The 54360-nt window shown below is 43.7% G+C and overlaps 5 protein-coding genes across 8 annotated transcripts in view; 4 read left to right on the top strand and 1 right to left on the bottom strand.

The window, feature by feature from the left end:
- The first annotated feature begins 3262 nt into the window (after positions 1 to 3262).
- Positions 3263 to 4916, top strand: mad2l2 (mitotic arrest deficient 2 like 2). Its single transcript, XM_037241284.1, has 8 exons — positions 3263 to 3457; positions 3695 to 3813; positions 3886 to 3957; positions 4020 to 4120; positions 4197 to 4291; positions 4380 to 4453; positions 4561 to 4653; positions 4775 to 4916. The coding sequence occupies exons 1-8, from the start codon at positions 3418 to 3420 to the stop codon at positions 4811 to 4813; spliced, it is 633 nt and encodes a 210-aa protein (XP_037097179.1). The 5' UTR covers positions 3263 to 3417; the 3' UTR covers positions 4814 to 4916.
- On the bottom strand, positions 4843 to 6192 carry smim1 (small integral membrane protein 1). Its single transcript, XM_037241297.1, has 3 exons — positions 5815 to 6192; positions 5605 to 5738; positions 4843 to 5491 (listed from the first exon to the last, which is right to left on the bottom strand). The coding sequence occupies exons 2-3, from the start codon at positions 5697 to 5699 to the stop codon at positions 5359 to 5361; spliced, it is 228 nt and encodes a 75-aa protein (XP_037097192.1). The 5' UTR covers positions 5700 to 5738; positions 5815 to 6192; the 3' UTR covers positions 4843 to 5358.
- A 199-nt stretch (positions 6193 to 6391) lies between these two features.
- On the top strand, positions 6392 to 8504 carry tmem82 (transmembrane protein 82). Of its 2 annotated transcripts, none has more exons than XM_037241262.1 (6): positions 6392 to 6596; positions 6658 to 6730; positions 6786 to 6957; positions 7055 to 7475; positions 7728 to 7915; positions 7992 to 8504. In XM_037241262.1, the coding sequence occupies exons 1-6, from the start codon at positions 6506 to 6508 to the stop codon at positions 7995 to 7997; spliced, it is 951 nt and encodes a 316-aa protein (XP_037097157.1). In that variant the 5' UTR covers positions 6392 to 6505; the 3' UTR covers positions 7998 to 8504. The 2 variants fall into 2 exon arrangements, with proteins under 2 accessions (XP_037097157.1, XP_037097166.1); XM_037241271.1 differs by having other exon boundaries at positions 6792 to 6957.
- A 2120-nt stretch (positions 8505 to 10624) lies between these two features.
- spen (spen family transcriptional repressor) lies at positions 10625 to 32329 on the top strand. 3 transcript variants are annotated; one of them, XM_037277512.1, is made up of 15 exons: positions 10625 to 11075; positions 12727 to 13047; positions 17294 to 17899; positions 20183 to 20340; positions 20436 to 20636; positions 20714 to 20865; positions 20964 to 21089; positions 21154 to 21267; positions 21333 to 21446; positions 21520 to 21620; positions 21712 to 29200; positions 29312 to 29617; positions 30378 to 30572; positions 30639 to 30797; positions 30928 to 32329. In XM_037277512.1, the coding sequence occupies exons 1-15, from the start codon at positions 10993 to 10995 to the stop codon at positions 31057 to 31059; spliced, it is 10257 nt and encodes a 3418-aa protein (XP_037133407.1). In that variant the 5' UTR covers positions 10625 to 10992; the 3' UTR covers positions 31060 to 32329. The 3 variants fall into 3 exon arrangements, with proteins under 3 accessions (XP_037133407.1, XP_037133408.1, XP_037133415.1); XM_037277513.1 differs by lacking the exon at positions 10625 to 11075 and having other exon boundaries at positions 12959 to 13047; positions 20549 to 20636; XM_037277520.1 differs by lacking the exons at positions 10625 to 11075; positions 12727 to 13047 and adding an exon at positions 14187 to 15024 and having other exon boundaries at positions 20549 to 20636.
- A 12144-nt stretch (positions 32330 to 44473) lies between these two features.
- Positions 44474 to 54360, top strand: part of epha2b (eph receptor A2 b) — a 22566-nt gene continuing 12679 nt past the window's right edge. The window contains exons 1-3 of the mRNA XM_037275253.1: positions 44474 to 44650; positions 45190 to 45269; positions 46661 to 47309. Of these exons, the coding sequence (XP_037131148.1) occupies positions 44563 to 44650; positions 45190 to 45269; positions 46661 to 47309 (817 nt within the window). The 5' untranslated portion in view covers positions 44474 to 44562. The remainder of the gene's footprint in view (positions 44651 to 45189; positions 45270 to 46660; positions 47310 to 54360) is intronic.

A 54360-nucleotide genomic window follows, 5' to 3' on the forward strand; every position in this document is an offset into this window, starting at 1 on the left:
TCAGTGGTGTCATCTGCAAATGACCAATGTGTGTCATTTAATACAGAAACTATATTCGATCCAGCAACAAATACAGAGAACACATTATTGCATACACGCAACCAATCTGGAGTTACGTCACAACCACATGAAGACATCCTTGCCTCTGATGCGGAGAGTTTATCGGATGCACAAGATATATCAAGTTCTGTGCCAAATACTCACGTCGAGTCTGACATCAGTATAAAGGTGAATAAAACACAAGAAACAGCAAGAGATGAATCTCCGGTCACAAGGTCATCCACCTTATCACTTGTTGTGAGCAAGACAGAAGAATTATCCGGATCATTGCAGCAATTGCAAGAAATCCACATATCCAATACAGAGGAAATATCCGGACCGTTACATGGAGACATACAAATATCCTATACGGATGCTCCATCGGAACAAACAAATACAGAGGACAGGTATGAACCACAAAGAGAGATGACTGACCCAATGCTATCTGAACCAACATCAAGTACCTCGGTAGAGTATGACCTTTCAATCAAGATGAACAAAATGCAAGACATCCAAGAAATGGTAACAGTGGTAGAGTCTCCATCGTATACAATGTCAAGTTCATTCACTTTATCAGTCACTAGGGATGATACGGAGGAAATGTCAACACAGTTTGTAGAATACGACCTAATGATCAAAATTGACAATTCAGAAACCACACAAGATAATGCCATGTCGACCGTGTCAAGTTCATCCACTGTATCAGTCAGTGTGACCAATACAGGGGATATATCAGGATCAATGTCCCATCGAGAGATTCAGGTACCTAAAGTACCCATGGAGGTCATACCTGAAGAGGTGCCATCACCACCCAAAGAAAGGACTGTGCCTATTATAGAGGAGTTGCCAGAATCTCCTGAAGTTCAAGAGGAGCCAGAGGAGCCAGTAAGCCCACAAATCAGCGAGCCCACTTCTGAACATGATGATACAGAAAACCTGTCTGATGCATTACTTGATGATGAGTATGAGCCAGTACCTTCTCCACCTGAAGAATTTGTGATTGTTCCTGAACCAGAGCCTGAACCAGAGCCTGAACCAGAGCCTGAGCCAGAGCCTGAGCCTGAGCCAGAGCCTGAGCCAGAACCTGAACCAGTGATTGTACCAGAGCCAGAGCCTGAACCAGAGCCTGAGCCCTCACCAGAGCCCTCACCCGAGCCTGAGCCCGAGCCTGAGCCCTCACCCGAGCCTGAGCCCTCACCAGAGCCTGAACCAGAGGTAGAGGTACTACCACCATCACCACCGTTCAAAGATGTTGCTACATCAACTTCAATGCCAGATATAGATGACATATGTGCAGCATTTCCATTGACACCACCAGATGAAGACAATGGACAGAAAGCCAAGGAGGAAATGAAAACTAAAAGCAAACTTTCACCTATCCAACAAAAAAACAAGGGTGGCAAAAAATCACTACTGTCAAAGTCAAAGCCGGTGCTTGGACCTATAAAGGGTACGTGTGGTGAGTCAGTAAAAGTCAAATCAAAAGCAGTACAGACCAATTTAAATGACATCAAAAAACCCAAGCTCTCACCGATTGCTGAGAAACCACCAAAAACAAAGCAAGGTGATTTGTTAAAAGAGGAAAAAAAAGGCCTCCAGAACCATAAACAACGAATGCTTCCACCTATTGTGTCTCTAAGACCAAAGGGAAAAACAAAAAAAGAGAAACCACCAGAAAAGAAAGTGGAGGTCAAAATCAGCACAATCCCTCCAGCCAGTCGGACACCCTACAGACCAAAGGGAGGGATGATTGTGGACCGAGAACTCATGCCACTCAGATGTAAAGCAGAGGCTGAGATTAACAGAATACGAGACTTTACCCTCAGTAGGAATAAGGACTTACAAGAAATAACAAAAACCATTAAATTTGCACATGATTCTCTTGAGGCCTCTACGGTTTTATGTCCAAATTGTGGGCATAATGCTTCTCTAATTAGATGCAGACATAAGGCATTAGAATGTGACTCTTGGAATCCATACTTAGGGACCTAGTGTTAATACTCCTGCATGCTCTCTGAGACCAAAAACTGTCAAGGGTCACAAGGATTACCTGCTGGCAGACTTCAGTTTGCCAGGCTGAACAACTTTGTCATTGATTCTGTCTGGATCACAAAAGTGATATTGGTTTACATTTTGAGTCAACCCAAGAAATGTTGTGATGGCACTGATGTTGCTGCGTGTGTCGAGGGAAAGTGAACAATGGTGCGCTCTAGTGCACTGCATTGCTATGGAAATCCGCTAATGCTAAAAATGCTGGAGATTGTGATAGTCGCCCAAATTAGCATGCCACCATTTTCTTCAGGCCACATCAATAAGAGTGATGTTTTCAATTCTTTTAGCTTGGTCTATGCCTGGATAAGAAATGGGGGTGTGACATTGTCAATCAACATGGGAGTTGTCCATAAGGGATGATTATTCAGTTCCTTCAGTTGTGTGTAATGAATTGAGCCAAACTGATGATTGAAATTGTTGAAAGTCACCATCTTTGATGGTTCAGTAGGAGGGAGTACAGCCACACAGCTAGCTATAAATGCTAACAGACTGAAACCGATCAGAAGGGTCGGTCGGGTATGTGTTTGGGTTCAAACCCAGCCGCAAATTTATTTAACCTCACTGTGTCAGTGAGTCAGAGGCAGTCATTTTTGCCAAATGCTTTTTTTCCCACATATCTACCTCAACTAGGACTGTCACCGTCGTGTAAATTTTATGCTACATAATTAACAGCACTATTATGGTGCTTTAGTATTTTAATTTGTCGTCATCTATTTTTGCATTACTGTTTCTTAAATCTATGATAATGTATATATATACCGGGACCTGAGGGATCCACTTTCAGAGAAAAAATGAATAAATAAATGAAATTTAAAAAATGTGGTGGTTTGGAAGTGTCTCATGTAAAAACTTCATATGGTCGTCTTGTAGGTTATTTCTTTTTAATGTATTTTACTACTTAAGGATGTACATTTCTGTTTGCTTGTTGTATTTACCAATCAAAGACAGACAAACATTATGAAAAGTGTATACAAGGATCATCCTAATGAAAATAATATAATAAAAAATAAAATATTCCGTCGATGGATGGTTCGCGTCAGTCTACGTCATCACTCGTGGACAGGCTTGTAATAGCTCCTTGCTGCGTCATTGGTATGCGCCGCAACTAGCGGGCAAAACATTTCTGAGCCGTATATTTTTTAACCTTTTTTTTTTTTTCGTGCACAGCACAGTCATTTAGTTGTATCCAAAAATCGTCTTAAAGTTGAGATTTGGTTTACCCAGCATTCGGCATTTGGGATGTAGTTGTGGCTGACGGTGACAACAAATAGAAGCAAGCTCCAAAGTGGAAGCGAGCAGTTTCTTCATCATTCACTTGTTGGAATTATGACAACTCTAACACGGCAAGATCTCAATTTCGGACAAGGTATGGAGCACTTACTTTTTTTTTTTAAATCAAATCCCCACGCATTTAAGTTAAAAGGAATTGGTAAAGAGATAAGCCAGACATTTCTTTCTCATCTCGGATATTCAGTCATCAATCCATCATTGATTTTTCAAAATTTCCGTTTGACACAATTGTTAAGATATCAGGGTGTTTGTTGTGGGGAGGATCTGGATCTTTCCACACGATTAGAACAATAAACTCGGGTGTTTCCTCCAGTGGTTGCTGACGTTTTGTGTGAGTTCTTGGAAGTTGCCATTCACCTCATCCTGTACGTCCGTGAAGTTTACCCATCAGGAATATTTCAGAAGCGAAAGAAATACAATGTCCCTGTGCAGGTATGAGACAAATTCACACATCTGAAATGTTAATATTTATACCCCCCTCATCTTTAAATGTTCTTTTTGCAGATGTCATGTCATCCTGAGCTGAACCAGTACATCCAAGATACACTTCACTGTATAAAACCGCTTATTGAGAAGGTCAGATTGGAAACTGGAACTATACAATGCAGATCTTCCACTCACCTCCATTTTCCTGGCAGAATGATGCTGAGAAGGTGGTTGTCGTCATTATGGACAAGGAGCATCATCCAGTTGAGAGATTTGTCTTTGAGATATCCCAACCACCGCTTCTCTCTATCAGGTTTGCAAACCCTCCTTTTTTGAAACAATGATCATAAATTAATCCGATGATTAACTCTTGATGTGATTATATTTAGCTCAGATACATTACTGTCTCATGTGGAGCAGCTGCTGAGGGCGTTCATTCTTAAGATCAGTGTGTGTGATGCTGTTTTAAATAATAATCCACCAGGTGAGAGCTGATTAAGAACATATCGGTCAGATAAATTTGAATGTCCTTTCAGAATGTGTATAATGTCGTTTGTTTTTCCTTGTCTCAGATTGTTCATTTACAGTATTAGTTCATACAAGAAATTCTGCCACACGCAACATGGAGAAGGTTCAAGTCATCAAGGTGAGAACAAATGATGTACATCACTTGCAGGATGAGGAAGCTAAGATTAAGACCTTGCAGATATGTATGTACGTTTTATCAATTTTGCCCCTTGGTTGTTGTTTTAGGATTTCCCATGGATAGTTGCTGATGAGCAGGAGGTCCACATGCAGGAGCCCAGACTCATCCCACTGAAGACCTTGACGTCTGATATAGTGAAGGTGAAGCACCGTACAATATTTTTAATAGATGGCTATTTCTATTTTTTTTCCATGTAGGTTTTGAGAGCAGTTTTCTACCACGTGTACTTGACCACGTTGCATTTTTGTCTGTTTGGAACAGATGCAGCTGTATGTGGAGGAGCGAGCCCAGAAGATGTAGCAGAAATGAAGGACACGTGCAAAAAAAAATCATTTAACGGTAAACTTTATTCAGCCGAGGCTTTCATTTGACATAGAATGAAAATCTCACAGCACACTACCAAACATAAATGTCATAAAGTATAAAATGTTGTATGAATGGCAACAAGTTTACAATTTGTGATCCATGATTTATGATTTTAAACAGATTAAATGAAAGTAGATCATATCCCATTGGTGTAATATCATGAAGTCAGTCGTGAGTTTGGAAATTGAGCATGTTACATTTGCAGTGCCATTGTTTTTATTATTGTTGTCACATGCTTGTTTTTTTATCTTGCAAACTTTAGATTCTTCTATGTGATTGGCACAGTTGTACAGATGAACCTCTAGACAGTTGGAATACCAAGAGCTTTCCTTATTCATGTCAGATTTATTGTGCTTTGCGATTGTCATTGTTTTGTGGAAAATACAGATATACAGCTCTCCAACTCTTTCGTATTATTGGGCTCCATCAGCATTTATCAAGTCAATTTTATTTATATAGCCCTAAATCACAGACGAGTCTCAAAGGACTTCACATTTATGGACGTAGTATCCTGTCAAGTATCCCATGATGAAGACAAACATAAATGCGACCAGTGCTCCGGCTGCCTTCACCACGATGCCAGTCTTGCCAGTGCATGTTCTGTTGTAGAGCCTGATGGAATCGAATTCAAACTTCTTGTAGCGTTTCCTTTCTTATAATAGAAAAAGCTCAACTACACACAGACTTAATCATTTGAGGTTAGTACAGGGTTGAAACGTACTCACCTGGTCATGGGAGGCAGTGACGCCGCCACGTTCATGTTGATGTTGTCCTCATTCCACCGATTGTATTGCACACTGCCGGGATCGTTGGCCTCCATGTGGGAAGTCCGCACGCACTCTCAGATAGTCTTTTATGCCTGTGTGCAAGAAGTCAGTGATAGAAAATATCCACATTCAAGAACATCATCGCCATCTTGCACGTGTGAAACCTGCCTCGGGGATTTTGAAAGTCTCTCTTAACAGGACCCTGTTTGTGTCACTGCTCTCAGCTGGTCATCAATGAATTTGTTCCCATCTATGTTTATACAACTTGCTATGGCAAAGTCCAAGTTGTAGGTGGTAAACCCTTTCTTCAATGGTGTGCAATAAATGGACTTTGACTCAATGTGGACTTTGAAGGTGAGCAGCTGGATTCACATGAAGACACTCCTGTGCTGCTCCTTTTTTTTTTAAAGTCTGTAAAATGAGTAGGTAGCGTGATGCAGAAAATGGCAAACGTAAACAGCGCCACCTATATGGGTGGCAGATTTCCAGAATCTTTGCATGGGAACTTTAGCCAAGGTGTTTTGGATACTTTCCATTGGAAGTACTGAGAAAAGTTGAGTCGAGTTATTATAGTAGATTAAATACATATTTTGACACAAACATTTTAGCAACAAACATGACATATCAATAAATTCCCCATTCATTCCCGCAGAAACTTTGTGACATCACTGTCCATGATTTGAAATATTTCCGTATGCGCTGGCGTTATCTGCGATGAGTCAGGTGGCCGACCTTTGGAACAAGCTTCAGGATGGGCAACCCTGAACTACCTCCAATAACATTTCAGCTTTTTTGTAAAACCATGCGACATAACCACAAAGTATGACGATTGAAATGAGATGAGTTTTCTTGAAGTGCTATGATTCGGTTCATCACGTCGCTGCTGCCGACGTCCTACTTGACAGGCTGGTGGACGCTGAACGTGAATCTGCTGTGTCATTTGCTGCAAGGTGAGACTCAAATCACATTTTGATGTGTTTGTGAAACTATGATTTGACGTGTAACCTACAGGACTTGTTGGCGCGTGTGGGATCTCTGTGCTCGGCTCCCTTCTCAGAGTGCGTTTATATGTTGAGGAGGAAAGGTACGGACATTTCATTTTGCAATTTGGACTCCTGGTTCATTTTGTCCTTCCGCAGTTGCAGTAACAAAGATGCATCTAGTCAGAGGAGGGTTAAACGCGGAGCGGCGGGGAGGCTTCATTTTGTCTTTGTGGCCGGGATATTGGCTGCTGTTGGTTCTCGTGTGGCCTCCTTGGTGGTGCTGGAATTTTGCCTTCGAGCTGGCTCTGGATGGCTGACAAGAGGACCCGTAAGAAACCGATGACATCAAGTTGTTGTTGCCTCGGGATGTTGCTATGCACAAGAGGGAATGTACTTTATGATTTGTGTCCAATTGTGTGATTCAGGACTCTCTGAAAACGCTCCACCACCTCATGGTTCAAAGCCAATTCTCCCTGGGATGTGCCCTCAGCTGCACGCTACAATTCCTCCACGAAGGGGCTCTGCATCGCTGGCTGTGCTTGCTCCTGGCAGCGGCACTCAGCTGTTGGCTAGCCCGGAAGGCCGCGGCGTTACAGCGGCATGTGGCGACTCTGTACAAACTGCACAGTTCGCAGCACTACTGCGGCGTTTGCATCAGCCTGCTGACATACGGCCGCGGCCCTGTGCTGCTCCCGGCGCTATGCGGGACGCTCATGGTTGCCTTTGTCATGGCTGTGGTGGCAGCATTGGTGATCATCAACCAACACTTCTTGTCCGCAACAGAAGCACTTAAGTTTTGGACACCGCTGACCCTCTGTTACGCTCTGCTGGTGGTTTACATGCAGGGTGAGATATTAGCTGAAGCAGCAATCGTGGACGAATTGACATCTTGCTTCAATTTGTTTTAGATCCGTCTACATTAGTCGTTTTGGAAAATGTTTCCGTGAATTTAAACTGTAATTTTGGATACTGTATATCTCAATTTGAAACATTCCATGGCGCTTATCATACTCACACTGTTTTGTCACAAACCACAAAAAAGAACTTTTCCACATGCAAGGTCACGTGTAGTCATTACTTTGCCTGTTTCTTAAGCAGACGAGCAGCGTAATTTGCCGGCTAGCCAGGCGCTCCTGATCTCGGTGGTGGTGCGCCTCGGTGCGTTGATGGTCCTGATGCTGATTGTTGGACGCTGGGCCGATGTACTCCACATTTTCCTGTGTTTCCTGGGTGAGGCCGCCTGTCTGATCCCCACAACAGATCTGCTGGATGCAACCTCTTCGCAGGTCGGTGATCTCAGCTCAAAATGGTCCAAAGGATATGAACAGGTTGGGAAACACTGTGTAAATCATGTTTTTCCAGGAATGAACATCGTAAATGAATGGATTTTTTAAAAGTATCCCCCTGGGATGCACTACTCGGATGCAACAGAGGTACTGTTGGGTCTATCTCAAATGGAGTCAGTTCAAGAGAGTCACAGAACCGTGGTGATTTATGATGGGTATTTCACTCATTTTTTGTAACTAACTGCAAGGACGGCTGGTGATTCCATTTGAGGAGACAGACAGGCTTGTTAGGCCGTTTCATCCGCCCGTCAGACCTAAGGCAAAGCTGTTCTCTTTCAACTTCAACCAGATTGCATGACAGGACCATTTACCCTCAGAGGGCCTCATCTTAGTTTACAACACACTAAAATGGCTAAAATGAGAAGAGACTGTGTAAAGACACTCATTTCTTAAATAAAGTAGAAACAACTACATTTTTGAGTGGTAGCTGTAATAATGTGTTTGTAATACTGCATGTAAAATTGTCTTTTTTAACCAAGAACTATGACGATGTAAATTGTACCTAAATACAACATCATGTTTAAATAGTTTTGTGTGTGTGAATTTCTCATCCTGTTGAAAATATTTTGTCGAGACAATTTATTACCCATTCTTCCGTATAGCTAATCAAGGTGTGACAATTAATCAATAACTAATCAATTAGCAAATTACTCTACTGGTTTGATGGGATACTCAAAATTTAAAAGGCTCTCAACAGTAAACCTCACAATTTGTAGTCCTCCATGAAACCAGACTGTTTAACCAAATTAATACATGTTTAATCAAAATAAGACATTTTGTACTGTCCCACTTTTGTCAATATGTCTTGTCTCAACGTGTAGCATTGTAAACTGCTTCATCAGACAGATTGAAACTTGACAAAAGATTTAAACCTGGATTGTTTAATAACACAAAGCTCAACGTTGAAATATTTTCATGACAGCCATTTTGGAAACACCTGCACTAATGACGCAGAATGGCCGTTAAAGCTTCTGGTACCTCGGAACAACATACAACATCCTTGGGAGGAGAGGAGGGGGGAAAAAAGAAGCCTTGCTCGCACCTGCCACTTGGTAAAAACAGTTTTATGTCACCACTTACTACAGCAAGGGAGAAAGGGGGGCAAAATGGCTGACGACGCCCTTATTATTAATTCACACAAAATGGCGTTTGATAAAGGGCACACTGCGAGTTTTAATGACACTGAGCATTGAAAACAATACAGACATTATTCCCTCTTTTAGGTCGAAATAAAACACACAGGTTAGCGCTTCGTGTAGAAGTGATCATTTATATTCACGGTCCATTGTCCTGACGCCTCGCAAACCTTATATCCATCCACATTACATTAAAATCCACGTTAGGCGACCGTACTGTGTCTTAACATTAGCCCTTCATAGAACGTTATTCCACGAGGGAGACTTTTTTTCCTATGAGCCCCGATCGACAGTGTGACACGCCTGTCGTTCCCATTTCCGTGATAATCCAAGTCAGAGAATCACTTAAATGATTGAAATTGTACTCCCACAGGTTTATTGGCTTTTAATTGGATACGATTCCACCACTGGAGAGATTCGGCAGAGCCACGGAGGACAGTCCATACGCCGCCGAGCTTCGTCAGTGCGGTAAGTAGTAAAAATGCCTGACGACTGCTGCGTTTGTGGGTCGTCTTCGTTGAGGCAAAGTGGACTTCTCTGATTGGTTGAGTGTGCGCACGCGCAGCTCGAGTTTACTCGTCTCATACATTGTGCTGTCCTGCCTTGATACTGAATCTTAAAATAGCAGCACAGCACTTGGACGAAACGCAGGCGTTTACATTTTCCCCCCTCCCACAAGTCATATTCTTTCATTATTACATAACTTTTCAATTTCAATCTACATTGTGCTGCGCGAATACTAACGTTTGCAATGTTGATACAAAAGCGTCATCGAAATACTGTGAAGTACATGTAACGAAGATGCAATCACAAGTCCTGCATTAAATCACACATATTGAGCGCAAACGAAAATACATTTATGTATTTTCCTTCCATATAGCGCTTATCGGTACAGATCTTGCTACCTTTGACCTATGCACGCGGGCTTTGATGACTTGTTACTTATTAGCTACAAACGAAGCTCAGCTAGGGTTAAAGTGAAAACTAGAGTTAATGCAGAGCAGCAAAATGCTGACAAAAGACAGACACGGATACAATCCCCAAAAATGCTGATGACGACATCACCACTGGCCTATTTCTTGAACGTGAAGGAAAAGAATATCTCTGGGCGACCAGAAGTGAGCGACAGAATCGTTTTCTTTTTCTTTTATTAATATTTCGCCTAAAAAATGACCATTCGTGGTGTATTGGTCCAATATTGGTGATCTCTTCATGATTATTTAGATTGGCATATTTATACATGCATTCAACCAGAGGAGAATCCTAAATTATCGTGCAAGATTCTGGTTGTATCAAATCGCTGTAATAATGAGATCCTCCTGGAAGTAAAATTTATTCTAGCAGCAGCATCAGGAGTGGCGGCTATTCTTACGCATGCGCACTCGCGTGAGATCGCGACGGGAGAAAGGAGGGAGGGGGGGGGGGGGGGATAGTTCACACACGCACACACAAAGCCACGCCTGCGCGGTGCGCGTCTCATTACAAACCCAAATTTGCGCTGTTTCTTTTTAGGAAACCCCACGCTCATTTCTCTCGCCAGTCGCGTGTTGCCACAGACGCCCCCACCCCCTTCGCCTCCCCCCCTCGTTACGGAAACGACCGCAGCGCGTTTGCAAGGTGCAAGGTCGCGGTTTATAACTGTGCAGTGTCAAAAGCGAGCATTAAAGGCAGGGGACAGCAACGCAAATGGTTTACATCAGGGCTCAACGAGCAGTCAGAGGCATTGACATTGCACCCCTCTTCTCCTGTTTACTGACATAGCAAGAGAGATCTGTATGGTCGCGCAGCAGCAGCAGCAGTCGCAGCAGCAGCAACATCAGCAGCAGCAGCAGCAACAGCAGCAGCGGCAGCAGCAACAGCAGCAGCGGCAGCAGCAGCAGCATGGTTCGAGAAACCAGACATTTATGGGTGGGAAATTTACCCGAAAATGTGCGAGAGGAGAAAATCATCGAGCACTTTAAGCGGTGAGTAGAAAAAAAACTGTTTTCCTTTTTTTCTCGCATCGGCACTGTCAGGTCCCCATTGAATCATCATCACCATCATCATCATGATGTTCGACACATTTGCTTGCATGTCGACAGTCTCACAATTTTCCTCGTCCACCTGTCACAAAAGCGGGAAAACAACTTCTTTGTATGAACGCTGCACTACATTGAAACGTCGCTGAAAATGCTCATTCAATGACTCATTTGTGCACATTTTTAAACACAAGCAACACGGGTTAGTCATATGTAGTAGAAGTCGCACATCTGAAATGACATTTTGTATGTTTTTTTTCTTCTTGCACGCTGGATTTGATTGCACTGCCGCAAGGAGAAGCAGACACGCACACACCCACGATGGTTATCATCGTGGCTTTTGTTGCTGGTGTCAAATTTGATGTATTTCTTCCGAATGCATCTCCAGGAAATCTGAATTGTCGTGCGCTCGTTCGCAAGCTGTCAATGAAATCACAGCCCGCCTCGCAGCTGCGTCCATATGAGCCCCCCACCCCCTCACACCCCCACCCCCAAACGCCAGACTGCTCAAACCATCGCATATTTGGCTACGTTTCTCAGTCCGTCGTTCGCGTCGCCATATAAGTCCAAATTACACACACCTCATAATTGCCAAAGGCGCCCAAATGCTCAGTTAATGCAAGCAAAAAAAAAAAATCCAAGCCTTTAAGAGCGTGCGTGTGATTTGACGTGCGTCGTGCTCGTTGTGACAATGGCGCAGGAGGAAGCTGCCTCCCTCCGCGGCTGCAGAGGTTCAACTGTAAGCGAGCCGAGGAAGGCAGCGTGCGTGCGTGCAGGTGAGTGTGTGAGCGCGCGCGCGCGCGCGCGCGCGCGTGAGAGAGATGTGATGTGATGGGGGAAGGCAGAATGAGTGAGCAAGTGGATAAAATGGCGTCGGAAGCTGTGCGTTGTTTAGGAATCTGCACATCCCCAATTTTTGAGGCGCTACCGATGCTAGTGTAACTTGAAGTCATGTAGCCTTGATTAAAAAAAAAAAAAGTCTTTTCATGCACACACACAAAAAAATATTTTCATGCACGTTGGATTTATGTAGTCATTCTCCACAACGCTGTGTACTCGTAAATTTTTGGTGGTCCTAATTTGAATGTGCAAATGCAGCAACCGTATATTTGGTGCCCTACACCCCCATCCATCTCACCTTCACCTCCATTATCGCTTCTTCAGAGTTGAATCCCGAAAGGAAATTTCCTGAACAAACTCCTGTTATTTTCATACCATGAAGTCAACACAAAATCTTTCCACACAGCATTTCTTTTTAGCATTTAGCACCCCCCAGAATTGGGCTTCTCATGCTTAAAATTCTAAAAAAACAAAAATCGACCAGCACCCTGACAAAGGGATGACTGAAAAATGATGCAGTTCAGGTTAGAAAATCAAAAATGGAAATGCTCCAAAAAAGCATCACATAAAAAACTGAACCTCTTCGTGGGAAAATTGCGCACGTCAATCAATGCTGACTGTGGCTTTTCCATTCAATTCCATTTATAAATTCTGACAATGCTTGAGCTAAATTTTCAATGTGCGTAATCGGTTTTAGATAGCCTTGTTCGATATTCTTTGCACTTGGCTCATCCGTTTGTTTTTTTCCCCCCTACAGATATGGACGTGTGGAGAGTGTCAAAGTCCTACCTAAACGGGGTTCAGAGGGTGGAGTTGCGGCATTTGTGGATTTTGTGGACATCAAAAGTGCTCAGAAGGCTCACAATGCGCTCAACAAGATGGGCGACAGAGACCTGCGCACCGATTACAATGAACCGGGCACCATTCCCAGTGCCGCGCGGGGACTGGACGATAGTCTATCCTTGGGCTCTCGTGGCCGGGATGTATCAGGGTTCACGCGGGCGGCAGGGAGTGGTGTGTATGGCGCCCCCACATCGCTCCACAGCAGAGATGGACGCTATGAACGGAGACTAGACGGGTAAGTGGACACAGTTTCTATGACGACAGGGCGAAGCGCGCTCTTTTAGTCAACAGCTCACCTCCAAGCGTCTTTCGAGCATATTCGGGATCTAATCGTGCAGGGATTCCCACTAAAGTCATCTGGCCCGCATGGATTCGCGACGAAAGGCGTACTCGCACGAGGCAATGACATGACACCTCAAATGTAGTGTGTTTGGCAAATGTCGACTTCCCCTCCTCCCCTCATTTGCATACACATGGCGTGTTAGGGGACCAAGCTCTGCTGCACATACAGAAAGAAAGTGAGTCATTTATGCGCTCCGAGAAATTAAGAATTGTTTCAAGTAATTATACCACAAACTGTGATCGCAAAACATTACAAAAAAAGTCATCATACATTGGTGATTTTATTTTGAAAATCAGCTTCTTAGTTCCAGTTACAACACAGGCTAAGCTTCTCCCCCACATACAAAAAGTGAGTCATTGATGCGCTCCAAAAAATGAAGAATTGCCATCGAATTGTTTCAAGTAATTATACCACAAACTGTGATCCCACAACATAAAAAAAAGTCATCATACATTGCTTTTATAGATGATTTTATTTTGAAAATCAGCTTCTTAGTTCCAGTAGGCTAAGCTTCTCCCCGACATACAAATCTTTTTTTAAGAAAATACAGAAACATGAATGCGCAGGGGGAATTACTGCACTGTAATTTAATCGATCTATTTGTTACTTATCCTTTTCACCCTATTGGGTGATTGGAAATTAACCGGTTGAGTAGAAAAAGGGGCAATTACGGTTGTCTATCGCCTAATGTGAGTGCGCTCGGTCTGCGGTATCAGGTCGTCAAGAAATAAATAGCTCCATTCTTTTTAGAAATCAAAGCAACTTTGTCGGGTGGATATATCGTTTGTGGAGGGTAAAGATTGGACATGGTCCATTTTCCCAGGAATGTTGAAGAGCTAAAGAGCGACTGGGATTCCTCTCCTAATCTGGAGTTACATGGCTGGCCTGGTGGATTATATCACCGTTTGTCACCCCGTATAGTCAAACAATCAAGCACACCATGTAGAATACGAGACCGCTTTGTTTGGATGAGTCTCATTTTCCATTTATTCACACTGGAGTCATGCGGATAAACTACACAGGAACTATATACCCCCCCACCCCCCCACCCCGGTTCTGGATTAACACCTGAAGGAAATTCTATCCTGACAAAGGTTGCTTTCTTGGCACCTTTTCAATTTTTTATTTGGGATTATGTCTGAGATCAGGGGGTTTTACCATTTGAGACCTCTTGGAGAGAAAAAAAAAAAAATCACAGGAGCCCACAAGTCACCTGAACTGCCTGGGACCTTTTTTTGGGGCTGATGATGGACAATTTTTTGCTGTCTGTTGGAGATAATGTGCCTGTGGAATATCCACCTTCTGGAACTATCAGACTTGGATGACATCACAAAGACGGTCAAATGTGCGTGGACTGCGTGCAGACAAGCATGGACAGACAGCTCAAGCAAATTTATGACGATCCATTTTCTCCTCACCGCAAGTTTATGACTGCAAGAAGACGGATTACCATCAATCAGCATTTTTTAAGTAAGACCGGAATGGACTAATGTCTCTCCTTTTTGGAATTTGCAAAGTGACAATTCTAGAATGGGAAGTCTGTCGCAATATAGTTAAAAATGGACTCTTGGATATTTTTTTTAGTAAAGAAAGAAAATCACACATTGCCTGGATGGATTTACGGACTGGAAGACTCATTCAAGCATTTGGCATTCCTGATCTTGGATCCCATTTTTCACTCCAGCTCCTCTAAGGTCTCCCACCCTGAAGACGAGGATTACGTTTTTTCATATTAATGGTGTTGCTTCATTTTTTTTTTTTTTGCCCCCACCCCCCACAACCACCCTCCACTCATCATTTTTGACCAAACAGTATTATCTCCCTGTATTGTATTTGGAAATATAGGTCAAGTTACCACTTTCTCAAAAGGTTGGTATGTCCTGCCCTGCCCTGCCTGTGTATTTGAGCTGTCCTCGCTAACCCTCCCTCCGTAGTTTGCACCGCTGACTCTTCGATCTATGCACTAACGGCACTCGCTGCTGTTCTGTATACTTTAACTTCCCTTCTATTATCCCCCCTTCTTTTCAACTTTCCCTTACCTGACCACTGGTTCTCGGGACATAACGGGCAATGTATTGAATAATGATTTTAAAGTGATTACCTGTGTAGAGCAGCCTCAGCATTGGATTGGTTTTGAGTCTTTTCAACAATTATCTTCGAAAATCAAAAGTCGGAATCGCAAGGAAAGCCAAATTCAGTCGTGTAATTAAAATACAGTGAGCCATCGTTTATTGTTGCCGGTGTCCGCAGTAGATGGAAATCCAGGTTGTAGCGAGACCATCATATAGGAACTATTTTTTTTTTCCCTCTGAACTTTTTAGACACATAATTGAACACAATAGTAGATGCAAAAAAATATATTATCGTTAGCATAAAACATATCGAAAATAGCCTAGCAAATTTAAAGTCTGTGCCTTTAAGAAGTGGGCTTCCATTTGACCTTTTCAGTGTGTGTGTGTGTGGGGGGGTCAAATTTAGATTTACTGACACAAAACAAAAGATATTTTATTTAAACATCAAAACGTTCAAACAAACCAAATGCTAACCAGTGTGTTTGCCTAATGCCAACATAATGTCCAACTAGCTAGTACAAATTAGCATTGATGCGTCCGTAGTAAGGGAAATCGGTACAAATAATCAGTTAGGGTAATAATAAAGTTTCAAATAACAAAGACACGCATAGATCAGGGAATGCGACATTACCCACAGGCATGACTCATGCTGTATTGGCGTTGAGTTTGAGTCCACAATTTGGTGAGAACATCAAATTAGTGTATTTTCAATGTAGGATCATTTTCACAAACTTGATTTTTTCATTTCATTCAAATGAGTATATTTTCAATGTGGATTGTTTTCACATACTTGATTTTTAAATTCATAATTTGAATTTGATAACCTAAATAGGTTCTTTGTCAAATCTGTTTTAGGGTGATTCTGCTCACGCATTCAAAAAACAGACAATGATGTCACCAACTGTGACGGAAGTAACAATGTTTTTTGTATTTTGGCATGACTCCAAGTCATAATTCAAAAGCTTCCAAATGACATTGCTGGACAGTCAATACGATGTGATTATTTCTGTTTCGGGCATTTTGAAAATGTCTCCAAGAGCAGAAGAGTCATTTTGCCTTTGTCTCCTCGCCCTGGTTACTCAGAGCGGCGCGGCTTTTCAGACGCATAGTTTCAAGATGCAAAAGCAGCTGTCACAGTTAGTCTCAATTCACATTACACAATCCACTTTTGTGGATGACCTCAGAACCCACAAATAAATTGCGCCGCAACTTTGCACATTTGCCAGATGCAAGCTTGGCTGCGCCTGCTTAGTAGCTCAGCTTCCGCATCGTTTGGACGTCCAAGTGCTTTGACAGACAGAAAACCATATATTGATGAGAATAAGATCAATGTCATGCTTGAAAAAAAAAAAAAGATTGGATCCAACAGAGCAAGGAGGAATGATGTCGGATGATAGCCCGTAGGGTAGAGGTTCAATCAATGATTAATTGAGAGCCAATCCATGATCAAATTAATCAAATGACTTGTTTGGAGATCTTGTTGAATTTAAAATTGTTCAAATTCTTGTCATTTAAAATATTCTCACATTTCTGTAGTCCTCAGACTGATTTTATTTGTGTTGAATCCAAATAAAACATTTGCAGCAAACATTGACTTTAAAAACAACCATCAACATTTTTGCCTATTTTCTGTCATTTTACAGACTGAACCAATAACAACTCAATCATTTGTTTTGTGCAGTAGCTAGCTGCACTTTCATTTTGAAATAGTGTCCAGTTTCCCAAAAATTTGATTCCGCAATTAATCGACAAAATAATCCAATTTTAAAATAGTCATGAGTTGCAGCCCTTCTGTAGATGTACATTGTGAAATGCAAATTAACGTATAATATAAATATTTCGGAAAATTCTAGTATTACTCGTTATCCCTTTTGCTTCTGTCTGTTTACCAATTTTCGTGACCTGACCTCAAATTGTTCCGCACAACAAACAAAAAAGGTGATCCCAGAAAGCCTTGAGAGAGGTTTCCAAGACAAAATGATTCAAAAACAAGATTGGCTTCGTCTGAAGGCATTACATTTGGTTGATTTTTTTTTTTCTCCCCTTCTTGTTTTTGTTTTTCTCAGGACCGCTGAGAGTCGTGAGCGTCCGTACGACCACGGCGCTTATGGTCACCACGAACGGCAAGGAAGCAGCTTTGAACGCCAACGGCACTATGACACGGACTATTATTCGAGAGAAAGAACTCTTAGCTCATCTGGGAACGCTTCCGGCACGTCCATGGGAAGCGGTACCGCTTTGCCCGCCGGAGTCGGCGGCATCGTTAACGCTGTCGCCGGCAACCCCGGAACAAGCGGGGCGGCAGGGGCCGCCGCAGGGGGGAGTGCAGGCTCCACATCCAGCGGGGTTAGCTTCTACCGCTCCCACAGCAGGAGTCCGTGTCGCTTTGAGACGCCGGAGCCTCGTTACGAATCTCGGACCAGGGAGGCCTTTACGTTGGCCAGCGTGGTTCACAGGGACCTTTACAGAGAGGAGCGGGCCCGGCACAGCGAGCGGTCCTTTCAACGCAGTCGCAGCCGCTCTCCGCATTCGGCGCATTCGCCAAATCCTTCTCCTCAGAGGCTGGCAAGCCAGGCCGCTCGACCTCCACGCTCCCACAGCGTCTCGGGCTCGCGCAGCCGCTCCTCCAGTTCAGACTCGGTCAGCAGCACCAGCAGCAGCACGAGTGGCAGGTGAGAGACGCTTTTTTATTTTCATATCTTACAGCCAAACTTGGTTTTTCTTTACACTGGTGTGGCCATGTTTGAGTTATAAATTGAGAACTCCAAGCGGTGGGTTGTGGAGATCGATTGAGTTAAAGGCTTGTCTGCTCTCGGGTGCGCTTTTAGGACTAAAATGCTTGCTGAAAGGAAGCGCTTGACTTGGGAACTGGAGCTGTGGTGCTATAAAGTTGGTAGCTGCCCTGAAACCTTGTGTTGATTGGAAATAAAAAAGTCAGACCGTGCTCGATGTACTGGTATCAGCTGCTGTCGCAAGGGTTCGATAGAAGGCCAGCTATGAACCAATATGGATACTATCTGCATTCCCCCATCCCTATTTGTAATGAATGTTTTTTCTCCCGTGCTGTTTGTGGTTGGACCCTATATTAACAAATTCTGGCTGAGGCAGTTGTGTGTGTGCTTACTGTGTAGCAGTCGTATCATTTTTGTCTCCACGCTTAATAATTTAGTTGCTTATTTGCCATTCATAATTGATGACTCTGCTGCAAAGCGGTTCCAGTTTCACGACTATATTTCGTGATATCGCTGCAGTGCGCATGGCTTCAGCGTCTTTTCATCTTCTTGCTTGATGTGTTGCATGCGTCGCTTCTTTGGTGATACTTGTCGGAAATGCTGCTTATTTGCCGCCATGGAGGTAAAGAAGTGTCTGCACCACGTAAGGACTGTTGTCATGATGTGGCAGCTCCTCTGGCTTTTTGGGCAGACATACATTTTAATCATGGAGCAGATCCGAGATTATGATCAACAAATGTTAGGAACTTATCGCAATTGGTTGGAAGAGTCCTAATCTAAATAGACTCGACCAAATTTATACCATCTTACATTGTGGTCCTAGAGTTAGAACTACTATACCCTTGGGGAAGGTTACGGGAGAATTTCAAATGACTGTACACAGTATGGTCCTCTATGGACATTGTCAACGGGTTAGAGTGACACCTGTGGTCAGATGAGGTAGTGCTATTGAGGTTTTTTCAGGAGACGGACGGACGGACGGACGGGTCTTGTATCTTTTTCTCACTGCGTACCTCTGTGGTAATGCCCCCCCTCCCCTCCCCTTCCCCTCCCCTTCCCCTCCCCTCTCCTCCCCTCCCCTCCCCTCCCCTCCCCTCCCACCACCAACCGTGAGATCCAGTTGAAACTGGAAATTTCTAGTCAGTGCTGGCTGGCTGGCTGCCTGCTTGCCTGCCTGCCCACTCCCACAGGCCAAGCTCTGTCAGTCAGTCACTAGCACTTCCGGGAGTGTCTGAGCGCAGGAGAAAGGGAAGGGAAGGGAGGGGAGGAAAAAAAAAAAGGAGCAGTGGCATAGGGATGCTTTGAGGAAAATCAGGCAGCCATGATTTATAACACGCACACTCTTGTATTTATCCGTTTGCGGTGGGAGGGAAGGAGCAGCGGACAAATCGCCCTCATTGTCATTGTATACCATGAAATAAAATTTGAGCTTGCTACTCCTTGGCGTGTGGAGGCTATGAATTATATACAAAAATCTGCTCGAGGAAATAAGCTCTCTCAGTCTGTCTGAGCTTTGTGGAAATGAGCATGAGAGAAATGGGAGAACCTTGTTTTTTATGCATCGCAGTTGACATATGAAATATTGTTCTGTAGTTCTATTGCAATGCCTTCATTTGCACCTGAGTTATATATGAAAAAGGACCTTGAATGCGATTGAAAAAAGCATCAACAGTATTGTCCTTTGAAGCAGGGCTTTTCAACTCGTTTTGTCCACCATTGTAACCAAAAAGCAACTCAAGGACCACTGCTTTGGCAGAATATTATTTTATTTTTTATCGAAGGACAGACCTATACAGGATATTTTGTTTGCATCTATTTTGGGAATCTTGACTACATTTGACACAATTTGGATAGGTAAATGATTTACCAAATTAGCTGGAAAATAAATCAAGTTTAAATAATAAACACATTTTATTTTTAAAAATGTTATTATTTTGCAATTTCGCGGACCACCTGGAATACCGCCACAGACCACTAGAGGGCCGCGGACCACCGATGGACAACCCCTGCTTTGAAGGAAACTTGACTAGAGGAAAATGTTGATCGTGAGATGCTTTTGATTTGAAATACTTGAAATTGTATGTTTTTATGAAATTGTTTGCTGTAAAACAAGAAAAGTCACGGTTTTCGTGAGACAGCAACAGTAAACAAATCAACATTGTTTGATGGGCAAAGCAAAGGTTGTTACAATTCAGCAAAGACAATGTTTTGTTTTTATCCCAGCGATTCCAGCAGTAGTTCAAGTGATGAGTCGCCGACTCGCTCCGTGCAGTCAGCTGCTGTTCCAGCACCATCAGCACTTCCGTTGTCATCCCTCGACAAGGAGGAACCACGTAAAAGCTTCGGCATCAAGGTCCAAAATCTTCCTGTACGCTCTACAGGTGAGTTGCTGTTGCCTTTCAATGCAATCAAAACCCTTTTTTTTCCCCCACTACATATGCTTAAAGGTACACTTTGTTCACTTTGTTCACTCCAGATACAAGTCTTAAAGACGGTTTGTTTCATGAGTTTAAAAAACATGGAAAAGTCACATCTGTACAAATTCACGGAGCTTCAGAGGAGCGCTATGGACTTGTCTTTTTCCGGCAGCAAGAAGACCAAGAAAAAGCTCTGGGAGCGTCAAAGGGGAAGCTTTTTTTTGGAATGCAAATTGATGTCACTGCCTGGAACGGTCCTGGTATGTTGATGATCTTGAAGTCTTGAGTGCAATTTATTGATGAAATACCACAACTAACAAGAAATAAACATTTCCAGAGACCGAAAGTGAGAATGAATTCCGGCCCTTGGACGAAAGGATAGACGAGTTTCATCCCAAGGCTACGAGGACATTATTCATTGGGAACTTGGAAAAGACGACCACATATCATGATCTTCTCAGCATCTTTCAACGCTTTGGAGAGATTGTTGTATGTTTTTTTTTTTTTAAAACAGCTTGAACTTTGCACCATGTTTGACACGACGATGCATACTAACAGGATTGTTTTATTTCGTAACACCCATGAAGGATATCGACATCAAGAAAGTGAACGGAGCCCCACAATATGCCTTTCTGCAATACTGTGACATTGCAAGTGTGTGCAAAGCCATAAAGAAGATGGATGGGGAGTACCTTGGAAACAACAGACTTAAAGTAAGAATACAATTGATCACCAGGTCTAGGATATGGATATTTGAAGAAGCTTTTTATTTTGTAGCTGGGCTTCGGAAAGAGTATGCCTACAACTTGTGTTTGGCTGGATGGACTAGCATCAAACACAACGGAACAGTTTCTTACCCGACACTTCTGCCGCTACGGACATGTTGTCAAGGTAGGTGGACGTATATAACTGGGCTTTGGGGGATTTCATCATTTTGTCACTTTTCTCGTCTGCAGGTTGTATTTGACAGAATGAAAGGAATGGCCCTTATCTTGTACAACAACATTGAATATGCTCAGGCCGCGGTAAAGGACACAAAGGGATGGAAGATAGGGGGCTCGAAAATAAAGGTAAGCCTCCTCCAATTTGTTGGATTAGCTGTAAAAAAATAAAATGAATTGAAACCTTTCTTTTTTCTAACAGGTGGACTTTGCCAATCAGGAGAGTCAAATGGCTTTCTATCGTTCAATGCAAGCATCTGGACAGGATATTCGAGATTTCTATGACATTCTATCTGAAAGAAGGTTTGTTGTCTTCCTTACTAGAACTCATACCTCAACTTAAAGGAGGACAATCCTCGTCATTTGCAATATTTTCATTTGCGTGTCTCGGCAGGGATGATCGACGTTCCCAATACGAGTTTCAAGTGGAGAGACAGTATTATGAAAACGTACGCACGCCAGGAACGTATACGGAAGATCCTCGGCGTAAATACTCAAGCAGAAGTCGTGAGTTCTACGCCGAATGGGATCCGTATCAAGGAGATTACTACGAAACACCGTACTACGAAGACACCCGGGAATATCGAGAATACCGAGCCGATCCTTACGAGCAGGATATTCGGAAATACAGTTATTTGCAACGGGAACGCGAGAGGGAGCGCTTTGAGACGGATCGCGGACGTGACCATGGGAGGAGAACCGTTGAGCAAAGCCAAAGCCCAAGTCTGGTTGCCTCACGTCACCCTCCGACCCCCATAGCATCCGCTTCCATCTCCGAAAGGATAGCGAGTGACTCCGACCGGCGAATATGTTGCCCGTCTTCTGAAAGAAGTGGCAGCTGCAGTTCAGTTTCCCCTCCCAGATTTGAAAAACTGCGCCCGGAACGGTATAATAAAACCAATAAATTTGACAAGGGTGTTTGTGAAATCGAAAAGCTCCATTTGGTCGAAAAGGAGAAGCGGGCCGGACGTAACGATCGCGGCGATAAGGATAAAATTGAGAGACAGCGACTTAAGAAGCTCAAAGTATCTTCACCAATCAGCCAAACATGTAACGCTGAGCCAGCACCTGATCGAGACATCAGCCCAGAGTCTTCCCTTCAAAGTAAAAACGGGAAAATCCTGAAAGATAACTCCAATCGAGGAAAGTTGGATCTTCTGCCCTGTGTGGTGCAGTTAACGCGTGTGAAAGAAGAGGAAGGAAAACTGATTGCGCATGAAAAACAAATAGCAAGGGGTGGGAATGACAGTCCTAGACTGGTATCACCTTCAGCAGACCAAAGTCCTCTGTTCCGCACAGAGTCATCAAAAGGAAAGGCCTCCAGAGATAAAAACATGCATCATTTAGTGGAACATATTGATATGGATATCAAAGTGAAGTCCAAAAAACATGGCAAATCTGAAATAGGTTTCGATAGTGGCGTCTCAATGGATTTTGATCGCTTGGCCGCAAGAAAAAGGCGTTTTGAAGACTGTGGCAAAAATGATCATCAGAGGAGAATGAGCGAAGACAATCTTGGTAGATCTATTCTTCATAAGCCTTGGAATACGAAGGACTCGGAGTTCCATAAGAATGTTTTCATCAAAAATGTGCCAAAAAGGGAGCATAACAAAGATAAACCTGTGCGGATATTTTCACTTAACAGTCCAAACCAGGGCCAGGACTCGGAAAGCAACTCCGTAAGCCTTCCCCTTCAGCTGACGTCCCAGCAAGCACTGCCAGATGAATCTTCAGAGCAATTAGACTCTTCCTTGCTCAAGCCAACATTAGCGGCGGGCTCAAAAAGTGAAAATCGCTCCAATCTCACAAAGACATCAAGCGATGGCAGCCTTGATTTTGAAAATGAAATCAAAGAACAGAGAGACGTTTTATGTGACAAGGACCAAAGTAGAGAGACAGAAGATGAGGAACCCTTTGTGCGCTTTGTCCAGACAAATACCTTTACAAAACACAAAAGTGAACCGAGTCGATGGTTGCGAGGCAAACTTAGCGATCTTGATAAGTGTGAGAACTCACCTCGCGATGACACTCAAGACTCGGGAATGGATTTTGCCTTGCATGACGTTAAAAAACCAAACCAGGACATAAACAATGATGACTTCTCTTTATGTAAAAGAAACAAAATGGAGATCAACTCTAAAAGAGAGCCAAAGTTTGTAACTTGTCAAAAATTGAACGATGCTGTTTTTCACCCTCTAACACCCTCAACAGTTTCTTTAAAGGAAGAGGAAAGCGCCCATATTTCCACGTCAGTCGTAAACACGCTAACAAAATCACCTCTGGCAAAAGAACGTTTTCCACACGCACAGTCATTGAAAAGTAATACGGACCTGAAAGCCAGACATTTGCAAACACCTGAAAGTGGGCAGGAAAAGCTCAAGCCGTCGTTTCTCGTAGGCAATGAGGAATTTACCTGCAGTTGGCTAGGAAGGCTTTCCTCTGATTCTCCAAAAATGGAATTGACTTTCCAACGTGAAAGTAAATGTCAAGGCCAGGATTTGGAACCAGGAGAAGTACAATCTGATTCTGATGATGATGGCGAAAGAAAAGACATCTCTCACAAGCCCAGTAGCTCCTTGTCTTATATCCTGCGGGAACATGACGAGAGGATGACGGATCTGAAACTCGCTGGCTCATTGGAAAAGAATAAATTTTACTCATTCGCTCTCGACAAAACCATAACCCCCGATACGAAAGCACTTCTCGAAAGAGCCAAGACGCTTTACTCTTCCCGGGAAGACAACTGGTCCTTTCTTCCTTCTTGCTTCCCGAGCACACACAGCTGCACAGATAAAAACAAGGTCGAACTGGCCCCCCGACCAATTCCTTCTTGGTATATGAAGAAGAAGAAGATTCGCACCAACTCTGCTGAAAATCTGCACAGTAAAAAAGAGGATCTTAAACCTCACGACCAAGAACGTCAGGAACTGTTTGCCTCCCGTTTCCTTCATAGCTCAATCTTTGAACAGGATTCTCGCCGTTTGCAGCACCTGGAACGTAAAGACCAGCATTCTGAAATAGCAGTTGACCGAAATCTCGCTCAGCCAAGTGATCCAGAAGGACAGACGGAATGTGAAGATGGGGATGTCCCGACAGAGCCCATCGTGCTTTTCCACAGTCGTTTTTTGGAGCTACAGCAACAAAAAGACAAAGACATTTGTTCACTTGATCCTGAGATGGATTCAGTTGTGGTGGAGATAAAACATAATTACGTGCCGGGTTGTGACGATGAGCTGTCTGACGAAATGGCTACCACACGATTGAAGGTTGATGAAAAATCAGGCGGCCCCCATCCGACCATATCTGCTACCTCAGTCGCTCCATGCCTAAAAGAAATGTCGTCACCCGAAAGAGAAAATGTTTTATCACTGCCCATAGATAAACGCGTGTCGACTAAACAAGGCGACGGTGTGGAGACATATGGTGAGGTCTCTCCCTCGCCTCCTCTTTTGAAAGACCTGAAACCTACAACCCCTAAACCAAATAAAAGCCCTCCACCTCTCCCCTCAGAGGTAGAAAATGAAGTGGAAGCAAAAATAGTGGTTCATGAGCCCAAAGCAGAAATGGATGACAATTTACCATTGGAGCACAAGTGTCCCGTGGAAGACCAGGCCCCGACGCCATCGAGTTCTGGGCTTAGTTTTGAACAGGAGAATACAGAGCTCACATGCTCCGAATACACAAAGGTAAAAGATGAACGTGACTGCAAGGCACAAGTTCAGAAAATACAGCATTCGGAGGATTCAAAGAGACCAGAGATAGTCCATGAAATATGTATGCCGGAGCTACAAGTTGAAAATAAGCCAGTACCTAACCGAAGGCAACCGAAGAATAAAAAAACAAAGCCGCACGCTGTATTACGTGCTTCGCAGGCTACGAAAAATGCGAAAGATAAACCCGCGACACGGAAAAGTGAGCGTATTGATAAAGAAAAACTCAAAAGGGGCTCATCACCGCCAGCGCAAGCGCTAAAAGAATCGTCGGAGTGCGCAATGGAGTCAAAGCCCCCGATTCATGCATCAAATTCGGAACAGGACCTTGAGTCTGGTTTGGTTCATCGCAGAACACGTCGAAGGAACGTCCGATCAGTCTACGCCACCAAACGTGAAGGAGAGCAGTCTAGCGAAGAGCCGGTGGAGCCGTCACGAACAATGCGCAAACGTGCTACAGATAAAGAACTCATTCAGCAAGTTGTTCAAATCCCATCGACCAACCCCAGACGAGGGCGCCCGCCAAAACGAGGTATCAAACGAGTTGATCATGTATTGCCGGCAAAAGGGGACGTTCAGAAAACAATGGATGTTAACTCCGAGGTCGGAGATACCTCAACCCCAGTGGAAGTTATCAAATCATCTGAGGAATGGCGCTCGGCTAGTAAGGTGCAGCAAAAACCTCCGACTGTCTCACCACCAGCGGACAAAAAAGGAAGCCAACTCGACAAACAGTCTGAGGACGCTCGAGTTCAATTTGAACTCATTGACATGGCAAGTTGTGATGAATCAGAGCTCAAATCCAACGCTGATTCAAAGTTATCAGACACAAACTCGCAGATACACCGAAAGGAACAAGGCACCGCGCTTCCATCGACTGATGGGGATTTGGAGAACCTAGGTGTAACTCTTCCAAAGAGCAAAGTGGCTGAAGAGAGTGTCAAAATGAAAAAACAAAGGTTCAAGCGAAACACCAAGAATTTCACTGAAGATAAGTCCCACACCTTGAGGAATCTTGAAATCCGTGTAAGTGTCGACGATGTAAAAGGTTTGCTTCGGTCTGAAAGAAATGACCCGGAGTCATTTCCAGTCGGCGTAAAGAAAACCAAGACTCTAGTTAGGGCGGAAGAATCAATCTCAATATGCCCTCCCAAAGAATCAAAGGCACTTGATGTGAAAAATGAAGATGTTGGATCTGAGCCACAGCTTCCTGTGCACCCGGCTGCGGTTCTTCTCGCACATCAAATGGAACTCGAGCAGGCAGTTGAACATATCGCCAAACTTACAGAGCAACATCCTCGGTCGTATAAGGAGCCACCCACAGGCCAAGCGCCCACATTACCTCCTGTCGCGTCACACTCGCAAACTGAGGTCGAAGAGGAAAAGCGGGCGAACCCATCGAGTGAAACGGAACTTGCAGCTGCTATTGATTCCATCACAGCTGAAGATGCGTGCGCAGATCCAGAAGGATTCACTGCTCCTCCCGCTTTCGGTGCTCTGATTCCCACTCCTGATTCGTTGGTGTCCGTTCCCACCAATGAGAACATGGCATCTGAAACGGTCAATAGTGTTCTTCCTGCAGATTCAGATGATGCTGTTTTGATATCAAGTCCAAAGGGTCTAGGAACAGAATCTAAAATGACTGAGGTTTCCCAAGTAACCAATACACCCAAGAAACTAGGCAAAGTGAAACCCAAACCTCAGAAAAAGTCAAGAAGTCGTAAATGTGCCATAAATAAGAAGAATGACGTCCGTCCTGAGCCCTCCCCTTTCAAACTACCCGGATCGATCCCGGAGGATCCTGAAATTATAAACTCCAAAGCAGCAGTCATTACAACCGGGACCACCATCGTGGGATCGGTGGTAACTGCTGTTGCTACCTGTAGGCACGACGTGACAAGCTCGACAACTTTGGGCACACCCAAAGAGGCGGAACAACCAGAAGTTGAACAGCCTGTACCGAAAGAATCGGCTTTTCATTCAGATTCAAGAATCGTCTCCAATGGGAAAAAACATTCGCAAGCAACGGAATCATCTCCCTCGAGTCTTACTCCTTCAGCCGCCCGTGTACCACTTGTATCCCAGTCTGGTATACCTTTATTACGACCTGCGAAACTTTTGCCAAACTGGCCTCAGAGAACGGAAGAAAGTCGAATCTTTGTTAGCCCTCCGAGTCATGTGACAGTGGTAACGTCTACTGTCCCGGTAACAACTTCGCTTGGACCCTCTTCAATCAATCCCCCAATGCCTCCAGATACAAAGGCCTCTGATCTCCATCCAAGTTCCAGTACATTAAGAAAGATCCTAATGGAACCAAAATATGTGTCTGCATCAAACAGCAATTCCATTCCCACCACTATGGTGACAACGACTATGTCCGATCATTTACAGACGCCAGAAATGGAAAAGACCTCGTTTGCTATGGGTCCAAGGCACGTGGAAGATAAATTGTCGTTACGCCCTCAGTCTATACATCACAAATGTAAACCACCGGCAGAGTCCCCACAAAAATGTGAGAACGCCCACCATACTGTCATTTCTCCCGTTACCTCAGTTATAAGTCGCATTCCAATACCTTACGATACAGACGAGACACCACGCATTTCCCTTAGCAGCAGAAGCATGTGTCCTTCTTTGGCCAAACCAAAATTCAAATCAAATTCCACTGAAAATCATCAATATCATGGCCTTGACATTGCCGAAGATGAAACCAGAGGACGCTCTGTTGTCGAGAGCACTTCACATTCTGTTCCCGGTCTTCGAGTAAATACATCCGAAGGTGTTGTTGTCCTGAGTTATTCCGGTCAAAAAACAGAAGGGCCCCACCGAATGAGAGCCAAAATAAGTCAAATTCCGCAAGCCAGTGCCGGGGACATCGACTTTCAACAGGTTCTTCCGAAATCTCAGACAAAGCAAGACCCGATAATTCCTTTGTCCCAGTTCCCTTGCTCTGAAGCACCCTTAACTCCATCTTCTTACGGGCACACAGGGGTTCTCCTGACCAGCCAATCTTATAACTCTCAACCTGTCATTTCCAGCACCAAGCAGGATAGCCGAGAATGCGAAAAACCTGAAGTTTTATATCATACTGCATCACAAGGAAGTGTGGTCAAGATGTATCAACAGCCAGTCTCAACCCCTCCAGTCTTAATGTACAACCAAGCTGTGATACAACAGCAGCATGGGAAGAGACTGGGAATGGACGTCATACCCCCCAAATCAGTTCAACAGTCTAACCTCAGTCCTATCAAGAGCCCTCATCACCCCTCATTATCTGGATCTTGCATAAGCTCCAATCCCGGCACGCCGCCCGATCGCGCTGCTCTGCAACCAAAACCCGACTCCCGGTCCTCACAAACGGCCGTTCTCTCCCCTTCGCGTCTTGTCAAAGCGAGTCCCACTAGCAATTCGCCCGTAGCAACCTCAGTGGTCATGCCTCACGGCTTGTCCTCCAGATCAAATTTCAATGCCGCTATGCATCACCCGCATTCGGAACAGTCTTCGGTCATCATCCAACCTCAGTCGATGACGCACGAAGCAAGGATGAACGCTTCACCGATGTCTACGATCAGCTATGGAAGGCGAAGTAGCTCTCTGTCTTCTCCTCTGCCGGGGCCGGTACAACACTTGGGCATCATCAGGCAGTCTCATTCAACTAGCCAGTCCAGTGGTGGTTCCGTCAGCAGTGCAACTGACGAGGAGCACAGACCTTTCAACCAAGCCCTGAGTAGATCGTCTTTACCGCAGCTTCAATCAGATGTCATGTTGCTTCACAACGATCGCGGAGGGCTCCATACAAATCTGGACCAGTACAGAGGCGTGCATCAGAGCGTGCTCTCGCATCAACAGTTGGGAGAGCAAGCCACCGGGGAAACGAGATTGACCCACAACTCGGAGAACGGAACGGCTAGCATCTCTGTGAGGAAGAACCCTGAACTTTCGGGAAAAGAATCCTTCAAGGCACTGGAAGGACAGGTGATCCATTCACCAAGTAGTGAAAGCAGAATCAGGGCAGTTCACACATCCAGCCCTATCATGGTGTCTCCTCACCCTCATGGCATCCAACTAGCTCATACTGGAGGTGTGGCCCCATTTTCAGTCTATCGCGACTCAAGGGTCTTTCCTCCCCAGTTGAGTGGACATCCTTCATCGGGACGCAGGACATCTTCACAGGTAAATAAAATGCTTTTATTGATGACAGCATTCTGTAGACATCCTCTACCACCACCACCACCACAAGAATCCATGAATCCATACTGATTTTGTTTTTCTCCATCTTACCAGATTCCCCCAGAACCTGAACTGGGTCACCTATGTAAAATGCCTCAGTCTCTCAAGCCTGAGAGTCCACACCTTCGCCATTCTACCTCTTCTAACATCTCTCGAATACCAAGAGAGGGAGTCTCTCCCTCCTACCAGTCGCCATTGGGTCTGAATCACAAGGCTGATCAGTCCCAACAAAAATGCCCTCCAGCTTTCTTGACAACACCTCTGCCTGCGGCACCCACGTCAACTTCATTTCAGCCACGGCCTGATGCCAAGTCGGATCATTCGGGACAGCGCTCCAGTGACATGGTGCAGCTTTTGACGGTGGGACTTCTACACACACTCCACAGTCTTTTATTATCAATTTGAAGGTTGAAAGAATGTGACACAGACTCAACTCCCTTCATAACACCATTTTGAATTGAATATCAAAGAATCCCAGTTGTTACTTGAGACCAACGTACAAGGTCACTGATGTCTTGTGATCTTTTCAATTTGTCACAGAGGCGAGTTAGCCTCGGTCAATCTAGCGTGCTAATGTTTGTTCCGATGTCTCTGCTGGGCTGAGAGTAAAGGCTTAAAGCAGGGGTGTCAAAGTCTTTTTTTTTTCACGGGCCGCTTTGTAGTCATAGCTTCTTTCGGAGGGCCATTAGACTGTCAACCCAAATCAATGTATGAGAACCTCATATTATATCGAGTAAATGCTACAAAACAATTTGACAAATGACTTGTTTTCAAATCAGATGAGTAAAAACTGGTCAAATATTTTAAAAAAAAGATATTAAAAGTGAAGACAATTTGCAATTCTAGTAATGACACACGAATTGATACACAACTTGTCTTCACGGGTGATGTGGCGGGCCGTATCTGGACCCCGGGCCTTGACTTTGACACATGTGGTTTAAAGAAATTGTTCAATCAGCAGTAAAAAGCCTATCTAACAAAATAGTAGCAGATTTGTTTCTTTGAATTCATGAGCAAAAATGTTCCGTTTAAGTACTTGTAATGGAATTTTAGGCTCAAATAAACATTTTCAATTCCCGGCCGGCCTCATCAAATCAAATGTTTTTTTCTTTTTGTACAGAAATATCCCATCATGTGGCAAGGTCTTTTGGCACTGAAGAACGAGCAAGCCGCTGTCCAGCTGCACTTTGTTTCTGGCAACACTTTATTGGCTCAGTGCTCGCTGCCGCCGCTAGAAGGAGGACCTCTTCTTCGCATCGTTCAGAGGATGAGGCTGGAAGTGTCTCAGCTTGACAGTGTGGCGCGACGAATGACTGTAAGTACCTTTGGGTTCAAATATCCGGGAGAATAAAAATGACAGTCCGTATATCATCAATGACAGGTGGAGAATGATTACTGCCTACTCCTGGCGCTGCCATGTGGTCGAGACCAAGATGATGTCCTAAATCAAACGCAAGCCTTGAAAAGTGGCTTCATTACGTACTTGCAGGCCAAGCAGGCAGCTGGCATCATCAATGTGCCCAATCCTGGTTCCAATCAGGTTGGTTTCAAGTCTACCGCTGACCTGGAATTCCCAACGACTTACTTTGATTGATTCTTAATGTACTGCCTTGGCTCAATATACTTGTTTGAGTTTCTCTCTCTTCACGTGGTGATGTTTCTCTTTGCAGCCCGCCTACGTGGTGCAGATTTTCCCACCTTGTGACTTCTCTGAGAGCCATCTGTCCCGCTTGGCCCCAGACCTTCTAAACAGCATCTCCACTATTTCACCTCACCTCATGATCGTCATTGCCTCCGTTTGATTGATTGATTTTTTTCTAAAGCAAAGCCAACACCAGCTGTTTTTTGCAAACTGGAATTGCCTCATTTTGTAATGAAAATCTCAATTAAGCATTTAAAGCAAAGTGTTTTTTTTGGTTCACTTCACCAAGTCCTTAATTTACTCAATGGTGTTGAAGTCCAAAAATGTTACTTTTGAGGTACGGGACTTTTCTAAAAGCATTTCTGCTTGAATATTTCAATGTTGCCATGTTTTTGGAGGCTGCGGACTCAGCCTTTTGGAGATTCTTGATGCTTTTTTTTTATTTTTTATTCCTCTTCATCAAATGATTGTGATTTTGTTCTTAAGAGAGACGTGAGGAGTCATTGCACTATGTATAAGAAAAAGAAATGTGAAGTCTGTACAGATTTGAGTGTAAACTGATTCATATTAGAGTATAACCCAGACATCAAGAATCATTTTAGTCCGCTGCTTTTGCTCCGTGCTCCAAGTTGAGAGTTGTACAGTTTACAGTCTTAATTTAGTTTGCAGCATCCCTTGTGGGCCATTGTGCAACTGTAAATATGATACATAGTTCAAGACTGATGCAATGTGGAGAGACCAAGTGAATTTATTATTATTATTTTACAGATGGATCCTCAAATGTTTTCAGTCTTCTTCCAACATTTGACAAAAAGGGTGTCATTTTTTTTTTTATTTCTGTGCCAAAATTTTGTGCTTTACATTCAACAAAAGAAGAAGTAATCATAATCTATTTTAATATATAACTTTGTATTTGTATTCCTTTTTGTGGATAAATGTTGGGAATTTTCTTTCAACTTGAGTTTTTTGGTGCGCTGCTGATTTGGTCCCTTAACTGCCCCAAGCTGACAGATGTGCAACGAATGTGACTTGAACTTGCCATCATGCCGCTATTGGATGTGTTTCTTGTCTGTCCCCTGTGGATTTGTCTTTCGAAAGCAAAGCTGTAAATAATTCCATGTGTCCTCCGTGTCCGCTCATATTTCTCCGTGTAGTCGTCGTCTGAGGAAAGGGACTCTTGTGTGAAACCGATGCTGAAAGTAAATCACGCTTGTCAGTCTTGTTTGATGACTGCAAGCTCAATACTGTCATTGTTATGTTGAAGGCACTTACCATGTTTTGATAAAATAGAAGAAGAAAAAAAACAGTGATTGATACAAAACTGTCTTAATTTGGGTGTATTTTGCTGCTCCTCCATGAGGACATTTTTAACTGTAAAATAATTTGGTTGTTTAACTTCTGAAGATCATTAAATGGTCCATGACTCTGAATTTTTTGGGTATATTTTTGCCCAGGCCAATGTGGAGTTTCACCCCAGCTTCCTCCCATATTAAAAAAAGAATAATTCATGTTGTTAATTGAGACGTATCTTCCGCTTTCCAGAGGTCAGCGAGGCTTCACCCAGACGAGAAGGACGAAAGATGGATTGCTTCAGCAAGTGCCTGCAGTTCACATAGTGGTCAAAAGAGGTCAGTAGCTCCCCATATGAAGGCTGCTAAAACGTCATTTGAACGTGGGAACTATGTGCACTTCGCAGCGGGCCACTCGCAGGTTAGTGAAATAATCCAATTAGTAATTATGTGACTAAATTGCGTACGATTTGTAAATTGCCTCAAATATGGCGGCAGGCGTTTTTTTTTCTTGTATTGTCTCAACCCTCCTTTTGGATTTGTTATTCAGCAACAGCAACAAGGCTTTACTGTTTTAGTCACCATATTCTTGTATACACCAGTTAAACTTATTATTTCCGCCCAGTTTTAAAAGAAATCCGTCCATCCAGGTGAAAGGCGGAAGTGAAGTTGACCTGTGTAGGCCACATCACAAAAGGCTCAAAGGGATTCACAAGCCCACAATTGATCAATATTGACGGAATCCTTTCAAACAAAAAGGCAGTCGAAAAACGTTTTTACAATCTGTTCCACGACCATGACTAGTCTAAACATGATGATTAATATTGCGTTTATGGAACAAGGAGACTGATATTTTGTGCAGTACCGCCCCCTGCTGTCGACTGAAAGTGATGTCAAACTGTCCACGGATCGCTTTGCACAATTTCCAAAATTCTTTCTCCTCATGAGCCTTGAACTACATGCCTTAAATCTTGACATCTGGCCTTTTTACCGTTGACACATTATTTACAGACAACTAACATAGATTACAGTCATAACTACACTAAGACTTCATCCCTTAGTTACTATAGTTCATATATAATAGTTAATCACAGGTAAACTACATGAACGAATTATAGATATTGAATGCAGAACTGCTTGTGTAAGAATAAATGCTGTGACAGAACACAAACACACACACTTCCTCCTGCCACTTCCATGTCCTCTGATATCATCAGCGTTTGACTTGTCGAAGCGAACTGGCAACGGGAGCATTTGAGTTGGTCCACATGGACACTCAGTGATGGCTTTTCACGTGGATCCTCTCCCGCAGTGTGGTGTCTTCAGTAAGAAGAGAGGAGTAGGACTGCTTATGTGATTTAGTGCCACCACTGGGAATGTTAATTGATGCCTTTTTGCAGGCTGACAAGAAGCAGAGACAGAGTGCAACTCATGAGAGGTCCTCATCATAGGGCCATATTTATTTGCGCCCCCAAGTGAGACTATTTCACATTTGGAAAAACATCTGCTTTTAGCAGAGAATGGGAAAGAATGTTGTTGTTTGGTGTGTGTTTTCTTTTTTGTGTTCCCAACATTCCATGCTGCGCCATACATAGGAACTCCGAGGCAAACAAATTCAGCAGGGTTATTTTGGTACGGTGATTGAACGTAATATTTCTTTGGAGACCGAAGGCCAGGTCCTGGGTTTGACTTGAGTCTATTGTCCTAAGAACAGCAACATTAACGCTAGTGTTCTGTTCTAACCAATTTCTTTTTTTCTTATCCCCCAACTTGTGAGCCTGAATGTCTAAGCCTCATTTGTGGGTCAAGCTGAATACTTGTTGAAGATTAGGCAAACGTGCCTCAAGGGCTGTGTTGGGATTTAATGCTGTGCTTTTCATTTTGTCAATTGCTCTTGGGGCCTCTTCGGTACGTAAGAATCCCATCATCAATGATGAATATTCAGTGAAAAGAGTCAAAATCCAGTCTCTGAGTAATGAATGAATGAATAAATCAATCAATCAATCAATAAATCAATAAATGGGATGTTTAGTGTATTGTAATTCTTGATCCTGGGGGCAATTTAATTTTAGATTTTTTTGAAATGCCAAGCGGATTTAAACAGATGATTGCCCAGGAATGGTCATTGGATGTAAATGTGGTGCCATTTGCTTCAGAATGTTTCAATCAGGACGCTGACATGTATTAAAGCCTTTTAACACGAGTTGTAGGAAGTACTGAATGTGACAGATAACGTGAAGTCGTACATGCAATCAAAGGTCATGTAGATAAATAGACAAAGTAAAACATTCACAAAGGCCTAGCATAACTTTGTACTCATAGCGACACATCCTTTTTTTTTTTCTTTAACGCCATGTGCATTTAATTTTATTACTATGTCGGGATAGTACAGGAAGCTCTGGTTCATGATGTGGCTCGGCAAAACTTTTTTTTGCATGCATGTTCACTTTTCAGGGGAAAATAAGAGACAAGCCTGTGTGTTTACATCTTTCTTGCCATCTATCTATTTTAGATTTGGCCACTTCCCCGTCCGTCTCCACAAGCCAGCCTGTGGGCCAACGTGAATGACTGAGACGTGGGCTGGAGCCTTTGGGGTGGCTGATGTACGTTTGAAAACAGTCCCCATGTATGTGCCTTACTCACTCGGAGGCGGCGCTGGTGGTGTACAAAGAGCCATTATGTCGTGTGCTCTGCCTGCTCAGCGCCCTCGCGGCCCTCGCTCCCACACAGGAAATGATAGGTTGGAATTTAGGGGGGGAGGTTGGAAAATCCAAAAGCGGAATCAAGGAAATGTAAGAAAACAAAGATGGGCAAGGACAATTGGGACTGATCATTGTTTGTGTTTAGCACATGCAATACTCTTTGGGTGCTGGACAACAAACAAGATGTTTGCAGCAAAACTACACACACACACGGTAACATGAATGCTGACTTTTATTTTTTTACACTTGATTTACATATCACGTGACCTCCTCAGGACATCTGACTGATCGCATGACTTCCATATATCACCAGATTTATACACGATTGAAGTCAGCTCTGATCACTTCCATGGCGGCGCAGACCTCCCTTTTTTAGATTCGCGGGCCTGTGCTGGCATCCAAAATGATCAACACGGGCTCTGACTTGCCTACGTGTAGTTATGCCGCTCCAGATTTACAAAAAACAAGAGGGCTTCATATGTAGTTAGCCCCCCCCCCATGCATTTTTAGGAGCCCCCCCCTCAAGTGTGAAGTCCGAGGAGACTTCATTAATTGTAATGTGTGGGTCAATGCGCAGAACCAGTTAAAGGTGCACAGCCGCTAACGACAAGCAGATGCTGGCTGCTGACTGACCGTTCCGTTCTCGTAAGGTTCCCCTTGAAACCGAAAGTCCGGTGAAACTGTCAAAAGTTTTTGCATTGATTGACATCTCAATAAGTCCCAGACCTGACTGAAGGGAAGTACAAGCAAAACCACAAGCTCTCTTTCAAAACCTTCAAGAATATTCCAAGCTCAACATTAAAACTGTCATCTCCCACTCAATCACAATGGCATGATAATGTAGCTTAGCATACAAGTAGCACACTCATGTTTGGGTGACAAAGAAGCTAATTCCATCAAGGAACATGCGGGCAAGTGTTAAACCAGGACCAAGAAAATTGCTTGTCAATATTGCCAGTAATGACAGTTTCTTTTCACTTGACAGTTTTTTGATGGAGGACTTAACAAGCGATAGCAGGCCTCTCTCTCTCTCTCTCTCTCTCTCTCTCTCTCTCTCTCTCTCTCTCTCTCTCTCTCTCTCTCTCTCTCTCTCTCTCTCTCGCACGTGCAAAGGAGCAGCTGGGCCTCAACTACTTCGCCAGCAGCAGCAGCAGGTCAGAGCTAATGGTTCTTATTTTCTAATCTTTCACTTACAGGCAGGGTGGGGACTCAAGAACATGACAGATTTTTTAGTCCTTTCACAAATCAAAGCTAAATATTCTGATGAGATATTTCAGTAGCTCATGAGAACAAAATGAAGCTTCGGTAGTGTGTTTGAGAGTGTTTCAGTGGTGCGTGAGCAAAAAAAAAAAAAAACAGATGAAGCTCATGTTCCCACACCTCCACTTAGCAAAACACATCTCCATTTCCTCCCTTTGGTTGTCCTATCTGATCCCACTCCAACCCAGTGGGGTCACGTGGAACTGAATCAACAGGTGGCCGTCGAAGGGGGCTCCCCCCTCCTCCCCTCCCCTCCCTCCCTCTTCCATGTTGACTTTAGCCCAAGAGTCACCTCTTGTGGCTCCTTCCGCCGTGCTTCCTTAAACGTCCACAAAGGCCTTTGGCACGGCGGTCACTTGATACGGAAGGAGGAGAGCACGGATGCGCCTTGAGGAGAAGCTCATTCTACTTGGCTGAGCAAATGGGAACATCTGCCACTCCTCTTTTTGACCTGCATCTCCAAACACACACACACACACACACAGCGGCAGCGGAGGCGTCGTCTGAGAATACGAGCATGTTCCAGTTGAGGGCATCGGAATGCTGAGATAATGTTGAGATAAGCAGGGTGTAATGAATGGGCTTGATTTTGGATGAAGATGCACACCGGGAGGGAGGGAGGGAGGGAGGGAGGGTGCACTTGAATGTCTAACCGTTTTTCAAACACTTTTGAGCAGCTTTGGAAAAAAGTTGCCTCATAAAGGACGTGAAGGTCAGGCTGTGCTGACGTTAGCCGCTAAATAGCTAGCTGCTGTTGCTATTCTCAAATGCTGCGTATTTTATAGATTGATTTTTTTTTCCCATCTGTCCATTTGAACTTTTAATAGCACTTTGGTGAGCTGGAGTTTATCCCAGGTTAATTTTGGGATACACCTTGGACTGGTCACCATGAGGCAATTAAGTGGGACATAAAGACAAACAATTAACACTCACATTGTAGCCATGATATTTAAATGAAAAATAGAAAAAAGCAGGAATTCTTGATTTATTATTCTTAATCCCAAAGACCAAATAGTAATAAAATAAAATAAAATGCAGGGTTTTTTTTATTCAATAATTTGTTTAATTTGTCATGTTAAATCAATGATGCGGTAAAATAATGTCAATAATGACTTTTGTATCATTGTTTGTTGTATTTCATCAGTTAATTATGTGGGAAATAGTTCAAATTTCAACAAAGTGTATTTGAACAAACTGAGATTCCACTAATGCGACATATCAAGCATGTTTGTACATTTCCAGTCTTGAACGGGAACCAAAAAATGTAAAGTAAATGTCGAATGACTCACGCACATCTATTCTTCCACGGCAAATCCGGGTTAACCATTCTTAAGTCAAAACAGACATGGCTTGCCTTGTGTGGTTGCTTGATATTTGTCAAATGTCAGAAAAGGAGGCTTTCAAGGAACACTCCTCCTCCGCAGCTTGGAAGTGGAAGAATGTCAATTGATTTGTGGATGGCAGTAAGCACGACACGGAAACAATGAAAATGCCTGCGGATTTATTTCTAAAATATGCATACATGGTAGAGAAAAGCTTCAGTATGAAAGTTAACATTCATCACACACTATGGCTTTAGCTTCAAATCGAAACGAGAGCACGTAGGAATGCTTTCTCGTATGACTCACTCGTTTAGTAGATAAATATACAGAGCGGGGCCACCTGCGTTCGCTCACGACCACATAAATGCTGTAATTCATAAAAAAAAAAAAATCTTCTTAACCCATACTGCCGTTAAAAAGGACTCCTATCTGGGACAACTGGTCAAGAAAGCAAAATGAAATCATGCAACAGATAAATTTGAAGACAAATATTAGCTCATTATTTTTTAGATTGCGAGTATTTTGTCACATGCATCCAGTTTTGGTGATATCTTTAAGTTAAAGGTTTGGTTAAAGGTTGAGCAAGCCCATTGAATCCACATTCATTCAATAAAATTCTAGTGCCCATGAAGCAATTCACCCTCCCACCATGTCGACGACGTCGCATCCAGCGAGCGCTGATTGTTTTGTGGAAATGCTTCCGATTACGATTGCATTGGGCTGCACCGCGGGAGGTCACCATACACAATATGAGGCCGGCCGGCCGGCCGGGGTGTTGTCTCACGTGAGGGTTAATCAGACTAACAGATGATCAACTTCTGTGTGTGTGTGTGTGTGTGTGTGTGTGTGTGTGTGTGTGTGTGTGTGTGTGTGTGTGTGTGTGTGTGTGTGTGTGTGTGTGTGCGTGTGTGTGTGTGTGTGTAGAACAACATTTGCCCGGCTGTTTACACTGTGCTGCTGCAGTTGCCTTACACCTGTGCTTTAATGCCCCCCCCCCCCCCCCCCCCCGTCTGTACACACACACACACAGCGAAAGCAGCAAGCCACCGTAGTTCTCATTTTACATCCTGCATTAGCACTTAGTGCTGCACTACAAAGAACAATCCATATTCAACAGGCGTAGCAAGCGGGATCACGCACATACGGGCCCCCCTAGGGCACGACGTCTTATCGTTTCATTCAAATGGAACCTATCAAAGACTCACCCCCTCCCTTTCCCTCCTCATCCGGAAAGCAGACCCGAGCGGGGCAAAGTGCAGGAGAAAATGTGGGAATGTGCTTGTGAGCACGATCAAGGTGCCCTTGAGCAAGACATCGTATACTGTTTGCACTGCTCGCCCGCCCGCCTCACTCCGACATCTCTGCCCTTGCGCGGCATATTTGCTTCTTATTCTTTGCTTTGAAGGACGCACCCTCAAATTCTTGCAAGGTCCTGGAATGCGATAACTCCGTCTCCGAGGTCACACACATTTGATGACAACCATTGTTAAACAAGTAATGTCATCATACAACCTTGACTAAGTGCACAGGCTTTTCAAAAATATTCTCAAATGTCATACGTCTGTAAAAATGAGCAGAGAAAAAACTAAAACTGCAAATGTCATGGCCTGTTTTTCGGCAACTGCATTATGACTTGACGTCGTTTTGTTTCGTGTTTGGTCATGTCAAGTCTATTCTTAGTTCTTTTCTCGGCAGGCCTGTTCCTCCTTGTGTCAGCCAATCGCTTGTGTCTTGTCCAGCATTTCTCTCCCAATTGAGCCGACACTGCTACGAGTGAGTTCAATTGAGTTTTTCAATTTCGTCATATTTTGCATATCGTCGGGAAATGTAGTAGAAGAACTAACTGTATGCTGCTAGTGAGGCAAAACAGTGAGTGGAGGTGACGAGTGTGTGAGGCGTGTGGGGGTTTCTGGGGAATTTAGGGGGTTCTGTGCTTTGGGGTGAGGGGCTTTGTGAAACTGGAGACTTAAGAGGGGCACATGTGAAGGGGGAGGTAAAACGGGGGGGTGAATGCGCCTATAAAATGTTGCCCCTGCCTGAGGAGGTTCACCTACTTTCCCGCAGTCAGCATCACAGGTGTGTGTGTGTGTGTGTGTGTGTGTGTGGCTATGCGGAATCAATGCCACACTGTATTGTAATTATGGCGGCGAGGGTGAGTAAACACAGCAGTGGAGGCAGATGTCCCAAAAGTCACTATACACTTGTATTTTATTTTATTTTTTTCATTTTAGGCATGATTGTTATCATTAGCATTTGACAGCTTTTTGCCTCCATTTGCCAATTTTTGTAAGCAAACCATTTCCTTGCCCTTGGCTTGTCGACACATATTACAAAGTTGGTTGCAAATGATTGCACATTGAATCAGGCCATCAACTTGATCAAAAGTGGCACTGAGCTTTATTCAGGGACAGATTTTTATTTTTTTTGCCAGGCAGGAATTTGTCAACTGATGGGCAAAAACGGACACCCTGTACTTTATTTTGAAAATCTGCAAATCTCCACTTATCAAAATCCGTCCCTGCACTGAGCAGATCTTGACATTCAGAACCAAAACATGAGCAATCTGTTCTGGGCTGGCAATCATCAAAGGAGTGTTCACTTTATTAGGATCGTTAGTGTGTTGTGTTGGAAAAACTGGACCTTGACAAAAAGCAACAATCATTAATCACACTTTTTTTTTTCTGAAATGGAAGAACTTTTTCCAACTATTTTTCCCACATGGCTGTTGTAACCCCCACACCTTTATGACACTTTTCACACCCTTTTTCTATTTCTTTGCTGTTAAAGAAAATAAGAGTGCGGACTACGTTAAATACTATTTTTAGTGAATGCAACAGTTAGCTTTGACCAAACAATTTGATTTCATGCTGTTATCACGCCACCTCACAGACCAAACTGTTCATTTGGCCTGCATCGACAGTCCGTGATTATCTGTGTGGGTTTGCCTAAACAATTTTTATCAGCTTTAGTGAATGAGTGCCAGCAAATAAATGATACAATTGTTTATGTCTGAAATGTTAACAGCTAATCCTCAACATTCCATTTCTTCTCAAGACGGCTGGTGGGTTTTTATTTGGCTTGAAAGTGAAGATTAGTTAGCGTCTTCAACAGAATAGACAATAGCGACTTCGCACTGCCAGTCGATTATTATTTATTACATATTATGATTATATATTAAAAAAGGTTTTGTATTTTCTAATAATGTTACTACTAGCATGTGAAAAGTGAGATGACCCTGATTGTAAGGTTCTCCAGGTGGCAATTATTAAGGCGAAACAAGGTAACTAATCCTAATCCCTGTTAAGTGACTCGTTTCTGCCGGCTATATGTCAGGCTAATCTTTCTCTGGTGAGGATTTAAACGCGTAGAACATGACACGCGATGTATGTAAGCCTACTTACTTTCAAAACAGATATCTTATAGACCATTACAAAAGCGGCAAAACCATAAAAAAAGGCATGAGAAAACACGTTTTCCTCCAATAACAAGCTGTTAGCTAACTAGCTAGCTGGCTAGTGATAGCATTGCGCCAAAGAAAATGGGTAAAATGGCCTCTGCAAATTTACATGTTGCACAATTTATTTACTGAATGATTTGAGTCAACTGATTAAACAAACAAATCGTAATTTATCGGCCCTTTTTATTGCTAAGCTTTTAGATCTGTTGTGATTATCTTCAATTTTGCTTCGGGCGCTGCGAGAACAGACGACAATTGCCCCCCCGAGCAATCATTTGGGCTCTGGTGCTTTGCAAGCTAGGACAGTGGTTGCTCATGGCTCCCACGTTCCCTCCTGCCACTGGGTCACGAGATGATGCCTTTTCGCTCCACGCCTTTCGGGGATATCTCCCGTAAATTATGACAGGCCAGCTGCTATTGAGAGCGTCCATTATGCTGGTATGAATCCATTTCTCTGCGCCTGTCACTCTGATTGTGCCTCTGTATGTGGAGACGAGCAAAAGAAAGCTCCATCTCCCGCCGCTGGATCCTTTCACGGTAGCAAACAGTTGTGCAGGCATAAATCCAACTATTGTCCTCGCCATTTTAGAGGAATACTGTACAAAGCGCGCGGTTGGGATTAAATACAAACCTCTCTGCATTTTTTAATATTAAATAATAGTGGACACAATTCAAGGAAGCAATTTTGGAAAAAGAAAAAACTCTACAAGCCTGAGACGAAGATAAATCATTTCAGTACTTTTCCCACCAACAGGCAAACAACCAGTAGAAAGCAGTTTTTTTTAATTATTATTTCCTATGAGAGTGGGGGTAAGAAACAAGCCGTTGAAATAATGTAGTTGCAAAAGTGTGCACACCTTATGTGGCTGTTCAGAACTAACCAATTATATTGACACTCCTGTTAAATGAGACTCAGCTCACACCTACCACCATTTACAGCACTCTGTCTGATGACCCCCAATTAAAGTTCAGCTGTTCTAGTGGGCTGTTTCTGTCCATTTGTTGCTTTTGAGCAGACATTTGAAGGTTTTGAGCTGTTAATTAATTGAATCTTTTGTGAAGATTTTGCTGCTGGTGTATGCTAACGCAGTGTTTCCCCATCTTTATCAAGCCAAAGCAGGTATTTCACAAAATCTCATCTTTATCAAGCCAAAGCAGGTATTTCGCAAAATCTCACGGCGCACCACCAAACAAAAAAAATCACAAAAAGTATTCATCCTGAAATAATGTTGATTCTGTCTCAATTTAAACAAAATCTGCCATCACTTGTGAGTCTCCAAGCATATCACGACTCATCTTGTGGTATGAACTGTATCTTCTGCCATCTAGTTGGAGATGGAGTTTTTTTCTATCTCTGTTGCTGGCATTGTTTTTGCAGTCCCATTTGAGGCCAACAAGAGCAGGCAGGCTTTTGAGAGGGCACAAACATGACTACAAACAACATGAATCAGCCCTCACATCTGATAATGAACAAACAACTGTAGTGTTTTGACCCCAAACAATCCACTTTGACCACTTCTCAAGCTAACCACAATAGTGATAGAATCAGCTCATAGGAGCTGAAGCGTTGATAACCCTTGTTTACGCACAGATAAGCAATTTCACCAATTATTGTTGCTTCATGTGAACAATCTTATGTTCTTGGCTTTGTTCCTCACTTCAGCCGCAGGAAGGAAGGGTGGGGGACTGAGTCGTAATACACTAGGTATCCTCGGAATGCTGTGCTTTCCACCTCATTACCATTTTCCATTCATCAGCAGGGCCTTTCATGGTGATTTCATACCATCTGCACGGTTATGAACCAATTGGTTGTCTGTTGTAGTACCAGGACTGACCTGTGAGAGGCAGCAAGGAGACGCAGGGCATCCAGACAGCTGGGACAGGAAAAAAGAAGAAAGTGTTATTGTTTTTGTAGTAGATCACCATGAATCCCACATGGGCAACTGCACAATTCTCGTAGGGATATCGTCGTTTTTTTTCTTGCCAGCACTTTAGACAATAATGGCAGCGTGTTGAGTTATTTTGAGGGGACAGTAAATTTACAAGATTACATTGTTGCAAAGTGTCATTGCTTTACTTGCTGTAGCATGGAAATATGATCTTTACAACAGTGCAGAGGGTTGTACTGTACTCTCTTTTGTAAGATACTCAGGACGCTGTTCGACCTCTACAGAAAAGAAAATAATGATATCATAATATAATATTTCTTGTCCAATTTTTGAAAACTTGGAATTGCGCCCCACTTTTGTTGTATCAGCACTTTCCATTCAGTAGTACCAACAGACATGAGGCAGGACGACACCTTGGACTGGTCACCAGCCAATCACAGGGCACATATGGACAACTCAAAAGTTTTCAATGAACCCTAAGATGCATGTGAGAGGAAGACAGGGTACACGGAGAAGACTCACACAAGCAGCAGCAGATGCAAACTCCACAGTGGAAGGAGAGAGTCTGTTTTCAAACCAATGACCTCTGAACTGTGAGGCAGATGTGCCAACCAGTTGGCCACAGTAGCACTCATCTTTTACTATTCTATTCTTTGGTCAGCTGCGCTCGGCTCGCTATGACCCCGTGACCCTAATGAAGCGGTGTTGAAGATGGATGGATAATTACTTGGACCCCCCCCCATGATAACTACATTGAACAGCACTTTTCTTTTTTTTTAAGAATTAACTATTTTACAAACGCATTTGAACTTTAAAAAATTACCGTTTGTTTCCATGTATAATGCGCAAAATTTAACTAATTTATTGTCCTAAAATCTGGGGTGCGCATTATACATGGGTACAATTCTTTTTTTTATTTTTTTTTATCCGGATATCATACGGAGGCCGCCATTACAGATGCGCTTTCTTCTCTGCTGTTCACTTCAAACACGCTCCATACGAACACAATGCTCTCGTATCAGACGCTTGCTCGATCACCTGCTCGTTTGCTGTCACAATGTACCCTACACAAATCCGAAACATTTCTTCGCTATCGAGTTTGCTAGCGCATGCGCAGTGATACTGACCGGCAGAATAACATCCGGTTGTTCCCAAAGATGATCTTTTTTCTGAAATAATTTTACGTTTACGGACTTAAGTAGGAGTCAAAATTTGGGTGCGTATTATACATGGGTACAGGCTTTTTTCCAGCATCAACATGCCATTTTTAGGGTGCGTATTATACATGGGGGCGCATTATACATGGAAAAACGGTAATAACTTTTTTTTTTATTGAAAAGAGTATTTTTTCAACTATTTGAACTTTTTTTTAACTTCATCTACAAATGATCTGGGTCACCTGTGGTTTGAAATATCAATCACAAAACGTTTGACCACCTCTGCTTCTGTGCCACTTTCTTTTGACGGTAGTGACTTGAAATTCCCGACGGTACTTGAATGCAGCAGCAGCAAAGGTTTCTCAGGAGGAGTTTTCCTCCTTCCTCCTCCCCCTCCTCCTCCCACGCACCCACGCGCACATTCCAGCATGCAGGCGTTCCTGCTTTGTGAATGAGTGTGTGCGCGTGCACGTGAGTGAGTGTGTGTGTATGCAGAGCGGCGCTCCACAGTCGGTCAGTCAGTCAGTCGCAGCTCAGGAGCGCAAAAGGAGCGAGCGAGCGAGCGAGCGAGCGAGCAAGTGGAGCAAATGGAATTTATCACAGGAGTCCGACCGTTGTTAATATTCACCTACGTGCTCATTAATGGCATCCTCGTCACCCTGCAAAGCAAAGAAGGTGAGTTGTCACGTCCTTCTTCAAAGTTTCCCCAGACTCGAACACGCGGAGTACGTACAAGAAAGTGTCAGCGTTTAACACTGAAAACGACCTCAAACACTTGAATCGTCTCTGATAATAATTCATCTCAACATTCATTTTATTTTGTAATTGACGATTATAGGTTTTAGATTTTGTACGAGTTCCAGGGTGACAAAAAAGAAATGTATTTAAATTGAATTTTGACATAAATTCTGCTCCCAAACAGCCAATTTTCTTTCTCTTTTCCACCTATTACATTTTCCCTTCAATTGAACAATAGTATTCATCGCTAAATACCTGCATTATTTTCTCTAACCACTGATTTGAAATGTCTTTTTATATTCACGATAACATGATAAGAGGCCCATTTGTGACCATACTTTATGATCTTCACAATTTTAAAGGCCTTCTGAGGGAAATCGTAACTGCGATGTGACCCGCAATAAAAAAAAAGACCGACACTTATCCAACTTTACAACACATGATGACATTGCGTGGGTGTCTCCCTCCATCCACAGAGGTGCTTTTGGACATGAAGGCCACAGGAGGTGAGCTGGGCTGGTTGACTTGGCCTTTCGAGCAGGGAGACAAGCCCGGGGTGAGTATCGCTTTCGCACACACACGTTTTACACACTTGGAATTTGCCCGCACGGAGACTTTGCACAGGAAGGGCCAAGCCTGGCTTGTGTGAAATATTTGACCATTTGACTCGTGCGGCGAGCTGGCCAAAGGTCTGGGCCTTTTGTGTCAAATGTGCCACTTGTCGGCTGGGCTCACGAGAGGGAAAGGGATTGAAGTCACCCGCCGAGCATGTCTGGGCTCTGCCAAAGCGGAGGCAGACAGAATAGCAGCTCCTCCTGAACTGGGAATACTTGTGGCTTCTTGCGGTTTGGAGGCTCGGCCTGCGCAATTGTATGTTAGCAAGCAATTAACTTTTTCAGGCCGGCCTCTTTTTCTTTTTTTTTTTTTGGGTAATGCTCACAGACACCGCTTCAAACGTGTGTCACGGAAAATGAAAATCGTCTTTGTTGTTCCGCATATTGTCATGCGTATTATACAGTAGAAGAGGCGTCTTTGTCCTTTTTCACACTAATTGAGCGGTCCAAAATGTGTGGTCCTTCTTTAAATGCTGTTTTTATTCCACTTTGTATACCCGGCCGGAGTGCTCACACACATTTTACGCAGCAACTTTGTGTACACAAATTGCATACCTAGCTTGCCTTTAAAAAGCCCCGTGGGGCTAGTTGTTCCTCGAGCCAAGACTGTGTTCAAACATGTTGCGGCTTTTCCAGAAATATTTGTGGCAACTTTTAGTGTACAGTGTAAGCGGCGTCGGAAAAGTGACTGGAAATATTGTGGGATCTCGCTGAGCTTTCTCACGCTGCTTTGCTTCGGCAGAGGATTCGCGTTCGAGCAAAATGAATGAACACTATTCACTTTTGCGTGTTGCCGTGACGTTAATTACTGCTGTGAAGGAAATGAAATCCAGGTTTAGTCTGTCGTGATTGAACCATTGTAAGTCATACTAAAGTAGGAATCCGATCCACACCTCAAAATTAGTGTTTGTAATGGAAACGGGTGTAATTGTCATTGAGGCGCTGACGTGACATCAGAGGTGGAACAAAAATGACCTCTGCTATGGAAACACGGCCTGGCAGCTGCGTAAAGGGGACGTATTGTGAATTTTTTTCCCCCGCAATTTAAAACCATTCCCAGGTGTCTTAACATGTCTGTGACATGATTTTGTCACAATATCCAAAGAATCAAGATTAACAGCAACATTGCATAGTCGCCATTTTGAGAAATTGAGTCCGGATTAGTAATGTGTGGATTAGGCTTTACGATCAGGATTTTTGGAGCTGATCATGAATCGCTTTTAAAAAGATCACCAATTTGATGAAAAGATGGACCAATCTAGTCAATTAAAAAAATGTTCAGGACTGTACAGTCGACCTATTCGACTTCTAAACTCTCTGCGTTGTCTTCCAGTGGGAGGTGGCTCAGAAGACCCTGAACGGCTCTCAGTTGTACGCGTACTCTGTTTGCAACGTCGGCGAACGCGAGCAAGACAACTGGCTGCGCACCACCTTCATCCAACGGCGAGCGTCTGCCTCGCGGGTCTTGGTGGAGCTCCAGTTCATCGTACGCGACTGCAACTCCTTCGACGGCGCCTCCATGACCTGCAAGGAAACCTTCAACCTCTTCACTTCCGAGTCGGACGTGGACGTGGGCACCACCTTCCGCAAGGGTCAGTTCAAGAAAGTGGCCACCATCGCTCCGGACGAGATCACCAGCAAGAACGAGATGCACATCAACACGGAAACGCGGGTGGTGGAGAACCTCTCTCGGAAAGGCTTCTACTTGGCCTTTCAAGACATCGGCGCCTGCGTGGCTCTTCTGTCGGTCAGGGTCTACTACAAAACGTGCCCCGCCACAGTGATGAGCCTGGCCTCCTTCCCCGAAACGGTGGCCGGCGGCGAGAACCAGGCCCTGAGGGAGGTGAACGGGATATGCGTGGATAACGCCGTCAGCGAGGAGCTGCCTCGGGTCTACTGCACCGTGGATGGAGAATGGGTGGTGCCCGTCGGACAGTGCCAGTGCAAAGCCGGCCATGAGAAAATCCAAGACCTGTGTCAAGGTGAGCGCTCGTCTCCGGATGCTGTCCGTCTCTTTGCGCTGACCATTTGGCTTGACTGTTTCTTTGGGTTGCGAAAGCGTCATTTGCCGCGTCTGTTTGTCATGGGCGTTATTAGCGTCGCTCGGTGGAATTCCCCCCTCGGCTAAGCCGGCCGGCTCCTCCGCAATGGAAGGAATGCGACGTGTTCCGACATCATCCTTGACCTGGCAGCACAACCTGACAATGAGGATGTGCGTGCCTTCTGCCCTCTACAAACTTACCTCCAAGTGCAAGTTCTTGGATGACAGAAGTCTATTTTAGGATCTTCAAATGCACTTTAAAGTAGTATAAACGCGTTCCAAAAATATTTATTTTGAGGGAGAGCAAGAAAAATAAGACAAAAATGTTGAACCAAACAAACGTCACGATGCACTGATCAGTGCAATAAGATCAATAACAATGCCCAAAGCTGTACGGTTTTAAATGAATCTACTATTGCTTTGTGTAGGCCTAAAAAGCAGGATGCTTGAGACATTCAATAACCTTTCTAATCTCTTCAGCAAAAATTAGGCCTATCGTCAAATACTTCGATCGTGGGTCGCCATCTAGTGATCAAAAGTGGAATTACATTCCCACCTTCACATGAAAAAATAGGAGACCAGGAATGGTTTACCATACACCAGTTTATTTACATTAGTGTTCTTTGTAGTGACCGGAACGGATTAATGACATTTCAGTTTCTTTCAATGTGGAACGTTCTCTGGTTTCCGAATCGGTGTTCACAACTATGTTATAAATCCTAACAACCGCAACTGCCAGTTTGGACTGCAAAAACGAAACTTTCTCATTTCCAAGTGTGCAGCGTGAAAGCCTATTAATTTCCATCCCTGGCGTGGGCCGCTGCTTTCAGGTGTGTTGCGCAACTGCATGCACCGACAGGCCTAAACACCTCATGACTCTCATTAGTCCAAATGATTCCTTTTCTCGAAAACCTCGCCTCGTAAATCCTGCATCCCTCTAATAGATTCACACTTGGTTTGGCATAAAAATGCTCAAGTTTACTACCACTGTATCATTTTTAGCTGCCAGGTGGGATGATGAGGCAGTGGCGGCGTGTAGGAATGAGAGCAGAACTTGACCAAAGTGAGCAAGAGGTTGTACTTAGAGGAGGGCTGTGATTTTAAAACGGACTGGAATGTAAAGGTAGGAGAACAATGAGGCGCTGTGTTTCCCACTCACCTCCCCAGTGCATTCCTCATCCGTTTGCCGGAGAGCAGTACTCCTTCCCAGGCAGCGCTCGGTGGCGGTGCTAATGGTGTGTGGGGGGGGGGGTGTCGATGTTGGGTCAAGACCTCCCATAAAAATGAGTCAATGCCGCAGATCCAAGATGAAGTCAAATGGGAGCTCCGAGACGCACACAGGAAGTTGGAGATGAGCGTGGAAATGTCTGCTTGTGCTCTCCATCAGCTCTTCAAACGTTTGAAGATGGCTCAAGCGCGCATTTGCTCGATAGGAAATCTTTCTTGGTGGGATGATAAAGTCCACCGATCGACTGCCGAGGAATTTATCGCTTTTTATGAACTGTCATTTACGTCTGTCGGCAAAATTGTTTGGAATGAAAACACGCGGCTTATTTTGGCTCTTACAATCCGTGACCGCCACAATGTAGATAAATCAGACGTTGACTAAATGTTTATTAACACCCCTCACAAATGTTTAGCTTTTAAACTCGGCAGCCCGATCTTATCGTCACAATAAATAAAGAGTAGTTTTTTTCTCAAACATGTATTTCAAAGTCAATTAAAAGATGTCAAATGATTCCGCCTAGCGACAAACTTTGCATCTTAAGGCACCGCTGTGCACTCATTTGGTTGGCCAACACTCTTTCTTCATTTCCTATCATGACTTTCCTTACCCATAATCCTTCCTGCTACAATAAAAGCTCTTATCATTTGTGAGCTGGCACATGGACGGCCTTGGCTGCTGGACTTTGGGATTGCGTTTAGCCCTCCGGGTCCTCGGCTCATCAGCCTCATCACACTTAATCCCCGGTCAAGGTTGTTATTCTGGAACACACGATGAGAACTATTTGGACCGCCCAGCGCAGAATTAGCATCCCGGATGAGTCGGAGCCTTCCAGTAAAGTGATTATTGCTCTCACCAGAAAGTTCCTGTAAACTATTTTCTGCATCTCCTAATTTTCCACTCAGTCTCAAGTCTCCACGCTCATCCTCGGATGAGGCAACGACAAAGTTTGACTTGTGTGGTGAATGATGTGAATAGCTAGTAATTGACTTGGGTGTGTTTGAGTAACTACTGGTTTTGTGTGCCCCCAGAGTCATCTCTGGAATATTCCCATCCTTATTTCGAAGTGTTTAACGCAAAGACATGCGCTGGCGCCTAAGGCTAACAAGCTGCCAAACAAAGTTTGCTGGTTATTTTGGGGCCGGGGTGCAGGAGTCCTGAATATGACACCAGCGGTGTTTGAACATCACTTGTGCAGACCTGATGGGAACATTTAGCGGACTTCTGAAATTGGGGTTATGGAGGGGTAGATATTTAATGCCAAATCCCCGGAAATTAGGAAATGTTCTCAGTTGGACACTTTCCATCGCAATTATGTGAATTAACTGGGATTGAGGGTAATTTAATGGAAAGGTATCGTATTCGAGTCGAAAAATAATCATATTGTTTTGTCACAAGCAGACGTTTATACAAAATGAGTTGCGGTGTGTCTGAAGCTCACTTCTTTCTACTCACTTGAGAAACTCACAAATTCCGGCTCGCACAGTGAAGCATAAAAATGATGCGACGTGACTGATTCCAGTTTCCATCCTTGAAAAATACTGTAATCTTGCAATTGTAGAAGAAATCTGATTTATATTTTACATTTTGTCCAAATAGTTTGATCCAAAATATTTGCGTTTCATAAAGTCACGACTGAACACTTGTGTTGCTTCTATTAAGTCTGAATTTGGTTCGCTGCTACTTCATGTTTTTCTCCCACGGCTGTTAGCTTAAAGGAAGCCAGTATTGAGCAACTTTTAAGACCAAAGAGGTTTACTTCTAATCTTGTCTGAGTCGTGTTTGAGTCCAATTGTTAGGCAGGAAGGAGCACTGAATGAATGTATGAATGGCTATCGCTTTGTTAGCTTCTTGTGCTAGCCGTTGGCGAGCTTTGTCGCTGCGTGCCGCCTCACAACTGTGATGCGTTTTCATGTACTTCAGTTTCATTTGAGACTTTTGTGACAGTTAATAAAGTTAATTGACCATTTAAATAGTTTGAATACTAAGTGCCATTATGTTCGAGTGAGACGCTTTTTTTGTTTGTCCTGTGCTAACTGTGGAATTTAGTGTGTTTTGAAACATCCTGATAAAAGCAGGTGTGGTGATTCACGGCCATTTTTTCCCCTGCTTTGTCCCAACTGTGTATTTGTAATCCCCTTAATGGTATAAGACCAAAGTCTTGCACCATTTCACTTTATCTGCTCAGGCGTGAACATGGCCAATTGGATTTAGTTGACCTGTGGTGGATGTCACATGTCAAAAAATTGAGATTTCTGTCATGGCGCTGGTCATTTAGATGGAGGTGCTTTTTTTTTTTTTTTTTTTTGGGATATGTAAGCACAGTTTCTTCAGATTTGGTGCCAAAGTGTAATCTGGCCGACGGGCGAGGGAGTTCCTTAAATAATGGGTGGATGATAATGGGCGCTTTCAATTCATGTCATGTTTCGACAAGAGAAGTGAAACAAAGCTGTACACAAGCCAACAGGAAATGCTGTAAACTGGTGCTTTTTTTGTTGCTTCCTAGTTTAGTTGTGTAATCATTTGGAGCTCTAGCGTGACAGAGCAAGGTGCACCTGCATGACTAAGACCGGAAAAAATGTATTTGATGATATGCTATGAACCCACAACAGAGGACCGATGAGCTCAATTTGAAAAAACAATTTTTCCCCCATGGGAAATTGTCTCTCTGTTCCTGGGTTAAACCGTCATGAACGCTTTATCAACCAGAGTTGCCATGTGTTCCGATTTGTCCAGATTTTGTTACAAGCACTTGACTCGATTTGTTCCACAGTTACGGATTAAGTAAAAAATGTTCCAGCGAGGAGTGAGCGAGTAGGTGCTTGACACATAGTTTGTGATTGGCTGACAATATATCGGCTCTTTGGTGTTTGTTGCTGATCTTATCTCGTATTCCTCAGTATAAACAATTGCTTGATTAGTTCTTTTTCCAAATATGGCACTAAGATTTGCAATTAAATTCTTTTATTAAATACCTTTGCCAAAGGAGCACGCAGCCCACTTAAAAATATTCACATCATAACATTTTTCATCAGATCTAATTTCATATGTTAAAAAAATAATAATAATCACGACATGATATGTATTACAAGTGAAGACAAAACCTGAATCATTAAAAAAAAAAAAAAAAACAGCACAATTGCTAATTTAGTTTAAATTACATCAGCCAGTTCTACTGATTGTGAAGGCTCTGGGCAGATTAGACTGACATGGCAACACGGAGAGGCTGAAATTTGATTGGACCAAAACAAAAACAAAAATCAACCATCCTTAACTGCAAGCAGTCCAGCCAAAAGAAAATTGGTGTAAACATATATAAAATGACACACAAAAACCCCAAATTCCTCTGATGTGTGAGCTGAGGTTTCACGAGCTTCGTTGGGTTTGCCTGTTTTTTCTATAGAACAAAGTTGATGTATAGATGTGGTTTAACCAGTACAAATTGTTATTGGCTGTGTTTTTCTGGTAGAAGGGAACTTGGGAATGGTATGTGTGTTTGTGGTGGTGTAGCCTGGTTGGGGGGGGGGGGGGGGGGGGGGGGCGTCACTACAATGTGAAGCGCATTGTGTTCTTCTGTTGTGCGAGGTGAGCTCAGCACTTTCCTTCCCAGTGTGTCATCCATCTCATCTGACAACAGCCAGCCACCCGTTCGTCCGTCCGTCCCTGCCAACAGGATGAGCGGAAACCGGAGGCCACCTAATCCCTGGTTGACTCCCCGACCCGTTTGGCTCAGAGCTTTCTATTGTGGCCCGGCCACACTCAGCCACTTTCATAGATTTTTTTATTGGTGCATTTCACCAGGAAGTCGAGAGCATCGGGGGGAAAAAGGTGCTGTGTTTGCCACCTGGCTATTCTGCTTGTTGACTTTTCCAAATAAGCAAGACGAAAGAAATCCCACTCCTAGTCATTTAAATCTAATACCAAAGTTGCTTTCTTCAACACCGACGCCGTCGCTGCATTCCATGTACAAGTTATAACGTGTGATTGCCAACAAACTTGTCTGCTTCGACAAACAACATTGAAAAGCCACTTTGTTATGAAAAATGGAAAAGTAACCATTGATAATATTCAATAGGAGTACTGTCGAGTTTTTCCAGCCTTACTCTTGGTCGTTATTAGTTATTTTGACGAAGGCGTGGACTGTGTTGTCCCGGTATACAATCCAAGCAGTCAGCCTCCACAACTGTAGGTGGCGCTATGATCCCTAACTCACAAGTCTTTGCAATTTGAGCCAATGCTTGGTGGACTTTTTATTCATCTTTCGACAGCAATATATTAATATATACCCTGCAACTTTTGCAGATACTTCCTTTTCCAAGTCTTGGTACCCTTAAAAACTCCCAGAAGAGCCTTAACGAAGGCTTCTCGTCTTACTCTGTTTTCACCCCTATTTTCTGGTTTGATTTACCCCAGACAAGCTGCAATAGCTTGACCATGCTTATTAGCTTCACAATGACAATTTCTTTTTGGACCATTTTCGTCAAAAAGTTCAAAAGTCAAGCTTTCGGCCGCATCAAGTCAGTCATCCTATTGTTTAGTCCGCTTCAAAGGCGACTTGACATCTTTTCACTGGGTGGATCCCATCCATCCCCTGTTGCCGGTGGTCCGAGAGGAGAAAAGAATGGATTGTATTTGTTAACAGCCACATGAAAGCCCGAGTGCAATTGTGAAACAGATGTAATGCCCTCACAGCTGCTAATCCCCCTTTCATGCACACGCTTCCGCCGTCCTCTACCTACCTACCTTTTACCTCACGCAACCTCCCCCAACAGAGCCCCCCATTGTTCAAAATGCTAATGACGTGTTGTCACCCTGCATCGAAGCCGAATGACATGACATCTTGCCGTCATAGTCAAGTAGCTGAAAAACGGAAAAGTCACGGATAATGATTTACACATTTATTTGTTCTCATTCATTCAATCTGTTTTTGTGTTCCTTGGCTATACTTCTACCCGTTCCTTCCCTCCTCGCTGCTAACATGATTTTGTTTGACTTGGCCGGTGAGTTTCGGGAAGCCACGCACACTTTAACTCACTGCTGCCCTCAGGCACACGTGACCTTACTGCCAAACTCCCCCCCCCCAACCCCTACCACTTAGGCCTCAGGTCTCGGGGCCAATTCCCCCTGTCAAGTCTCCATGTTAGCCATTCATCCATCTATCCGAGCACGCATTCATCACTGTCACCATCTCATCCATCTTAACTTGTGCAGACGCACCGACCGGGAGGGGCACGTCGTGGCTCCAGCTCCTGGACTAGAGGGCGGGGGGGGGGGGGCTCCTAGAATGTAACAGGCCCCTTGCACTCAGCTTCAATAAACAAACAGAGCGGCTGGAAGTTGGCGGAGGCCTCTCAAATGACAAACAGCACTTCAAGTTTGGAGCGCTAAGCGGGGAAAATGGGTGCCTTAAGTTCATCACATGTTTGGACTCTTTTAAAAAGGCTTTTGTTCATGGTCATATCTGGAGTCTTTCATTTTGTGTTGTCGCCAGGTCAACGCTAAGCTAGACTCAAGGCTGCCGCTTCTTGGTCACGCTTACGGTGTTTTCTTACTTTCATTGAATCCTTGAGGAAGGAAGGAAGGAAGGAAGGAAGCGCTACGTCAAACTCACGCTTCCTGCTTCCTGTCATGTCCCCGAAACAATCCGCCTTCTACGCCGACTCGGGAAGCAACTCGTGTCCAACTATCCTCTTGGTAAACAACTCAGTGGTCATCTCCTGCTCAAAAAGGGCTTGGATAGACAAAATAGTTAGTAAGAACACGTATT

This window comes from Syngnathus acus, chromosome 2 (genome assembly GCF_901709675.1).
Source record: "Syngnathus acus chromosome 2, fSynAcu1.2, whole genome shotgun sequence".
In the NCBI taxonomy this organism is placed as follows: domain Eukaryota; kingdom Metazoa; phylum Chordata; class Actinopteri; order Syngnathiformes; family Syngnathidae; genus Syngnathus; species Syngnathus acus.

Bases quoted from the DNA above. Each gene is read 5' to 3' on its own strand.
- smim1 (XM_037241297.1), bottom strand. From the start codon at position 5,699: ATGGAGGCCAACGATCCCGGCAGTGTGCAATACAATCGGTGGAATGAG. The intron at 5,492-5,604 runs GTGAGTACGTTT...CGATTCCATCAG, and splicing joins TCACTGCCTCCCATGACCAG to GCTCTACAACAGAACATGCA.
- tmem82 (XM_037241262.1), top strand. From the start codon at position 6,506: ATGATTCGGTTCATCACGTCGCTGCTGCCGACGTCCTACTTGACAGGC. The intron at 6,597-6,657 runs GTGAGACTCAAA...TGTAACCTACAG, and splicing joins GCTGTGTCATTTGCTGCAAG to GACTTGTTGGCGCGTGTGGG. The intron at 6,731-6,785 runs GTACGGACATTT...GTCCTTCCGCAG, and splicing joins TTATATGTTGAGGAGGAAAG to TTGCAGTAACAAAGATGCAT.
- spen (XM_037277512.1), top strand. From the start codon at position 10,993: ATGGTTCGAGAAACCAGACATTTATGGGTGGGAAATTTACCCGAAAAT. The intron at 21,090-21,153 runs GTAAGAATACAA...TTTATTTTGTAG, and splicing joins TTGGAAACAACAGACTTAAA to CTGGGCTTCGGAAAGAGTAT. The intron at 21,447-21,519 runs GTAAGCCTCCTC...TTTTTCTAACAG, and splicing joins TAGGGGGCTCGAAAATAAAG to GTGGACTTTGCCAATCAGGA.
- mad2l2 (XM_037241284.1), top strand. From the start codon at position 3,418: ATGACAACTCTAACACGGCAAGATCTCAATTTCGGACAAG. The intron at 3,458-3,694 runs GTATGGAGCACT...TGTTTCCTCCAG, and splicing joins AGATCTCAATTTCGGACAAG to TGGTTGCTGACGTTTTGTGT. The intron at 3,814-3,885 runs GTATGAGACAAA...TTCTTTTTGCAG, and splicing joins AATACAATGTCCCTGTGCAG to ATGTCATGTCATCCTGAGCT.